General features: G+C 43.4%; 3 protein-coding genes across 3 annotated transcripts; 2 read left to right on the top strand and 1 right to left on the bottom strand.

Moving 5' to 3' along the window:
• Positions 1-16512: 16512 nt before the first annotated feature.
• Positions 16513-33446, top strand: wbp1 (WW domain binding protein 1). Its single transcript, XM_084486244.1, has 4 exons — positions 16513-16764; positions 17459-17561; positions 18694-18861; positions 28631-33446. Exons 1-4 carry the CDS (start codon positions 16702-16704, stop codon positions 29137-29139), a joined length of 843 nt encoding a protein of 280 aa, XP_084342370.1. The 5' UTR covers positions 16513-16701; the 3' UTR covers positions 29140-33446.
• Positions 33447-34365: 919 nt separating this feature from the next.
• Positions 34366-39486, bottom strand: lman2la (lectin, mannose-binding 2-like a). Its single transcript, XM_084486803.1, has 9 exons — positions 39284-39486; positions 38695-38813; positions 38485-38602; positions 38315-38397; positions 38148-38180; positions 37503-37664; positions 36824-36938; positions 35964-36086; positions 34366-35529 (listed from the first exon to the last, which is right to left on the bottom strand). The coding sequence occupies exons 1-9, from the start codon at positions 39459-39461 to the stop codon at positions 35387-35389; spliced, it is 1074 nt and encodes a 357-aa protein (XP_084342929.1). The 5' UTR covers positions 39462-39486; the 3' UTR covers positions 34366-35386.
• Positions 39487-49568: 10082 nt separating this feature from the next.
• mtfp1 (mitochondrial fission process 1) lies at positions 49569-54381 on the top strand. Its single transcript, XM_084486537.1, has 4 exons — positions 49569-49716; positions 51250-51377; positions 52519-52751; positions 53010-54381. The coding sequence occupies exons 1-4, from the start codon at positions 49647-49649 to the stop codon at positions 53074-53076; spliced, it is 498 nt and encodes a 165-aa protein (XP_084342663.1). The 5' UTR covers positions 49569-49646; the 3' UTR covers positions 53077-54381.
• Positions 54382-72089: the final 17708 nt, after the last annotated feature.

Here is a 72089-nt window from a genome sequence, read left to right as displayed (position 1 = left end):
GAGCCGAAAGAATGGACGGACCCACAATGCATTTCGAGAGCGCCCGATGCAAAGTCAATGAGATCCGTCGACGGACGGAGGTAGTGTGCACCAGGCGTAGCACGCACATGTGCTTGCAAACAAACACACGTCCACGCACACACACACACACACACACATGTCACGACCCCACTGTTAGTTTTGAACCCGCTCTATGGCACGCTCTCAATACCAAGTACGCGTTCTACATTCTCGCGGACTTGGAAGTACGTACTTGGCAAGTCCGGACTTCGAAGTACAGACTTCCGAGAACGCGAGTACGTACCTGCAATTGGAACAGCAGCGGACTCGATGACGTCACCACCTCAGCTCTGTAAACTGCTTTACGGCCTCATTTAAGGCATATATGCCAGATATACTACTAATAAAAACAACTTATATAAAACAAAGCCCCCAGCCTCTTTCATTTTAAAATAGTATGTGAATATTTTGAATGAATATAAATGAAAAGCTATAAATGAATATAATATATGAATATAAATGAAAAGATATGCTTGTCGTATGTATAAGCGCAACGGCTTTTTTATATGTAGGGTACAGATGCGCGTGCCGGCATCTACCCTACATATAAAAGGTCAGTGGCGGGAAAAAGATTGTAGCGAAGTAGGTTGGAGAGTACGGTTGACTTTTACGAACGAGCGAGTTATTACATATTAGCATAGAAACACATACACACACACACACACACGTCGGATGAATCCAACCGGGATTTCCGTTGCCGCGATGGGTTTCCTCTATCAGCTGGCAGAAGAGGAGGCTGCCCAACTGAGGAGGCGGATCAGTGACCGGAGAGCTAGGAGGAGGCTGAGGATGCTAAGGAGACGAGCCATCCTCAGTTGTCTGTCTGAGTCTCACGTATGTGTTTTATTGATATGGCTTGTTTTTAACCTTTCAATTTATCGATTAATATTGATATATGCACTTGACTGTAATGGGTAAATTTGTAATTTTACCACAGGGTTGAAAATTGAAGCCCCTTACAGCTACACACAACATATTGAACAGGCTGAAATGTATAAAAAATGCTATATGAATATAGGCCTAGAAAAGATTCCTCTGGTGAATGTATCCTTACTTTTTTACTGATCAAAAAAGTAAAATGTTAAATGGATTTTTAATTCTGCTATACTTTAACAATTCATAGTAAACAATACATATTCAATTCATAATTGTAATTTATTGTACATTAAAATAAAAAATATATATTTATTATTATTTTGGTTTCAGGAGCAAAGCAGCTCACAGCTGTACACACAGCTGAACACCACCGTGCCTATCCTGGCTGTGTTTTTTTCTGGTGGGGACCTGAAGCCAGCCTTCAGGCTCTCCAGGGAGAGCTTCGACCGGCTGCTTGCCTTGCTGCCCCGGCAAAAAGGGCATGGATGGAGCCATGAGGTGGAGGTGCTGGTGAGTGTGTACTGGCTGGCCTGTGGAGCATCTTACAGGGTGACGGCAGACATATTTGGGATGCCCCTGTCCACCGTCTGTAGGACGGTCCACGGAGTGGTGGAGGAGATGATGGCCATCCTCCACAGGGTCATTCATTTCCCCAAGGCTGAGGAGATGGAGGAGGTGGGGGCTGGCTTTGCTCGCCTTGCAGGTCACGAGGCCTTCAGATGTGCTGCCGGGGCCATTGATGGGTGCCACATTAGAGTCTTGCCACCTGCAGAGCAGAAGAAGAGCTACTATAATAGAAAGCTCTTCACCTCCATCATTCTGCAGGGTATATGCAATGAAAACGGGCAATTCATTGACATTTACGTCAGGAACCCGGGGTCGGTGCATGATGCACTTGTGCTCCGGCGTTCTCCATTTTATAGAGAGGCCCTGTACCCACCCACTGGGTACTTCCTACTGGGTGATGGAGGGTACCCATGCCTGCAGCGTCCCGTGGCCATCATGACGCCATACCGCCACCCTGTAGCCAGTAAGAACCCTCTCTTATGTCACACATGGGCAGAAACAAATTGTTAGTTTGGTGACACTGATACATCCATGCAAATTCTGATTACCAGGCAACGTTGAAGCCCGGTACAACAGGCACCACGCCAGAGGGCGGAACATTGTGGAGAGGTCCTTTGGAATCCTGAAAACGCGCTGGCGGGCCATCTTCCTGCGCTCTCTGGAGATCCGGTCTCTGTTTGCCCCCAAGGTGGTTGGTGCCTGCTGCATCCTTCATAACATTTGCATGGCAGCAGGGGATATCATGGAGGAGGAGGAGGAGGAGGAGGAGGATGATGGCCCAGGTGACCCGGTGGAGGCCGAAGAGAGGGACCTGTCGGGAACTACATCAAGAGAGAGGCTTGCTGCCCAGGTGTCTGCTCCTGCAGGACTGGACATTTGCCTGGGAGAACACGATTACACACACACACACACACACACACACACACACACACACACACACACACACACACACACACACACACACACACACACACACACACACACACACACACACACACACGACCCCCTCCCCCAAAAAAACAAAAAAAAAACATTTTTTGTATATATTTCTAGCTTTGTAGCTAAATGTAAATGTACATTTGTAATTATATATATAGTTATATTCTCTATTAGCTCAATCGGTTCAGTATTGTTAACTCCAGTTCTGTGTAAATACGTTTTTGGTTGCAATGTTCTTGATGCTGAATGACTTTCTGCAGAAAGGTTTTGTATGTAGCCTGTAAATCCAGACCCACATCTAGAATGCTGTAGGGTCTGGCAACGAGTAATGAAAATGGCCCAACTCAAGGGGCGGCACCAAGCATGCATTTGAAAATATCACTGCATGCAGTTTGATAACACTACGACCAATCAGAAGAATACAAGCGGTGACGTATCCAGACCAGCGGAGCTAACCAATAGATAACTCTTACCGTATCCGATCGGTAAAACAGCAACGCTTTTGGCCCGCCTATATCAGATACACCGATGTGATTGGTTAATGTTGTGGGCAAGGGGAATCAGGGAGTGAGTATATTGCTTGTTCCCAGAATGGGAAATTCAAATAGTGCTCTCTCTGGATTTCCAGGGTAATGTTTATGCTTAATAAAGCAGCGATTTTCTTCTTGAAACTCTTGCCTCCTGAAGTCCTTGTGTAACACTCTGAATTTGCTAGTATTTGAAAAGTAAAATATAAAAATACACTGTTGCTATCAAGAATGAGCGGATTTGGATTAATTGTATTATTAATTTATATTTAATTTATTACATTTTTTCTATTAACTTTTCAAACAAAGCCAGGTAACGCTCTGCCCTTACGGCAGCCACCCTTTCCCTCTCCTCCTCTCTCGCCACTGCCTCTCTCTCTCTCATCTTCTCTCTCTCCCTGCTCCCTCAGGAGCTCCAGGAGGCTCCATTTCCTGCTGCTAGCGCTGCTACTGCTGCTGCTGCTGCTGCTGCTTCTCTCCGAGGCTTCCCCAGCAGAGGAGGTAGAGGCCGGCGTGCTAACTACGCCACCGGCAGTGGCAGTGAGGTTTGCTGCGACTACCAGGGGCGGACTGATGGAGTGCTGCCCCTGGAGTGCAGCATCCATCTCATCGTACCACTGCCAGGTGGCAGCAGTAGCTGTACCGGCCTCTACCCCTCTGCCGGTGGGTGGGTCCCTAAGCTCCTGAAAACAGGGTATTAATTACTGCACTGTCAAACTAATTATTCTCATGTATTCACACTTAACTACACTTACTCTATTTATAGGGCCACTGAAATGGTATTGTGTGTAGGTTAATTGTCATATATAATACAAAGCAGATAAACAGGCAACGTATACTTACTTTGTATTTTGCCTTTAGATTGTTCCACTTTTTTTTGGCCTGTTTTGTGGAAATTCCAGGGCCAACCGTGGAAATAAAGTCCCTGGGTAAAGCAAAGCCACATTGAAGACTCCCGACTTGAACCGTCCCCAAGACATACAAGCACTTTAAATCAATGGAATACTCACTCCCATCCCGTGATGGAGGAGTTACGGAGGCCAGTGAAGCGCACTTCATTGGCCGCCCGCCACTCAATGAGGGCCCTTGTCTCATCATTGGTCCCTTATTAATCGAATGCACAATAAAGACAAGTTTAACAATTTAAAAATGGAAAATGTCTTGTCGAGTTACAGCTATCTTCCTGACAAGCTAGGCTCCAAAAACGAAAACGTCCGAGAAAATGTCAAGTAGGTCTTGACAGATTGGAGAATGATAAATAATAATAAAAACTAATAAACATAAAATAAAATAAAAACGTTAAAAACACATACCGATTTTGGTGAAACAAAAGTAGTATTTAGCCGTTGTAAAATAGTAATTATGCTTAGTTTTGGGTCGTCTCTGGGGTCTTCTGCTCCGGCATTTAAACGAGATGCGAAATGCATTCTGGGATATTTAACTGTCCCAAGTCCACACGAGTCACCTCCGATGCATCCTCGGTAGAACGGCCTCATCGAGAACGCATCGAGAACACTTCCGGGTTTTACGACAGTACTCGCGTTCTCGCGTACTTGGAATTGGAACAGTGCTTGGGCTACCACTGATGACGTTTATCGAGAACGCAAGTACACGAGAACGCACGAGAACGCGAATTGAGAAACGGCCTATGTCTAGGCAGGAGTCGAGACACATAAGTGCTAAACCCACAGCTGGCAGGCAACTCGCTTCCGGCCACGTGGGCAGTGACTCACCTGGTTCCTGGCGAGCATTTGTCCTTCCTTGATGTGTTGAGGGATAGCCCAAGCGTTGGAGCAAACTGTAGCCTGTCCCGGTTGGTTTTATAGTTTGACATATAACATAGACAAACACTAGACAAACATACACGACAAAGGGGGTGGTCACGTCCCCCCTTTAGGAACCTAGTCCTGGTACCGTCCTTGTAGAAGGGGAAAACCTTCACCTCTTTCAGAGGGTGTTTAGGGAAACAAGTGTGGGCACCATGCTGTCTGTTCAGCCATCTTGGATTCCCCAGGTGACCCGTATCAAGGCCAATCAAGGGAGCCACTCCCACAGTTACCAGGACAACCAGTTACCCACCAGCTTAACATTACCCAACAGCAGGATCGTGACATTCCTCCCCCCATAAACAAAACAAAAACACAACAGTTATTTATTATTATTATTTTTTTTTCCCTGCCCCTTTTTGTGTTTTTTTTTCTAATCTTACATTTCATTTTCACATTTTCCTTAAAATCACTTCTAACCTAAATTAGAACTCAACCATTCCATTGAATATATGAGGATCTTGTAAACAACAAGCGAACCCTCTGCCAAATCCGGTAGACAACTTCACAGTCGTAACCAAGGTCTCATGCCCTAGAGAGAGCATCAGCAATGACGTTGTCCTTGCCAGCTATATGCTTCACCACCAGGTTGTAAGGCTGTAAAACGAGACCCCAGCGGAACACCCTGGCGTTAGCACTACGGAACCTGGCTAAGAAAGCTAGGGGATTGATGGGCAAAACAACCCAATGAGCATGACACATGATAGAAACACACCACACAAGGCACGCACATCACACCGTTAACCCTTATCTGAGCCAACACATGAGTAACCGACCACCCTCCAGGTCAAGGCCCGAACCAGGGGCAGGAGGACACGAGTGGGCAAAACAACCCGTAGAGCACGACACATGATAAGAAACACACCACCTGAAACATATACATCACACCACTAGGCCCTAACCGACCACCCTCCAGGTCGAGGCCCGAACCAGAGGCAGGAGGACACGAGTAAACACACCACATACCACATATACAACACGTCGTTAATCTTTGTCTAAACCCACACAGGAGTAACTGGCCATCCTCCAGATTCAGGCCCGAACCGAAGGCCAGTCAAAACTCAGACAATGCACCACACATTCGCGAACCCTGGTGCCAGTCTACTGATAACATAGCACCCATAACTCCCAAGATACTCCTTGGGAACCCCTCGCACCTGGTCAGAAGGAACACTGAGCACTCATAAATTGTATCGGTGACCAGAGACACAAGGTCAAGATGTGCGCTCAGAGACACACACAAACACCTACCCTAAGCACACACACCTCGTTAGGAGGAGAAACACAGCATAAGACCATACCACACAGATCATCTCACATTCTTCTGAAGCAGAACTTCCAAGGAGGCGAAGCTCCAGACGACCTCAGCGCTGATAGGGACTTAGAAATATTCGATCTCTCACGCTTTATGTACCTGTATCACTTTTACCATTTTACTTAATAAATCCGAGGCCCTCGTGCTGATTGAATTTATCACCTCTCCGTCTCATTTTCTCTGGTCAAGTAGCTAGACAGACTGATTTTCCCAACAGGATTATGGTCGGACTGGCCAAGACTGGCCAAGACTAGAGCCAAAGCTTCCTTCTCTATGGTAGAGTACACTCTTTGATGTGAGTCGAGTTTCTTTGAGAAGTACGCCACCGGCCGTTCATAACCATCCTCTCCTGCCTGTAGAAGGACAGCTCCTATTCCGACATCACAGGCATCCACAGCGAGAGCGAATGGCCTCTCAAACTCTGGTGCTCTGAGAACAGGGGCACTAGACAAAATGGTTTTAACCTGAGTCAATGCTACCCGACACCCATCTGTCCAGTCCCATTTCACATCCTTCCTCAATAAATTGGTAAGAGGGGCAGTCACTGCTGCAAAGTTAGGGACAAAACGGCGATAAAACCCACACATCCCCAAGATCCTTCTCAGCTGAGTGCTGGTGCGTGGTGTCGGAAAATCAGCAATGGCCTGAACCTTAGCCAACCGAGGCTGCACCACCCCACATCCAACCTGATGACCAAGGTATGTGACCGTACCTTTACCAAACTCACATTTTGACAGGTTGATTACGAGCCCCGCCTCAGCCAACCGCTCAAATAAAGCCTTGACGTGCTTCACATGCTCTTCCCAGGTGTCACTGAACACTACCACGTCATCTAGATAGGTGACAGTGTTTCCGAGCCCTTGAGTGAGGGAGTTCATCAACCTTTGGAAGGTTGCTGGAGCATTCTTCATGCCAAAAGGCATCACCCTGAACTGATACAGCCCATCTGGGGTTACAAAAGCTGACACCTCCCTTGCCCTTTCTGTTAATGGTACCTGAAAGTAACCTTTCAGGAGGTCGATCTTAGTCACAAACCTCTTCTGCCCCACCTGATCAATGCAATCCTCTAACCGAGGAAGAGGGAACGCATCCCCTTTTGTGACACTGTTGACCCGTCTGAAGTCAACACAGAACCTATCCGCTCTGCCCTCTTGAGCAACAAGGACGACTGGGGAACTCCAGGCACTGTCTGAGGGCTCAATTACCCCGATGCGCACCATATAGTCTACCTCCTCCTGTACCACCACCTTCTTACATGGAGGTAGCCTGTATGGATGCTGTTTCACAGGGTCAGCCTTCCCTGTATCCACATCATGTACAGCCCTATGTGTGCTACCAGGAGTATCGCTGACAAGTGAAGGGAAAAGGTCAATCAGATGCACTACATCCCCCCGCTGGGAATCAGTAAGGTACCTCAACTTCCCTTCCAACTCAGTACGAGCCTGGGTATTGTACAACTAGGGCTGACCGATAAATCGTATTTTCATCGTCATCGCGATATGAACATGCGCGGTTAACACATCGCAAAAGATGCCTGAAACGCGATGAATAAGAAAAATCATTTTATTTACACGCGCCATGCATTCACACTCAGCATGCGAACATTTGACCTATCAGATGGAGCCCTGGATACATGCGCCATGCATTCACACCATTTGGCCAATCAGATGAAGCCCCAGCTAGCCGTCGGCGGGAGCGTACCTATGTTCCCCGGGTTCTATGTTCCCCGGTCGCGACTATGTTTTTCGTAGGCGGAATCCGGAAAAAGTTCCGCCTCAAGCGCGGTTCTATGGCGCTGTTGCTATTATGACGGAGAGATAAATGAGCTTTGAGCTTTGATAAATGAGCTTTTTGAGAGTGGCATCTCCCATCCCCTTTAAGAGCCAGCGCATTTTGACTTGGCGAGTTGATATTTTGACAGCGCGTTTGTATTCTCCGCTGAGACAGATGCATGACCACGTGAATTTCAAACTTCAAATGGCTCAGTTTATGGCCAAATAATATACATAATTAACACATGGAATAGCGTTTTCTTCTCCAACTTCAGAAACACTGATTCGTCATGTAAATTGCGGCAAAGACAACTTAAAACATATGATATGCGGACGCGGTCCTCGATGGCCGCAACTGTGGGTCTATTTAATGATATGCGGCAATACATTAACAAACAACGTTTGTTACCAGTATTGTATACATTATCGTTATCGACTTGTGTTCATAATATGCATATGTCCCCCTGTTAATATACATCGCCATGGACTGCATTATGCGTTCCGTGTTTAATTTGCGTGTGTTTAGACAGATGGGCGCGCACACACACGCGCACCAAGCATCACCCGCATTCATTCATTCTTTTAAACACTCACTCGCGGTAAAACAGTTTTCTCACGATCAAATACTCATCAATCCTAAAAGTAATGGGCTTGTACACGATGTCTGGGTCAAGAACATATGTGTTTGCTGTACGGTGTTTGCAGATGCATTGATTTAAAAGTAGGCCTACTACAACTTACCGCTGTATCAGCTGTTCTTTCCCAAATCATTTAACCAATCATTTACCCTAAAACTAGATTTTGTTTTGGAAGCCTGGAATATAGGCCTACTTTGCTCGAATGTAGTATTGTTATTAGGCTATTATTATTTTAACGCATGGCATAGCCTACTATACTTCATTCATGCAGCCCTATGGAAAAAAAATGTTTCCACAATCCACACGCTATTTCTATGCAGTTTCACACATATGAATAATCTTTGACATCATAATATTTAAATCAGGTTAATAGTTTGCATGTTTGTGCTGTGTATAGCCTACGTGTGTGTAAGCGTAGGCTAGTTCCGACCTGCCATGGCACGTCAAAATAGCAACAACAACTGCGCTATCCGCTATAGACCAGGTATTTTTCCGTCAGTGGCGCAATTGCATTGGCGCATTTTTTAGATCACTAAAATAGCACCAAGTATAATTTGCGCCGGAACACGCCCCTGCTTTTCGCCGCACAAGTGTAGTGGTGCCTGGTTGCTGCGGGGGGAAATCAGCTTTGCGCCGGGTGCAAACTAGCAACGACACATGCGTCGGTGTAGAAAGTCAATTGCACCGGGCGCAAGATAGGGCCCTTCTTCTGTTTGGCGCACATGGCTAATTTGCATACGCGCACAGGACTGGCTGGCTCCGCTTGGCAAAAAATATAACATATTCGTGAATAAATGTTTATATAATGTTAATATTTTTTTTTTTGGACGAAATTTGAGACCCCCTTCAAATTTTGCTTTTGAGGCTTTCAGAGGGTCTCATGGGTTAATCGGAGGGGCCCAGTTTATTTATCGCAAGTCATATCGTCATCGCAATATTGAACAATGGTATCGCACATCGCAGATTTTCCTCATATCGTGCAGGCCTATGTACAACCTAGCATTAACCACGTCAGGGGACGAGTCCACATCACCAAGCTCCTCTGTACTTTCTGGGAGGTCCCTCTGGACGCAAGCCACTACTGCCTCAGTTACCTCTCCCTCATAAGCTTTCATGGCATTAATGTGACATAGTCTGGTCTTAGACCGCCTCTCTGGGGTACTAACGACGTAGTTGAGGTCCCCGACCTTCCTCAAGACCCTGTAAGGCCCAGCAAACATAGGACCTAACGGTCCCCGTGGTCCGGCTCCTAAAACCAAGACCAAATCACCTGGATCAAAAATGCGACACACTGCCTTGTGGTCATACCTGGCCTTCATGCAAGCTTTAGCCCCAGCTAAATTCTTGGAGGCAACCTCACACGCCAACTGTAGTCGACCCCGCATTAATGACACATACTCTAGCACATCACCAGGGGGTGCTGGCCGCATGATTTTCTCACGCAAGAGCTGTAATGGCCCTCGAACTTCGTGTCCAAAAACCAATTCAAATGGGCTAAAACCCAAGGATTCAGTGGGGGCGTCCCTAACTGCGAACAACAGAAACGGGATGGCTTCATCCCATTCTTTAGGTTGACCCTCAACAAAGGCACGTATCATGTTCTTTAAGATTCCATGAAACCGTTCAATGGCCCCCTGAGACTGTGGGTGATAAGGTGAAGAATGCTTGACCACCACATTCAACTCTGACCAAACCTGATGGAAAAGTTTGGCTGTAAAGTTGGAGCCCCTATCAGATTGAATAGAGCGTGGCAAACCAACCCAGGCAAAGAACTTAAGCAAATGTTCCACAATTACTTTTGTCTTAATGTTTCGTAGTGGAATGGCTTCCGGATACCTTGTGGCGGTATCCAATATAGTCAACAGGTATTCGTTTCCCTTCTTGGTTTTTGGTAAGGGTCCTACACAGTCAATCATAATCTCAGCGAAGGGCTCTCGTACCACAGGTAAAGGTTGTAACGGAGAAACTGGCGGCTTACTGCCCTGTTTCCCCACCACCTGGCACGTGTGGCACCGACGACAAAACCCCTTTACGTCCTTGCGTAACCCTGGCCAATAAAATTTCCTGCTTATCTTGGCTAGGGTCTTTTTGAAACCCAAATGACCCCCGAATACAGAGCCATGTGCCATGCGGAGCACTTCTCCACGGTAAGACTGTGGTAGGACGATCTGTTCATAACTGGCCCAGTCCTCACTAGCAGGTCTACTGGCTGGCCTCCATTTCCTAAACAGAATCCCCCATCTCACAAAGTAACCTGTTGCCATGTCACCACTCTCTCTAGCAGACGTCGCCACTTTAACTGCATACTTGAGGGAAGGATCCTCTTTCTGTTCCTGAACTAACGTGTGTTGGCTTACATTTGGAGCCCCATCTCTGACATCTCAGAACGGCTAACAACCCCTCTGGCATTTGACTCTGCCACTTTGTCACCACCAACCTCAGAAGGCAACACCCCCTCTGGAACCCCAGAGGTCAACCACTGAGGGAAGACAGTGTCACTCAGTTCCACCATTGGCTCCTCATCAACCCAGGGTGATGACAGGGCACCGGGAGCTGGTGCAACAGCTGGCTTTACCCTAGCCTGAGCTCGAGTGACCACACATGAGGTAAAAACCTCAACCTGGAAACTCTGCCTCCATCTCCTTCATTTCAACCGGGTAGACTGGGCATTCGGAAACTTCAGGGTTGACCCTAGTCCCTGCTATGTCGTTTCCCAGCAGCAAATCAACACCCCTCACAGGGAGACTGTTCACCTCAGCAACCTCAACACATGCTGAAACTAACTCTGACTTGAGACATATGTGGTAGATAGGTGCATTCACGTATCCACCACCTACACCATGCACCAATACATATCTTCCCGTGAATGAGGCAGGTGGAAGATCCACCACCCCTTTACACAACAGTGTTTGAACTGCCCCTGTGTCACGCAGTATTGTTACTGGCACCTGAAGACCCTCCTGAGACACTGCCCCTGTTCCTTCCGAAGTGAACCCTTCATAACCCTCCAGGTCACTGGTAATACCGCTGCCAGAAGACACAAGCGCCACCGGCCTACCTGAGCTCTCAAACCTGGACCTCAGACCAGGACATTGATTCTTCTTATGCCCCATCTTATTGCATCGGAAACACCGAATTTCCAAATGGGATGCATAGCCTCGACCAAGAGACGGGGCACTCCGCCCTCTCTGGTCTATAAACCGTTCAGGTCGCGATGGGCCCCTATCAAATGACTGGGGAGGACGAGAACCATCCCTCATGGGTCTCCTTGACTGCGGTTCACCACTGAATGAGTCAACCGGCCTTCTCCTGCCTACTTCACTGGTGGACTTCTTGTCATGAATCACCTCATAATTATCTGCAAGCTCAGCTGCTTCTCGTGGAGATTTCACTGCCCGTTCATTAAGATAAATCTCTACTTCCCTGGACACACTAGCTTTAAACTGTTCTAACAAGACTAAGGCCCTTATCTCTGAATAATCAAAGGCTTCCCAGGAATTAAGCCAGCGATCCATAGCTATTTCCTGGTTCCTCCAGAAGTCTAGATGGGTTTCGCCAGGCAGCCGCCTTAGCTCCCTAAACCTAAGCCTATAGGCTTCAGGCACACTTCCATAGGCCTCCAACACAGCCTTCTTGAGTGGGTCATACTCCAGACCCAACCGACAGTCTAGAGCAGCTACCGCCCTCTGTGCTTTACCAGTCATTACACTCTGTACAAGGAGAGGCCATTTTTCCTCTGGCCACTCACTCTCTTTGGCCACTTTCTCAAACATTTCGAAAAATACATCCACTGCGTCTTCCTCAAAGACAGGCATGAATCGACGTGCCCTACCTAAATCAAAACCTGAGCCCCTGTTTTCACCATGCCTACCGGAAGTGATGGCTAATTTTTCTACCTCCAACCTAACCAACCTCTCAGAGTGTGCATAAGCTGCTTCTCTTTCCTCTTTCTCACTCTGGAGTTTAGCTTGCTCTTGTTGTTCCGACCACAGCTCTTCCAGCTTTAACTCCCTAGTCAAGTATGCCACTATTGCTGGTTTCCTGATATCTCTAGCCAACTCAATATCCTCAACTCCAGCCAAGGAGATGAGCTCCTCTTTTGTTAGCCTCCTGAATTGGTCACGGGTCAGACCCACATAGCCTTTAGAGAGATCTACCTGTGCGGATGCCATCCTGACACAACCAAACAATAGTTTCTTACCTAGCTATACAAACAATGCCAACACGTGATCATTCTGATGCTAAACCTAACTACATGTAGCTAACAACCACAATCTTTAAGTTAGTTTGCATCACAAATCACCGCAGTCCTAGCTTTCCACGCTGGCTATCCAAGCTGGCTAACTACAGTTCTTTACATACTCAAGCATCTGTTTGTGCGAGAATCTGATACAGAGTGGCTAATCCACTCTTAGCCATGTGCCCCCTAAATGCACATAACTTTTAACAAGCTGAATACAACTCCAGTATCGCTTCTCTCACCAACAGATTACCTGGCTGTAATACTGGCAAGCTAAATTCAAATCCCGGACGAGCCCCCAATTATGTCACGACCCCACTGTTAGTTTTGAACCCGCTCTATGTCTAGGCAGGAGTCGAGACACATAAGTGCTAAACCCACAGCTGGCAGGCAACTCGCTTCCGGCCACGTGGGCAGTGACTCACCTGGTTCCTGGCGAGCATTTGTCCTTCCTTGATGTGTTGAGGGATAGCCCAAGCGTTGGAGCAAACTGTAGCCTGTCCCGGTTGGTTTTATAGTTTGACATATAACATAGACAAACACTAGACAAACATACACGACAAAGGGGGTGGTCACGTCCCCCCTTTAGGAACCTAGTCCTGGTACCGTCCTTGTAGAAGGGGAAAACCTTCACCTCTTTCAGAGGGTGTTTAGGGAAACAAGTGTGGGCACCACGCTGTCTGTTCAGCCATCTTGGATTCCCCAGGTGACCCGTATCAAGGCCAATCAAGGGAGCCACTCCCACAGTTACCAGGACAACCAGTTACCCACCAGCTTAACATTACCCAACAGCAGGATCGTGACACACACACACACACAAACACACACTTATTCACACACACAGGGTTAGAAAAAAACACCCTGAAAGGAGCAGCCAGTTGTGGTTAAAAAACAGAACCACACACACACACCCACACTCCCTGGAAGGAAAAGCAGGTTGATAAGTGACACAACAATGAATGCATCTCTGAGGTCAGCACACTGACATATGTCGTTACAGCATCGTACCAGAGCTCCAGACACAAGCATTGTCATTTAAGCCTTAAACTAACCCATCGGGTACCAGGTAAGCCTGGGCCTTGATGTCAGCAGATTGAGCTGGAGAAGGAGTGTTCATCAGAGTAGTTGGGACATAACAGGACACCCATCAGAGCACAGATTTAGCAGCCAGGCATGCTGCCATGGCCTACATATATAGAGTAGCCAATGGTGGACATGGGTCAGCCCAGCTTAGCAGCATGCTGGGCTAATGCTACAGTGGTGTGAGAGGGAAGCTTTGGTTAATGCCACATGGCATTACACAAGGACCACAGAACCATTGTTGCTAGGTCGTAAAGCAGAGCAATTCCATAACATTACATTGTGTTTCATGCATTTAGAGAATGGTCAACAATATACTTAGAATAACATAGTTATTCAAATTAAATGAATTAAATCAAATTAAAGTAATCAAAGAAAATAATAAGAAATTGCCTCCCAAGTTAAAGACACCAAAGTCAAAATTCACAGTAGACCCATAAAGGATAGGTACGTCGACGGCCACGCTGGGACGAAGATGGATGGCACGCTGCCACGTCCACCCATAGTCCTCGACCAGCCCCAGCTGCTGACACTGTGGCAGTTTGAGGTCTTCCATGACCTGCCTGGACTGGAACACCACTTTCGTTGTGCCACGGGAGAGAGCTGTCCCAGCCGTGTCCACCCGGGTACCATAGCGACGTCAGCAGTGCTTGAACGGACCAGACTGGCAATCCTCCTTCATGGAAGGCTGCCGGCTAGGCAGCCTTCCATGGAGGAGGATTGGGGCGAGAGGGCTACCTCAGCCCGTTCTGCCTCGTCCAGAGCCACCCCGATGGTCTGGGGCCTGGTGAGGAGGGCATGCTTCCGCAGACACTCCGGCGACACTACCCGCAGCAAGGTGTGGAGGGCTAAGTCCTCCTGTACAGCCGCGAGGTTCGGGTATCCACGTCAGGTGCACAACAGGACGTCGGCAGCGTAAACCCCTAGGCTTTCCTCCTCCTGGTGGCGGCAAACAACCAACAACTCCCGGCTCTGGTCACTGAAGACCAGTTCGCCGAACCGCCTCTCCAGTGCCCGGGTCAGGGTCTGCTGGTCTAGCTGTTCTCCTGGGGTTAGGTCCAGGAGGACCTGTACCTGTATGGCACCAGCTGCGTTGCCCCAGAGAACTTCAGCAGCTTCACTTTCAGCTTCACCTCAGTCCTTGCCACCAGGGGGCAGTGGGCAGCTGCCAGTTCTCCGTCCGCGGCCACGGGGGGGGCGCTCCCATAACCCAAATTAATTATGCAGTTCTGTGCCCCATACAACGCCCGACAACGGAACTGCTTTTATTAACACCCGCAATATAACAGAAACATGGCACACCTGACCAACACACACAACACTCTCACTAACGGTCGTGATCACACTACATATCACACAACAATGGAACACCACACAATTAACCCCCCCACAACAACGAACCACAAGGTAACCCTTAGGCCACGAAAAGGTCCAAACCCCTAAAATAGTTGAACCCCCAGAATCCCTTGTTGCACAACCCAGAACCACCGTCCACACCTGTGGTCGCCACAATATAATGACCGCTGTCAAGGAAAGTGGATTTCACGTCTTTCGTATCACTCCACAAGTAGTCCGGTAATCAACCCCAGTGTATTCGGTTGCTAAGCGACGTCAACGTCTTTGGCAGACTATTTCTCTGCTGATCGCTACGAATGCTGGTAACAAATAAATTGTAAAAAGACACACCGTGTGAAGTTATTTTTTCGTTTTGGCAAGTAGCCGTGTAATAAGAGGGATAATGTATAGAACGTCGCCGGTCATTATCGAAAATAAGCCCCTTCAGGGCGAAGCAAGACACTTCTGCTTCGCGTTGGTGTCTGGTTCGCCCTGTTGGGGCTTATTTTCCCGATAATGACCGGCATTCTATACTTTATCCCTACTTATACAACAGTTAGTTCGGACCAAGTAATTTGATTGGACAAAAGGCTTTCCATGAGTGCTGATATAGAGTATAACAGCACAATAACAGCATAACCGTTAATGTTATTAACAGTCTTTATGTAGCTTAGATTGCAACTAACTTTGCACAGCAAAGATGAACATGTTTCCAAGCATAACATTTAAGTTCAATTACGAATGGTCGTCAGAAGAGGACCAAGGGAACGTAAGTAAGGGATAATGTATAGAACGCTGGTCATTATCTAGAAATAAGCCCCAACAGAAAACTCATGCCGATGAAATTATGGGATTTTTTTGTTGTAAGAAACAACAGCAATGACAGCGTATGTAACCCAGGTATATATATGTATCAGGGCACAGAAGATATATTTTTATGATTGTCAATGAACAATTCGATACCAGAGTGAACATGACAAAGTCATCATTCATTCATGAACTGAATCCAGTTGATAACCCAGTTGATCGTATGTTGTTCAGTCACCTATACTGGGACTATTCAAATGTGTTGGCAATTTATGTATGTATTAAATAAATAAATGACAATAAGCCAAGCCATAGCCTATCTAGCCTATTACTTGTTGATCATTCATTTGATCATTAATATTTTATACACGCCTCTAGGCCTGTATCGTTTGGTCAGCAATACTCACTTGTGCCAATGCATTCTTTATTGTGATCGTGAATGACTTTAACTGTAATCTGTATTAACCTCATTGTTACAGAGGCCAAGTGAGTACTCCACAGCGCCCTCTAGTGGGCTACCGTTCCCGACTATGCCCATCTCAGGCAGCACAAAACAATCTCTCAAAGACTTTGAGCAAAACATGTATTGTACGTAACGGTTCGGGATCTAAAGGCGGCTTCTCGCTTCCAGCGCGACAAGAAGCATTGTCTTTTTCTTCACAAGTTGCCATCCACTGCTGTATGATTCCCGTCGTGTCAGCGGCAGACGAGCCAGAGAGATGCCTCAGAAAGCGCTGGGATCCCTTGTAGCTCTTCTGTGTGCCGGGGCCTGTCTGGTTCAGGTAAGCCGGAGCTGGCGCTCATTGGGCGGCAGGAGCTTTCACTGTGGGCCGTGGATCGCAGCTGGAAACAGGCCTTCTATTGTGCGTTTTGTCACCACCTCAAACGGAACCAGGTTCGCTTTTTGAACTTATTGGGACGTAAGACCCGACAGTGGCGTCCTAAAAAATGTCAGATATGTATTTTGTAAGACGAAATGCAATACATTGTCACACAATGTTAACTTTTGATTCACCGTGTCAGTACTAGAGATGCTGTTCCTTTTGATAACCGGCAATGTGTCGTTCTGACTTGGTTGGTTATTTAGCCGAACTAGGCCAACCTTATGATGGAAACATTCATTTTTAAGGAGGATTTTTAACTCAATTGGTTTTATATTTACCGTGTAATCTTTCAGTTATAACACAATTTTCCCATTTTGGCCTCGTGCATAGTCAAGCAATAAACTCCACCATACATGTTCCTGTCCCATAGTTTGGAATCAGTTGTGTTCGATTATATTGTAATGTATACAATGTGTAAGCAAAAACGAATTCAAACCAATGCTTGCATTCATGGATCAAGGATGGATAAAGGATGCAAGATGTTATCTGCAAGTGATTTATTTGTTTGTATTCTGATGATATTAACTATTACAACTGTGTGTGTGTGTGTGTGTGTGTGTGTGTGTGTGTGTGTGTGTGTGTGTGTGTGTAGGGAAAGGAGTTCTGTTTTGGTGTAAACAATGAGCAATACCGCTGCGAGATGGGCTACTGTTGCGGTGAAACCAAGTGCTGCACCTACTACTACGAGCTGTGGTGTAAGTCATGTAAACGTTATATTCAGTTACGCAGACACGCTCTGTTCTTTGAGACGCGTCTGAACTGACGTCACCATTCACTGGAAAGGAATTCCCATTTGGAAAGAGGAGTCAGGGATGAGTAACAACTGGATAATGAGACAATTTAATTGTAACGTGATAGCAGCAGAGGAATGTGCACAACACAAATAATCAGTGTTTGAGCTTCTCAAGCTTTATTTTATTTGACCATGGAAAATAAACATTTTCATAACCCATACATCTTTATTCTATTTGCAATCTATTTATGTTTATCATATTACCTGCAATGTATGACTTGAATTAGTGCTTGATGGTATCAAGATCATTCTCTATAGTCTCATGGATTAAAGATCACATTTATACTGACTTTGGGTCAAAAGTTCTGATAAGGGTCTGATAAAAGTTCTGGAAACTGTTTATGCTTTAATCTAAAACAATAATAATAAAAAAAAGTATATGCAGAATAGGGCAGAATTGTAGAAGCTAAAAACTAAACAAAACCAAAAACACCCTGTTGCCAACATGTTTTAGAAAGAAGGGAAAATCAACATAGCAATTTACGGCAAGATGATTTAATGCCTAGTGGCATTCCTGGCAGTGTCCCTGCACATAGCTTAGCATAGCATAGTAAAGGTATGTTTGGACTCTATTTTCAGATAACTAAACTAAGTCACAATCTTATGTAAGCTAAAATCAGAGAATGCCAAACTGATTCCCCAGAAGGGATATTTGAGTTTTACAGCCACGTAAGAGACAAAGATGGTAACCAAGATGACAATTTAGGCAGCTACTTTGCCACCTTTTTCAAAGATACGTGCTACTTAAGCCACACTAGAGAAAGAGTTATATGGCCAAGTAAGCTTTCAGATTGAAGGAATCTGTTGTGATGTATTGGCACAGAAACAGGAAAAATAGTTGTCAACCATGAGTTCCATCCAAACCTTGTTTACACTTGGTTACTTTTTCCACTGCACATTATGCATGTATACATGCAACAAAGTAATCCGCAATTTAAACCTCTCTCTCTCTCCCTCCCTCCCTCCCTCCCTCATCCTTCTCCTTCTCTCTTTCTCCCCCTATCCCTCCCTCTCCCCCCTATCCCTCCCTGCAGGGTTCTGGTTGGTGTGGACTCTGATCATCATGCTGAGCTGCTGCTGTGCGTACCGCCACCGCAGGGTGAAGATGCGTCTGCAGCAGGAGCAGCGCCAGAGGGAGATCAGCCTCATGGCATACCAGGGGGCGTCCAGCTCCTTCATCTCCCCGCCGCCCCCCAGCCTGAGTGAGTCAGAGAGAACTACATATATAGAACTATATATATATATTTATATATTGCTAAATATATAGAACTATATATAGAACAATATTTATAGAACTATATAAATAACTATACATAGAACTACAGTGGTAGGCATAAGTTTAGGCACCCATGCTAAAGTTGACTAAAAAGAGGAATAAAAAAATCATCTTTTGGAAACTGATCTTTTGAACCTTTAAGGACACCAATTTGCTTTGTGAATGAATAATGTATTGTAAATAAATAAATGTTCTCCATTGAAATACAGGGTGCATAAGTATAGACACCCTATGTTAAATTCCCATAGAGGCAGGCAGATTTTTATTTTTAAAAGCCAGGTAGTTCATGGATCCAGGATACTATGCATCTTGATGAAGTCACCTAGGCCTTTGGAATTAAAATAGCCCCACATCATCACATACCCTTCACCATACCGAGATATTGGCATGGTTTTATTTCAGTTAGCCTATTAGCTGGTTTGATTTGCATTGAGAACTCATTAGGCTAACTAACAGCTATAAGGCTAACTGAAAAGAACCAGCTCGACTCGCCTCGACTCGCCTCGACTTGGCCCGCCTTTTTTTGCATTTCCTTTGGCAAAAAAAGTACCCGGTACCTGGTACCGGGTACGGCGTGGCTGGAGTCCACGGACCGGCTCCGGAGGATCAGCGTTTTGCTGTTTCGTTTTAGTGTCATTCCTTTCCCAGGGCTCGAGTTTCGCCTCGATCAACGTACCGTATGACAACAATAGACGCTCAGTCATTGCGCTTTTTATTTTATTTTATTTCCCATCATAACCTTTCCCGGGAATCAGGAAATAGTCTTGATCAGATTCAGATTTCCCGGAAATCGCGTCTCCCGGGATTAAAACCTAATGACGACCTGCCCATGTTGGAGAGGTTCTTTTCTACGACCCGCCCACATTGAAGAGGTACTTTTTTAGATGGAAACGCAACGTGCCTGGAACCAAACCGAGTCATGCCGAGCTAAGTCTGGCGAGTTGAGCTGATACTGTTGGTGGAAAAGCGGCATAGGTATGGTGAAGGTTATGTGATGATGTGGGGCTATTTTAAAAACCCTTTTTAGTCAACTTTAGCATGAGTGCCTAAACTTATGCCTACCACTGTACATATATAGAACTACACATAGAACCATATATATAGAACATATGGAATTATATGTATAGAACTATATATATAGACCTACAGTATATATAGAACTATATATAGAACTGTATATATAGAACTATATATAAAGAACTATGCATAGAACTATATATATCAAACTATATATATATAGAACTATATATGAGGAGCTCTTTTCCAAAACACTATGAATCCATTTGAATAGTTTTCAGGAAAAGGACATTTTTTACCTAGACCCACATATTTTCTTAATATTCAATTGATCCTGTTAAAATGGTTTGTTGGCTCAGTCTGATCATGTTGAACAACGATTTTTAATACTTTTCAAGTATTTTTTAAAATCAAGCAACAATATTGTTTATGTATGTTTATTTTTTCCAAAACTATAAATCCATAATTTTTTTCTCCAAAAACGTTGTAAATCCATTGCTGTTTTTTTTGTTGTTGTTTTTTGCAAGAGAACATGCAACATACGATATCAGGGACTCATCTCATACTCAGGGATGCAAACAGTGCGCTTTTCGGCGGCTGCCGCTTTTTTCACAGCTGTTTGGGTGACTTGTGTGAATCGTGTAGATCCGATGAGTTTTTTTTTTTTTGGGGGGTGGGGGGTCTGGGAGGGTCTGAGGGTCTGATTATAATTTCATCAACAGTAATTCTGTATTGCATCAACGGTAGATGCAATACAGAATTACTGTTGATGAAATTATAATCAGACGCGGCGCCAAACTCCAGGGTCAGACTATGTGAAAATCCTTGCAGCGCGAGATACAGGTGCGCGCGCCCTGCCGAAACAACTGGCTTCGCGTGCGCAGTGTTCTGATTTACTGTTTTCTCATAGACTGTATCTATCTATGCATTTACTTATTTGGTAGATGATCTACCAATCACGGGGGGGGGTTATTATCGATAATAGAAAATGCGGATCATTTTCTTTCTCGTGTGTCTTGTTTTTCGCCCGTGCCTAAAACTGCCACTGCGTATAATGCTAAAGCCCAGTTCAGACCAAAGATTCGCGACGCAACTGCTTGCAACTCGCGACTCCTTGCGACGAGACGGGCTGAGACTTTCTAAAAACGGGGCAGTTCACACTGCTGCACCGGGCGGCGATTATTTTTATTTTGGTTGAGAGTAGGCTATAGTTGCTGTGTTTCGCCATTCTCCACTACTTCTGCATTGTAGTAATTCGCTGGAGCTTAGTTTGTTTAGATCCCGCTAGTTGGATACATTGCATTCTTTCGTAGTGGCGACTTCTCTACTGCAAGGGAAGCTCGGCTTCACCTAAAATTTCGAAAATTAAATGGTCAGATATATACTGTTGTGTTAACATTTCATTGATTAAAAATGCGTTAGAACACGTCCATCTCGAAGAGAGAAGAGTCCGTTCAGAATCAGCTGCTTATCGCAGGTCGACTGACTCGATTTCCTTCTCATACACTTACGTGTTTAATTTGCGTGTGTTTAGACAGATGGGCGCGCACACACACGCGCACCAAGCATCACCCGCATTCATTCATTCTATTAAATACTCACTCGCGGTAAAACTATGTTTTTTCCCACGATCAAATACTCATCAATCCTAAAAGTAATGGGCTTGTACACGATTTCTGGGTGAAGAACATATGTGTTTGCTGTACGGTGTTTGCAGATGCATTGATTTAAAAGTACAACTTACCGCTGTATCAGCTGTTCTTTCCCAAATAACTTAACCAATCATTTACCCTAAAACTAGATTTTGTTTTGGAAGCCTGGAATATACTTTGCTCGAATGTATTATTGTTATTATTATTATTTTAACGGATGACATAGCATACTATACTTCATTCATGTTCATTCATGCAGGGAAAAAAATGTTTCCACAATCCACACGCTATTTCTATGCAGTTTCACACGTATGAATAATCTTTGACATCATAATATTTAACATGCAAGTGTAGTGGTGCCTGGTTGCTGCGGGGGAAAATCAGCTTTGCGCCGGGTGCAAACTAGCAATGACACATGCGTCGGTGTAGAAAGTCAATTGCGCTGGGCGCAAGATAGGGCCCTTCTTCTGTTTGGCGCACATGGCTAATTTGCATACACGCACAGGACTGTCGGAATGGGAACATGTCGGACTGGCAGCATTACGGGGGCGCGATTACGGGCTGGCGGAGTTACATTTAAAAATCGCGTTCAAGTAAAAATAATAAGAAAAGCGGAATAAATTTGTGGCGCTCGTTGTTCAATATTGGCCTATGTGTGGGAAACACTGGAGTGGGCTTATCTTATCAACAGGCGGCACTGCTTTTTTAAGGATACTAAAATCATTTAATACATTTTAATTGAGTCAAATAGATTGCTGAAGGTGGCGCAGGGCACATTGAGGAAAGGGGGCTGAGTGAACTACTTTGCTCTCCGTTATGATACAAGTCTAGGGTGATCAGACGTCCCGGTTTCAGACGTCTGGTCGCGTAATGCTACAGTATGGCTAAAATATTCAACTCTTCATTTGCAGAATGAGAGAATTTGATGAGAGTGCGGCACTTACTGTGCAACAAGTGGATAAAGGATGTAAAACCAGTTGGAAGTGGCCTTGGCTAAAAGTTGAAACTGCAATTGAGGTCAAGGCAGTCAACGCAATTTCAAACAATCAGACTTTTTTTTTAAAATTGAAAAAAAGGGATGTGCTAAATGCACTCTCTGCGTTAAAGAGATAAATTATGGTTCCAGAGGGCTGCATGCCCTGTTGGAACACTGCCAGAGCACAATACACACACAGGGAGTGGCCTCCATCGTATCTACCCAAAGTGTGGCCCAGCTCCTCTGTAAGGACAATCCTTTACCAGCTACCAGCCAGAATCAGGCCTCAGCAGCCGAAAAGATCAGGGAAAGTGTAGTACTCCCGATTCCAATGTGCAATCGGATTGCCAATGGAGAGGTGAGTGTGTGTGTGTGCGTGTGTTGAAGACTAGTTAAACAAAATTAACGTTTTGTGGATTTTCATTTTAAGAATTTCAGTTTGCACTTTGTCTGTGTATGGGGTGGGCCGGGGATGGCAGAGGTTGGTGGAAATGTCATTATTTGATATTTGCTGCGGGGGCGCGGGCTTCGAAAATCTCTCTCTTTTTTGACCATAGATCTGTTTGCATCCCTGCATACTATAAATGAATATAAATCAAATAAATGCAAATGCATGAAAAAAACACTCTGGGCCACTACTCCCCCTAGTCCGACAAGATGAATCCTTTCGGTCTCACACGTTGTCCCGCTGCCATCACACGCAAGGTGGATATATCGCATTTAGGTTAAAAATAGGTTTGGCACTTGTCGCGGTTTGGAAAAAAACGGCTTCTTGCGGTACATTTTAAACAAGGAAATATAGCGAATTGGCATTAAACGTTGATGGAGCAGTAAATAGGTTCAGTACACAGAAAAATGGCATGACAAACTCATTTTTTTTTTTAAATTTGGTGTATATCGCGTTTTGGAAAAGAGCTCCTCATATATATAACTATATGTATAGAACTATATATAAAAAACTATATATATAGATCTAGAAAATGCCTTTCATGCCGAAAAATGCAGTGAGTGCTGTAGTGAAAAGTGGGGTTGAAAATATGTTTTAGTAAAGACGCATAGTTTAAGACGTAAAGAAATGTTAAATGGCTTAAATCAAGTGAAGGTATTTGAACAGAGTGTAAATTGAGTTAACAATGTAAACATGCACACCATTTAAACAAATAAAGTGAATTAAACAAATAGCTAAAGTGATAAGTATGAATACATTTGAGATCAAATATATAATAGCTGAGCTGTTCTGATAGTGTATATATATAGTGTGTGTGTGCGTGGTAGTAACTTGAAAAAGTATGTTATTAACCTTATTCCTTCACATCTAGTTGATCAAAATAAGCTCACAAAATGATGAGGCTTATACCTTTGGACTCCTTGTAGCTTTTCATCCTTTCAGCTTTCATCTGACACCGTTTGTGTAGATAGCATGATGTTAAAAATATTGTTGATTGATTGATTGATTGATTGATTGTTTTCAAGCATTGTTGTTAGCATTTAGCTTCTACCAGGATTAAACTCAGATATGTAGCAATCCCCTAGCCTCTAGTTTAGCCATTAAACGGGGGTCCCCGCACACAATCGGCCGATATATAACAATCATATTTCCAATTGCTTAATCATTTTAGCGCCAATGAAACAAGAAATACCTTGACCGTTTAAGCGGAATATTGTGTCTCTAGGTATAATATTGCCATTGTTGTACTCTGCGTCATAAATTATATCAAAATTCTGTTTGGATTTAATTGAAGATACAAGTGTGTTGATTTGTTAAAGGTCCCATGGCATGAAAATTTCACTTTATGAGGTTTTCTAACATTAAGTTGAGTTCCCCTAGCCTCCCTATGGTCCCCCAGTAGCTAAAAATTGCATTAGGTGTAAACCGAGAAGTAGCTATCTTAATCCGTCTTTGAAAAAAGGATCGCTGAAACGCTTCGATTTGGGTTCCGGTCAAGTATGACGTCATATGGGACCAGGTTACCTCCTCTTTCTCTGCTTGGCCCGCCCAGAGAATTTGGCCCGCCAATGAGACAATGAGCTAGGACTTGCGAGCGCCACATATGTGTGTGTGAATACACACACTGTAACGCAAGTGTTCTTTGTTATTTGGATAACCGTTCTGCTGTTATGGCGCATAACACGCAACACAATAACGCAAGCTTGCATAAAGCTCCCATCCGAACTATATAAATAATACATATAGAACTATATAAAGAACTACGTATATAAATAATACATATAGAACTATATATATAACTATATATATAAATATATTTTGTATATAAAAACATAGAACTATATATATATAAATACACAACTATATTTAACTATTTATAAGGACATACAATGTCTGGGATTGTAATGCCCACAACATGAACCTTGCCTTTCAAGATGCCGTTTCAAAAGTTAACATATGCCGAGATGCGATGAAGACAGTCAAAGAGCTGATCAATACAATCAGAGTAACAAAAAAACTGTCATGGTTTGACTGACTTCTCTTAGCCTGCAGGTGGGAACAATTTGCGCCCGCTTTGCCCCACCCGCTGGATGATGCGAGTGAGCAGTGTGATGTCAGTTCTTGCGTACTATGAGAGCCTGGCGAGTTAATTCCATGATTTTTACATTTCTAAATGAGTGACTGAAATGTAATTAAGCTAGGCCTACTACCATTTATTCGGGCATGTTTATGGAAAATAAGTGCACGCTCCGCCACTCGTAATGCACTTGTAAAACGCAGTAGTCAATTGATGGTTGAACGGTTAAATCATACATCATCACAACCAAAATTTGGAAAGAAATCTAATAAATTACAGATAAATAATACGTAAATAATTCATGAAGTTCTGTTCTGAACCTCAAATTCTGAAAGCAGGACTTTGGAGAAGTGATATAGCCTACTTTTTGGGGAAACACATTTGAACAAAATATTTATGTATATATATAATAGGCTTGGGCGGTATCACAGTATTACGGTATTAAAAAGTCTAAAATAAAGTCTTGCATTATTGTTGAGACAGGAAGTAGGTTAGTTCGCCAACAATTAGTGGCTCGCCCGGCTGGGACATCCCCTATCAAATCTGAAAGGGGTAGCAGCATACTGCTGCTGTGGTGGTATATCAAAACAATCACACATCTCAAGTTTGGAAGTATGCAATTGTTTATGTAGAAATATATTGGGTATTCAACAGATATTGTTGCTGCGAATTACAGTGATCTGATGTGGGGAACTAGTGCTAAGACTTGATCAGCGGTAGGAGTCCCGTGTGTTAAGCAATGTTTATCTTCCCAGGAGACGGTCGGGCAGCGGCGCAGCTCCCTATAGAGCAGGGTTAAAATATGTCTACACACAGTCCTACCTGAATTACCCGCAGCTCTTAATAGGCATATATTAGCACTAAAAGTAACATAGCATCAGTACAACAGGCTTGTTAAAAGAACGTTTACTGCACACAATGGCTGCCACATATTTAATGTATTTATTTAAAGCACCCGAGGGCGTAATCAGGTTCATTTGAACACCAGGCTTATATCCATAGCATGGAGTATTAAATATGTACAGTAATCACAAACAAACTGAACTGAACTGAACTGGATAAAGTCAAATATCAAATCTTGTCAAAGTCCTCAACGAACAGGCTGGGAGTTTGTCCAAGTAACATATGCAAAACATTTCAGAAACGGGAGATCAAGAAACTTACTGGAAATTAAAATAATAATAGGCCTTATTTCTTCCATTTATAATTTTAAACAAATCGTTTCAGATATACACTGCCTATATATAAAGGCTATGCATGTGATATGATCAAGAAGTTTCCTTTTTTCTTTTTTTTTTGTTTGCTTTTCCACGGACCACCTACAGGGCCGTCGCGGACCACAGTTTGAAAATCACTGCTATAGAGCCTTCGTTTGGTCAATATTTCAAATAAGGCGAATTACAAAGTAGAGGTGGGAATCACAGGGTACTTCACGATACGATACAATGTGCATTACATGGCCCACGATACCGATAATATCGCGATACAGCGATTCTGCGATAATCAATATATTGTTAGACGATCCTATAATGATACATCACGATATATGTCTAACTAACAAAATGACTGTGAAAGGGTAAAGTGCTGGATTTCTGTCTTTATTTATGGTCCAAAATGTTCACTTCCATTCCTCGTCTTTGGTTAGTTAACTTCCATTCAAGTTTCCCTCGTTCATGGGTTGAGCGCCACTTCTAGGAGCAGGCCTTATTTCATTAATTAAACTGTCGTTATTAGGGCCGCCCCGGTGCCTGGTTTGATTGCTGCCCGTTGATCCTTTGCCTCTCTCTCTCTCTAATACCTTTCTGTCTAACCTTTCTGTCTAACTCTTAAAAAAAACCTTTCAATATAAATAATCGATATTTGGCCCCAGTGTATCGATTCTCATATCGCAGAAAGAAATGTGATGATGTATTGCTGTATTTGTAGCCATCTTTACACTGCCAAGTGTAAAAATCGCTTCTGGAAAGATGTTACAATTTCACTGTCTTGCCTGTGTAAAATGGAGGGGGTGTATTCCCCCTTCGTCAAGGAGGGGGCTACCTTGGTTCATTGGAGCAGGCAGAGTTACGGAGACCTATTTAGAAAAATGTGCATACAAATCTGAATGTTTATTTTTTTTATTCAAGCCACTCACATGCAAGAATGAGTAGACTACATCTGAGTGTAGGCAACAAACGCGATTAACTATTTACAAGTGCTAAAACGCCAACATATTCTTTATTTTTCTGATCACTTGTTTTTTATCCCAAAAAAAGCCTCGTAAGGAGAGTTCCTTTGCTATTTTCTCGTAGATCTTTCACCGTCTTCGTTAAATGCGACTGCATCATCTTCTTTCCCATGATGGTCAGCAACTCGTGGATTTCACAGTCTCTCCAGTTAGAAACTCCCGGCCGTGGGTTGCACATTTTACATTCTCAACATCTCGAGAGGGGACATTGGGGTGCGAAATCAAGACGGTATATTACCTCGGTCAGTGTAAACTCGCAGACCATGCAAAAAGATGCAACAAAAGATTAAGATCCCTGTTGAGAAGTGTATCCCGCTTTCTAAAACAAGCAAAATATAGGGTGGCCAGTGGCACTCCGGTGTGGGTGTAACGCACACAGACAGTATATAATCAAGGTTAAACCTACTATCGCTGACATCAACAAAAGAAATTGTGCACAAGTAGGTCCTGCTTGTCGAGATTTGGACTGAATCTATGGAATTAATTTGTGTGGTTTTAAAGCAAGCCACAATATTGTAATCATGTGTCTTATTATTATTCTTCCACCTCATTTTCGGTAATTATCTCCTTCTACAATGTTGCAGGTATAAAAACCAAGCCCAGTGCTAAGAATTGCACATATCAGTGCAGTGCGCCATTCCTACAATTTAAATACTTCTTAAATGGAAAAGAAATCCTAGAAATCCTAAACAGGCATGAGGTCTCCAAGCTTAGTACCGCTCTGACCACATGGGGCGTTATAACTCGTGGTGAAACCTAAATAATTGTGAAGACCGTCCCATAAGCCCAAATGACCCACAATTGGGTCCAAATACTCCTACTACTCCTGATACTAATGTATATATTGATTATGTTAAAAATAATAAAAATCGCACATAATCTATGCGTGTGATTTTGTGTGCTCATCAAGGACCTCCCCCTTACGTAATGTGGAAAGTTTTGTTTTGATAACTAAGAAAATTACATTGCTTGGTCAATTTAAATTTTCTGACTGCTGATTTTATAATGGAGGTTAATAGGGAAAAATGCTGACATCAACCATTCCCAAGGCGAACAACTCATCAGGGTTATCAGGGTTGGTTAATGAATAGAAACCGCGTTTAAGCAGGTGTACAATAATTAAAGTACCACTTTGACGAAAGGGGTGCCATAACTCGCAATCTAACAAAAACAGTATATGCCATTTGGTGGACACTTTTATCCAGAGCGTATTGGATAAAAAATATCCTAAATTCAAGCCAGGATATTATCATTGACACACTGGTCCAGTTCTGATCCGGTCCCATTTGCTCTGACAGGGTTTTGGAACGACTGCAAGCTCCCCGACTATGAGGAGGTTGTGGGCCATCCCCCGACTCCTCCTCCACCCTACTCCGAGGCCCCACCCCCCCTCCCCCTGTCAGCCAGTCAGCCTGCGGCAGCTGCCACCGCCCTGGTGCTGCCCCTCCCCCAGGCCACTGGGTCCGCCTCACCAGCTCTACCAGCACCACCAGCACCAGCAGCCTCCAGCCCGTTACATCCGCTGTCGGGGCGAGCGGAGGAAGAGGAGGAAGAGCTGATCACCCGCCGGCGCCACGTGACGGGCGACTCTGGGATCGAGGTGTGTGTGTGCCAGCTGGATGAGGAGGAGGAGGAGGAGGAGGAGGAGGAGCCACAGGGGGCCGCTGAGGTGCGGCTGTGCCGGAGCGCGGGCGGGGACTGCTGCTCCAGGCCCCTGCACCACCAGAAGCGAGCCCTGAGACACCAGGATCCCAGCCGGCCGGGGCCCCACACCGCGGGTGCCGGCCCGGGGGACAACATGGTCTAGGATTAGGCCCCTCCTACCGACCGCCCTGGGCCACTGCCACTGCTGAGTCTTGTTTCAAAAGAATGTCCTTGCCTGTCTTATTGCTTCACAGAGGCTCAAACAACAAGAGCTATCGTTGGCAGTCGTCGTGGCAGCAGGGTGACGAGGGGAATTTAAAGAAAAAAACCTAAATGTACGGATGGCTAAAGTATTTCCAGAGGAGGAGTGATGCCTGGTCCTTCGTACGCTCCTCTAGGGGTTAAGGAGCGCCCACCTTCTGATGCGGTTCAGTTTTTAATAATCATAGATTTAGAAGAAAAGGAAAATCTGTGCCCCCAGATAAAACAAGGGGGGTGATTTCAGTGATTGATTGTAACCAAAAGCTGTAGTGTTGGGCTTGAACTCCCTTCTCTCCCGTCTGGTTTTCCTCTCCCTCTGGTCTTGGCTGATTCAGTGCATCGGGTTGAAGATTTTGGTTCCTACAGGCCGCGGTGTTGCCCGGCGGGGGTTCAGGAGAACCTCTGATAACATTCTCCCTCCAGACCAAAGAGTGGACCATGTGATACAATCAGCTGTGTGCTGATGTCTGAGGTCATAGCATTAGAGCACTCCCGCCATCTTGGATATTTCCATGAATTTCTTTGCCGGACTGGTTGGATAAGGAGTCTAGAGAGGATGGACAGACGAGAGCAAAAGGAGAGAGCTTGAGGAGGAGTTTGGACTTTGACTTTTCTGCTTGTGCTTCTAGTTTCTATATCATACTGTCTTTCATGGGAACCCTTTTGGCTCCTTTTACCCGTCATCTCAAACAGTTTATTCTCTTCACACCCGCTTCAGTCATGTCGTCGGCACTTCACCTGGCGGCGATTGGTTTTGAACAATTGGTTTTAATGGGACTTGTTATCTTGGGCTGTGTGTGGTCTTTTTGGTGGTTGTTACTGCTGTTGCTTTAAACCACAGCGGGATCAACTACAGGCTCAGCCCTCCCCCAATGAGAGGGGTTCCTGAGCCGGGCTGGGCTGCAAAGTTCACCTATAAAGATCCAGCTGGTGGTTGTGTGCGATGTGAACTGATGTGTCTGCAGTGGGAGATGGGCTTCAACCCTCTGACATCGCTCTGATTCAAGAGGAACAGGGTTAGGGTGTCTGTTTGGTTCTCTAGAGTGGGAAAACTGATGTCAGGTTTGAATACATGTGACAGTCATCAAACGCTTTTCCCTCAATGTTACACACAAACACACACAAACACACTTTGACCGAGGTTTAAGATATATACGTCCTATATATCCCTATTTCTGATTGTTTCTGTGTGTAGTTATGCAGTGAGCCCCTAGTGAGCTAGGGTTAGCTATCCCTGCGGGGTAGCTGTCACCAGCAGGGGATGACTGCTGCTGCCTAGATCAGGACGCACCTTAGGGTTTCCGTGGTTTTCTATGTTCAGTAGTGGTGGGGCTGACAGAGGAAATGTCGATGCTACATGGTAGCGGCAGCTAGTGTTAGTCAAGCTGCACATAGTAACTGCATGCTGCTTGCATCATGGTGGTGGAATTTGGGGATGTCACAGAAAAGGAGGAATTGTAAAAACCTGCACCCCACCTTCCAAAAAACACCTTTAACTCTTTCTGGGTGTCTGGGTTTCATCAATGTGATGACGGTGGACCCATTTCCTGTTTTTATAATCCATGACGAGGTCAGACAGTAGGCGTCTTCTATTGGGCTGAAACCGACACAAATAATCACAGAAAGGAACTACTTCTATGTCTAACTTTTGTATTGAGTGGCGCGGCAGCCCCCAGCGCGATGATGTCCTCCCAAACACAGAGTAGTCTCCTTCTGTCTGACATCCACACTTGATGAAGTGACACGCTTGTATTTTAGTGTGGATTACATTTAATCAGTGGCCGCATAAACTTGTAATGACTTCTCTTTTTTGCGCCAAGAAGCGATTTAAATATTTAATATTTCATAACACACACATTGTCGTAACTTGACATACATTTCCTATGTATACACCTTAAGCTGCCTTGCTATGTAATTAGGCAACCGTTTTCTTGTCATAAGGTTGCACAGTAGATTAGGTTTTTATTTTTGACTGGAAAAGAATACTTGTGCTACCTATGTCGGAATGCCTTATTATAATTTGTCGATTTAAGTTATGGTTTTGATCAGTTTTGGTGATGAGTAATTGGTGGCTTGGTGTTTGTTGTTGTATTTTCGGGCAAGAAACAAGTCATGTTTGTTTGTTTGTGTGGCATGCAGAGCATGTTTATTGTAGAGCACTTCCTGTCTTCCTGTTGGATACAGGAAGTGGCTTCTAGGCTGTTCTCAACCCACTATAACTGAACCACTAGATATGGACATTCATGTATGAGGTGGTAGGCTTTAGTTTGGTAAAATAAAGTGTAGAAAACACAATGCTTTGGATGAGATGGGGCGACCTAGGGATGTTTCGATATGTCTGTATTGAGATCGGCCTGAGATTCAAAACCGGGAGCATGTTTTAAATTTTATTTTGGAAACTTTTTTCATACATTTAGGTTTGGTTTGTATGAATGCTTAAATGTGTCCCAGGGGTAGTTAATAGGGGGGGGGGGCTATACTTTTTCAAATTGCCAAAAAAAGGCTTCCTGCTTCTCCATGTTTACCTAGATGAAGGGCTATATGGTAAGTTATTCACACTCCTCCTCATCCCTTAAGAAGGGTTGGATGCTCCCGCATGGTTCCTGTGTTCAGGTTGTGGGGGATAATGAGTTCCTCCCAGCACGGTGATGGTTTATATTCAACAATAAGTGATTGTATACAACAATGTATATTCAATTAACAAGCTACATCTGCCTTCTGCGTAGAGTTATTGAGTTTTGTTTTTCTTCGATGTTCACAGAGGTGTGTGATGTGTCCACCTGGGCTCCAGAGATCTCTCTCTCTCTCTCTCTCTCTCTCTCTCTCTCTCTCTCTCTCTCTCTCTCTCTCTCTCTCTCTCTCTCTCTCTCTCTCTCTCTCTCTCTCTCTCTCTCTCTCTCTCTCTCTCTCTCTCTCTCTCTCTCTCATTCATACATACATACATACATACATAAGAACATAAGACTTGAGCCCCGATCGTCTCTATTTTACACCAGTTTAGTGCCCCCCCCAGTCACTGTTCTAATATCCATTGATCAACTTTATCATGAGGTTAACGGTTTTGTATGTCCGACTCTCAGGGGTTAAGTCCTAGACGAGCTTTCAGATTATTCCAAACCCCATTATGATCGCATTATTAGTCTTGGCACAAACATTCCCCCCCCGACCACTGTAATCCTTTCATCTTCACCCGTGCATCACATACCTCTGTACTGTACTGTACTTAAAAAAAAAGGCTATGCAAAAATACATAAACCCCTCCTGTTTGTTGTTGCAATCTCTCTCCCCCGTCGTATTGTGTATTTACAATACATACATAGAAATATACAAGCAATATGTCCAGCTGTCCCCTGTCTCCCCTACTGTACTATACTTCAATATTTACTTTGTCCAAAAAAATATGCAAAAAAAGAAAGAAGACAAATTGAAAAATGACTGTCTTCTGAGTGTTATGGTGTTTGGATGAAAACATCAGAAGCTATTGAGTTAAATTTGGTTTCTCAAGGTCCACTAAAACGAGGGTATGTTGTTCTGATGACTGTGGAAAAGTGCGTCAGGCTTAGCAGGCGGGAGAGCGTGTTTGCCTGTTAAACAACAAATCACCATTCATTTACAAGTTCAAATATATAAACAAGTAATATAGGAAATGGTTCTTTATTGGTTAGGAATGTTACTACTTTGGGTTGTTCAGTTTTCTTATGTCACTCATAAGTCCTGGCCCGTGGTATAGTGGTGACTAACCCTGGCCCCTGGTCTTTTGTAGGCATTGAACAACGTCCCCTTCCGCAATAGAATGTCAAACAACATAAACTAAACTTTATCTTTACCGAAACGCAGCAAATGTTGTAAAACTGATGTCGGTGCCATTTTGGTGTGTTTATTTGTGTGAGATTTTTTCTTTTGCCAAAACAAAAAAATATATCCAATGTAGATGCATACTATTCATATTTGTATTTCTTTCCGCACACCAAAATCAAGCAAAAATATAAAAATAATAAAAATAGAATTAAATGTTAGGCAACAATTATAAGCATTCAAAGTCTATGGTATATAGATTGCGTTGTTTTAGTAAAAGGCTTATATACTCCTGGGTCATCATTTGTATTTTATTTTTTTAATAAAACAAATATTGGCGCTCAACTCACAGCCTCTGGATTTTTTATTTATTTATTTGACGTTCATTTTTGGGAAAAATGAATCCTTATCAAAACAGGATTAGTGTTAACAACCAACCCTAACCCTGTATAAATGATTAACGTAGTTGTTAATAACCAACTGTAACCCTGTGTAAATTACTAATTAGACAGGGTTAGTGTTATTAACAAACTAAACCCTGTAGAGATAACTGATACAGGGTAAGTGTTATTTACCACCTTTAACCCTGTGTAAATGGTTAATTAGACAGGGTTAGTGTTATTAACAAACTAAACCCTGTATCAATTATATGAGAGGGTTAGGGTTAAGGTTATTTAACTAACCATAATCCTGTATTAGTGATGAATGAGGTGGATTTAGGGGCCAAGGGTATCAAGGGTTGGTTTTCTTCTGTATTCCTGTGAGTGAAAGGTAGCATTGGCCTTTCCCAAAAAGCGACTACCGGAGATGTAGTGTTTCCTATACACAAGGTGTTCTCTAAACCTTTACCTTTTAGCTGATGGTTCCTTTAATCAGCTATTTGGTAAATGGACTGAACACGAAGGATTTCAATTACCATGTATTTCACTGTATTGTTGTTCTGGAATGGAATGGATTTTGAAGATTTCCATCACACATGGAAATTAACAGTGTTATAAAAACAACATGGTTGTGTTTTACTGAAAAGACACACAAGGCAAACTGATTCCATTCCAATGATTCAGAATAAAAGAACGATAAGAGACAAGGCAACAAACGAAACACAGCTTCAGGATGGAAGAAATGGCTGCAAGAAAACCACAAACTCAGAGCAACCCTCTTCTTGCATGAGAGGAAACCAAACATACCTTAATATTATTTGAGTCGATGGGAACCACTTGTAGAACACTGTGTTGTGGACCGTTAGATTGGGTCAACAATTGGCTGCCCGTTCAGCCAAAACTTTTGACTGACAGCTCACGCTTAGTCCATTCGCAAAAGATTAAATTCCATGAACCCAAGCCTTTCTGTATTTATTGCATAATAGCATAAATAATCAGGAATCCATTGAATCAAACAATGCATCGAAGGAAGAATCCAGTGTACTCAACCACAGGAGATAAGATGCATGTGACAAATATAGAAAAGACTAAACTGTGTAATAAAGTAATTATCATGAAGTTAGTTTGGATATTGAATGTGTTCACAAGATAAGGACCCTACGATGATGAAGCCTCAGGCATTGGGCTTCAGTCCAAACCAGACCAATAACCCAATCTTAGACGTCCCCAAAATGAACAGGTTACCTCTCAGGGCTTGGGGTTCACCAGAAGTTATAGTGGTTCTGGTAATTTGATGCTTTCCTTTAGTTCTTGTGATCACTTGTGGTTGAATAAATAAATAATAAAATGAAAACTCCAGCAATTTAGCAAAAAACACGATTCCGTTTCCATGTGCTCTGCATAAGGCGACCACTGATCACACTCAATACATGTACAAGAAGAATTCAAGAAGTTTGAACTCAATACTCCCTTATTCCATCATTCCTCTCTCTATGCATTTGCTCAAATGAATGAATCAGTGGAATAAAATAAAAAACAACTTCACATGTATATGGAAATAAATACTTTCCATATACATATGAATAAATACTTAGGTTCTTATAAACTTGCATAAATAAATATTATATAAATCTGTATGACCAGTATTAGAAATTGTAAGGCCTAAATGGTGCATACATGAAACAACGGCGGGTATTCAGGCATTCTTATACAATTCTGTAACACATAACTATCACATGATGCCTGAAGGGGGATTATTGAACATTGTGCTGCGACCATTACATCTCCAACCAAAGTGTGTCCTTGGGATAGCAAACATATTAAAATATTTCAACCGGGCCAAAAAAGAAACATCTTAGTGTTATCAAGTTTGCAATGTCCAGGGTATCGCTTGGGTGAACACTAGCGAACAGAAGCGCCTGTCGTCATGTGGAGTCTCCCCTCAGTAGAAGCGCCTGTCGTCTGACCCTCCTCTCAGTAGAAGCGCTTGCGCCGGTTCTCGTTCCAGTGGCTGTAGACCACCAGGCCCACCACGACCAGCATGAAGAAGCCCAGCATGCAGAACAGCACCGTGAAGAAGATGGCCACCCCGCTCATCCCTTCCTCCACCTCCCCCCCTGAGGACAGGAGGGAGACCAGGGGAGAGAGGGAGACGGAGAGGGAAGGAAAGGCCAGAGAGTTAGGGGACATGGGTGTAGGGCAGTCTGATGAATACCAGCCCAAAGGTTTGGGGTTTGAACCCCCAATGCCTAAAATCTACCTGGAGGCCTCCTTGAGAAAGATGTCCTAAGGCCTTCTACCTGGTGATCGATGAGGTATTTAAAATCAAATCTAAATATCCCAGATCGTCGCTTTGGATCAATGCATCGACAAAATAATAAAAAAATTTAAGAAAAAGCGTAAAGAGAAAAGAAGACAGCAGACGTCAGAAGCCCCAGAGTGACTCAACGACCGATGGGAAGGTGCCATTATTAGGAGGCCAACGCTGCAAATTGCTGTTTGCATTTCGCTGATTTCCCCCAGAAGTAGTTCTTAAGTCGGGTTTGCTTACTCAGGATCTGCTCCAGGTTGTCAACACTGGGTATGGTGATCTCCTCCGCCTCTTCCTCCTCCTCCTTTTTACTCCGCAACACCGTCAGTTGGTAGAGTTTCAGTGACACCACGTCGTGATTGTCTGAGGAGACACCACATTGACACACTGGGTGTCATGAGGGCCTTGAACCAGTACGGTTTTATTAATGCAACTGTTTATCCGACTGGTTTTAGTACATGCCATTGTGTTTAGTGCCTGACTGTTCACTAGAGACTTCAGCCACCCCCTATGGACTGTTCACTAGAGACTTCAGCCACCCCCTATGGACTGTTCACTAGAGACTTCAGCCACCCCCTATGGACTGTTCACTAAAGACTTCAGCCACCCCCTATGGACTGTTCACTAGAGACTTCAGCCACCCGGCTATGGACTATTCACTAGAGACTTCAGCCACCCCCTATGGACTGTTCACTAGAGACTTCAGCCACCCCCTATGGACTGTTCACTAGAGACTTCAGCCACCCCCTATGGACTGTTCACTAGAGACTTCAGCCACCCGGCTATGGACTATTCACTAGAGATGTTACGGGAGCATTCAAGCAAGGCCTACCAGACTCACTGACTGTTTTTACATCATCAGGCTTCTTAACCAGCAACCCTATATGCCTCGTATTAATCACATGAACACTCCTACACAAGCAGAAGGGCTTCCGGGACCGGGCTTTGAGAAAAGGTGTTAGGGCAGAAACCATAGTTTACCATTAACCATAGGGCTTCCCCTCTGTTAACAAACTGATGATGGACATTTGAAGAAAACAAAACAGAGTTTCAGGGTTCCTTCCCCTATCCTTTAAGGCTCTGGGGTTCTCTATTTTTACCTGAGAGGTCTCCGGTGATAGATGAGGCTCCAAAATAGTACCCTTTAGGGAGCTTGACCCCGGGGACGTCCAGGCAGTCCCTCCACTCATGCTGCCCATCAATGTCTATCATGACCTGGGGATCAGAGGAGCGTTACACACCTCTATGGATCATTTCAACCAGTTCCACCAGGAGTTTAGCTATTCATGATTAGTAAGTACAACATTGGGTTCTTTATGATGTTTAATTGTCCAGTTTGAGAACTTTCTAGGTGTTATTTCTGTTGTTGTTTGACTTTAATTTTGGTTATGGGTGTGAGCTGTGAGTTTATATTGCTAACATTTCAGATATTTTGGTTAGTTTTATCAAATCAAACCAAATCAAACCATAAAAGTCAGAATCAAGTCAAAATCTGTTACAATTTCAAACTTCTTAAGAAGGTATTACATTTAAAAAGGGACCCTATTTTAACCCCAGGGTGTCTCAAAAACCTTTGTGACTTCACAAGTGGGAGCTCAACTCCAGTCCCCCTACTATACCTCCTTCCAGTCAGTGGACACTCACACCTGGGATCAGGAACATCACATTTTGAAATGGCTACTCAACGAGACGCTTGAGTGATCACCTTTGTGATCACATTTTACAACTGACCTCTGACACGTGACCTCTGACATGTGACCTCTTACCGTGACCTCTTACCGTGAGTCTGCGGCGGATGTAGCGGATGAAGAGGAAGGTGTCGTGTTTGAGGTTCCGCACCATGGCGTTGCAGCCCCCCAGCTCAGTGGGCCGGCCATCCCTCTCATGGTCGTAGCCCACACTGCCGTTCCCGACCATGGCCAGCACGAAGGGAAAGATCCTCTTGGGGTCAAAGTTCAAGGGTCATACATTTGAAAGAAGATTGGAGGGTTATATATCAGGCTTTGACATGAAATCAGCATTCAACGTTTCTTACATCTTCACATATTGTGCTTTATTTCTTAAAAGGAGTGCTAGTATTAATTCAAACAATATTTGAGTATTGTTTCTGTTCCACGTACATATATAAATCCTTATTTTCTAATATGTTATATGCATGTTTATGTTTAAACATGCCTTTTTTGTCCTGTAATTTATGTTATACTTTTCACTACAAGAGAGGTTGAACATCCTCTTAAATTTGTATTTTTATGAAAACAACAGTTCTACAGTCATGATTCATAATATAATTAATGCAAAAAGTCTATTCAGCATTTCAATTATACTTTATTATGCACTAACAAGGGAACAACAGTTTGTTCAAGAAAGGGACTTTACATACACCATACAGTAAACATGTTATATATATATTGGAAAATAAATCACCTGTGTGCGAGGACTGTATCTCTTCTTCTGTGCCTGTCTCCATAGAGGTGAGGGGCACAAAGGAAATCATAAAGAGAGGACCCTTTACATCTCACTTTAGAAGCTGTGTGTAATATCTCACCAGGCTGTTTTATAAATCCAATGTTCATCATTCCATTGCTACGTACCTCCAGCTGCTTCTCTTCATTTGGATAAGTATCCACGAACACACCCAGGCCAGTGAAGTTGTCTTTATTTCCAAAGACAGGACCTAGAGAAGGAGCAGTATGTATTTGCTTTGCAATACATTTGGGATTGTATAAGTCACAGCAGCAGCTGAAACAACACAAAGGTCTACCTTTCTGCATCCGTTCTTTGGTGTACCAAATAGCCATCCCATCTCCATTCAGGTTCTTCTTGCCTTGGCCATGGATTTTAAAATGCACCTGCATTTCCCAGTCTTTCAGATGGCAAGGCTGAATAAGACAGTTTATGGGGTGAATAGGAGACTCCAATTCTAAGTCAGTACATAAATTAGGTGTCTCAGACACTCCCCAGGTGTACTTACGATTCGACTCCACACTGCCCCCTGTCTGCTTTGCATGTCTGGGGTGAGGCGCACCTGCTCTGTGGTTACCATGGAATCACCCATCAACTCCCAGTGGGAGGAGCCTGAGGAGCCAACACCTGGGCACATGGAGAGCAGAAACATGGGCCTAAGATATCCGCAGAACGGACTGTTACACAGGCCCTGGAGTACTTTGTTATTCAGTCAGTCACAGGCTATGGAAAATAGGCCATTAGATAGAATTAGATATATGTGTAACCGTTTTAAAGCATGGAACTATGGAGCTATAGATATGATCTAAACGTGTCAATGTACTGATAGATCGACAGTCAAATCGTTTTAAAGTAGATAGCTAGACAGATGGATAGATAGGTCTAAACGTTTTAATATATTCTATACAAGACACTGGAGTACGTTGTATTTGATCAATGAAGGTAGATATATAATAGGTTAATTTATAGATAACTATATATATACTATATTATAGAATAATAATAATATTCAGTCATTATCGGTATGTCATTTGTGACAATCTCGAAGGTCCAGCTTCAGTGTCTTCACACATTGAGAGCTGGTGTCGTTACAATACCTTGATAAGGCTTCGATAGCGAATATTCCCTCTTCAGGAACTCTTCCATTTCATGATGATCGTCGTCGTTGGCAAATGATTGGCTTGAAGCAACGATAATGAACACAAACGTCCAGTATGATTTGAAATCCATATTGAATCGTGTGTACAAAACCCAAGATAGTATTTTCCTTCCCATGAAATTCTGGTTGCTGGTGGTAGCAGCCATGGTGCGACGGACTCCTCCTCCTAGGCGGGCTCTCCTTCCTATTGGCTTGTGACGATGCATGGCCGACTACCATTGGCTCGTTTATCCCAGCGTTGCAGTTTTATTATATTCATGAAAAACCTGTGTGTGTGTGTGTGTGTGTGTGTGTGTGTGTGTGTGTGTGTGTGTGTGTGTGTGTGTGTGTGTGTGTGTGTGTGTGTGTGTGTGTGTGTGTGTGTGTGTGTGTGTGTGAGTGTTGTATGTATAACATTATAAATTATGTTTGAAGCACATAACTTAATTATGTTGGCTATGTATGATTCCCTTTTTGAGCCATAATGCTTATTCATCTCTTTTTTCATACAATGGAATCAAATCAGCTTGAAGGCTTATTTGTAATAGACTCCACCAAAAGGGGGTACTGTCATAAATTAATTTTAGGACCAACTGATCATAGAGGTTAAGTAAAGCCAGGGTGACATCTGTGTTGGAGTGGAGGTCTGTTCTCTGAAGGTCTACTGGGCCCAGTGGTTCTTTAGTCTAGGATGGTTGGTCTGTCTATTGTGGCGCATAAGGAGGCAAGGTGGCCTCTGGCATAAGCTTAGGCCAATTATAATGGACATTACATTTGCAGAGCTGTGATGATATGCTTTAAAAAAAAACACATACAAAACGCATATGAAGTCTCAAGCAATTTAACAAGCAAAATCTTTCCAAAAGTCTAATACTCAGCATCCCTACGAAAAACCTTCTGGCTAGCAAAGCATTCAAAGAAACAGATACTGTTGACATCGTATTGATAGAATTTGGAGTAGAAGGGTTAGTAGTGTGGTACTGCAGTTACTGCAATGATTTATTGCATTACATAGTATTTCACTATAGTTTGGCAGTATGGTTCCACTCTCTAACGGTGCTCTCTGCTGTAACAATTAAAACATAATTTACAGATGTCAGATACAGCAACATTTCACAACAGTGAGCACTACACAATGCCCCTATACAATCCCCCCATGGAGAATGTTATCTCCACCCATTGAGAATGTTAAAACACAGAGCAGAACCCCAGCAGGTGAAATCTAGCTCAGCATACTCAACGGTGCAGAGAGTGTGTGTGTGTGAGATAGAAGGTCTTAAATTCACCACCATGAGTGTACGTGCGTTTGATTGGATCACATTAGCTGTCAGCTGATGATTAGAGTGTCCAGACAGAACAAGCTACGCCCATTAGTGGTAAGATTTGGAGCGGTATGTTCAGAAGGCAGTTAGAGACTCTGGAAGCAGGCACTCTCTCTAGCATGGAGGACGTCTGAAACAACAAGCAGCCACGGCGGCAATGCTATAAAAAAATTAATATATATTTTGGCAAAAACTCTTGGAATGAGATGTGCACCACAAATAACCATTCATGTTTTTTATACAGGAAAAATAATTACCCTTGATTTTTCAAAATACTTATCTACTTCATCAGAACAACAACTATTATAGAGGTGTACAATTTTATTTTTGGGAGCTGTGACTTTCTCATGTCAAAGTAACAAAGTGAAATGGTCAACACAAGAGTTGTTATTTATTGTGTGACCTAGGCCTATTTGCACAATAGACATTTCTAATAGTTATATCAAAATACACCAACACTGTAATATTGTACAATGTAAAATATGGAATGTAGGCTCTGGCTTATTATAAAAATCAAATGATGAAAGGAGCAGCCATAAAATAATCTGAGGATCTATGAGGAGAATGTAAGTTGCAAGTACAGCGTCTACTTGTTTTAAAGTGGTGTTAAGAGTGTTTTCTGTTATTTTACCCATGACCTCTGACTTCCTAAATGGCTTTCCAAAGTTATGGTGTGTTCCAGATGCCTCGGACAACAGCCTTCTGAGTTCTTGAGGCATTTGCCCGTAAAGAGATTTATTTATGATTTATATTATTATTTTCTTTGTATTTGTACCACGTTGGTAATTTTTATGTTGATTTTAAATGCTCTTACACACTTGAATACATTGCTGCTTTATTGCAATCACCAATGTATGCATTGCACGGTCTTGCTGTGCGTGCAATACAATGTAAAGTTGTGTTTGTTTTCGAGCTGTGGGGTATACTTAACCTGACTCCGCCAGATGGATTGATTCACATAGACCTCTGAAGAATAAGTCCCTCCTCCGAGGCTCCCGGTTCCCTCTGTCAAATGTCTATGGGAAATAACATGGGGTTTTTGAATGATCGTACATAACAAACTCTGTAGGTGGTGAAGAAGTTAAAGCTGCTTCACGTTTTGAACTACACACCTTTTCCATCTAGTTTCGACTGGCTTTTTGCATTTTTGGTGCTGTTAAAATAGCATTTATAATCGTTTACTACTTTAACGGCACTAACAATCCAAAAAGCCAGTCGAAACTAGATGGTAAAAGTGTGTAGTTCAAAACGTGACGCAGCTTTTACTTCTTTGCCACCTACAGAGTTTGTTATGTACGATCATTCAAAAAACCCATGTTATTTCCCATAGACATTTGACCGAGGGAACCGGAGCCTTGGAGGCGGGACTTATTCTTCAGAGGTCTATCTGCTCAGCATATCCATCTGGGAACCTTCCGTTGGAGAACTTTTGGGAAGGGGTGAAAATACTGGTTAGCTGATTGGATAAACCACCTGTCTATCACCACCTATGTTGGTGATAGACGGGCCAAATCAACCAATCAGATCAACGAAGCATATGACGTACTAACAGCGTCGAGGCAAAGCATAGCTTGTTAGCTCAGCAAGCAAGCAACATGTCGGTAAAGGATATTTGCCATTTGTGTAACGAGAATTTACGTATAAAAGGCACACTTTCAGGTGTCCGGTCCATGAGCGGCTAACAGAATTAGGGCTACTGCTGTCTGAAAATGTGTCTAGATCAGGTCGGATTTGCATGCGTTGCTTCCGCTTGCTTGGTAGACCTTCTGATAGGAATGTTTCATAGTAAGACACTCACACAGTATAAACACTGAGTGCTAGCATAGTTTAATGAAGAGCGGAGCTGCAGAGTTGTTGTAGCAACAACAGCTCTCGGGATGGGCTTGAATTTTCCGAATGTTTCACATGTTGTCATGTATGGCGAACGAGTTTGCCGTTTTTAGAAGATGGCAAGAAGCAGAGAAAGAAACAAACCCAGCAGAAGCATCACCCTCAATCGTCACGTCAAACTTAAAAAGAGAAACAAGGGTACCATGTGTCATTGTTTTATTATCAAATAGTAACAAATGCCAAACTTTGTTTCACAATGATGCAAGTATCATTAATCAATCTATGTTAACAGGTGAAAATAAACAGTTTTGAGCAACAGTGACACATACTTTTGAGCAGCTTTAATCAATTGCATTGGTTCAAGAAACTGTACATGGCAAAGTACTTTCAATTTTTGACAACATACAAGACCACAGCTTAGGTTGAGTAATATTCTGAGTTGTTGTAAGAGACACTAATGGCCTGCACCTGAATGGTGGTGACAGTCTGAGTCTGTGCTGCTGTGTTGGGTTCCCATCTCATTTAAGTCCTCATCCTCATCAAAATAACCAGTGTAATCAATGTCTGGCTCTGTGAAACTCTCCTCCTGGGAAGTAGGCTCTATATCCAACTCAATATCACCAAAAACCTCACTAATTACTAGTAGGAATCAGCAAACACAAATATGTGTTTGCTGTGTTCTACCACTGCCTCAATAAGTTCAGTGCCGGATGACTGAATTCTCACCCTATCCCTAAGGGAGAAGCCAGCCACCCTCCTGAGAAAACTCATCTCGGCCGCTTGTATCTGCAATCTCATCCTTTCGGTCATCACCCAACCCTCATGACCATAGGTGAGGATAGGAACGAAGATCGACCGGTAGATCGAGAGCTTTGCCTTGCGGCTCAGCTCTCTTTTCGTCACAACAGTGCGGTAAAGCGAACGCAATACCGACCCCGCTGCTCCGATTCTCCGGCCAATCTCACGCTCCATCGTACCCTCACTCGCGAACAAGACCCCGAGGTACTTGAACTCCTTCACCTGGGCTAAGGACTAATTTCCTACCCGGAGAAGGCAATCCACCGGTTTCCTGCTAAGAGTCATGGCCTCAGATTTAGTGGTGCTGATCCTCATCCCAGCCGCTTCACACTCGGCTGCCAGCCGATCCAGTGAGTGCTGAAAGTCACAGGCCGATGATGCCATCAGGACCACATCATCTGCAAAGAGTAGTGTTGAGATCCCCAGATCACCGAACTGCAACCCCTCCCCACCACGACTACGCCTCGATATCCTGTCCATGAATATCACAAACAGGATTGGTGACAAAGCGCAGCCCTGGTGGAGGCCAACACCCACCGGGAATGGAACTGTCTGGCTGCCGAGAACGCGGACACAGCTCTCGCTTTGGGAGTACAGAGATTGGATGGCCCTGAGGAGTGAACCCCTTACCCCGTACCCCCGCAGCACCTCCCACAGTTTCTCCCGGGGGACCCGGTCATATGCCTTCTCTAAATCCACAAAACACATGTAGACCGGATGGGCATACTCCCAGGCCCCCTCCAGGATCCTTGCGAGAGTGAAGAGCTGGTCCGTAGTTCCACGTCCAGGGCGGAAACCGCATTGTTCCTCTTCAATCTGAGGTTAGACAATCGGCCGAACCCTCCTTTCCAGCACCTTAGAGTAGACTTTCCCAGGGAGGCTGAGAAGTGTGATACCCCGGTAATTGGCACACACTCTTTTTGAACAGGGGAACCACCACCCCGGTTTGCCACTCCTTTGGCACTGTACCAGACTCCCACGCAATGTTGAATAGGCGTGTCAACCATGACAGCCCCTCAACACCCAGAGCTTTTCGCATTTCTGGCTGGATCTCATCAATCCCTGGGGCTTTGCCACTGCGGAGATGTTTAACTACCTCAGTGACTTCCACCAGGGAAATTGACGACGAACCACCATCAACCTGCAACTGCAACTCCCAGCTGTGCAAAGTTTAATAATAATAGAAAAGTAAGAAGATAGAAAACAGAAGGGGGGTGGGGATTCAATAAATAAAATAAAATAAAAAAAGTTTATGAAGAGAGGGGGGAATTATGCATTCATTGTCCATATGGCTTGGGGGGAAAAACTTCTTCGTAGTCTTTCTGTTCTGGGCCCCGTTTCCCGATAACGATGGATCCATGCTCGTACGATCCATCGTACGATGGATCTCACGATGCATCGTTAATTTTAGGAGCGTTTCCCGAAACTCATCTTAACATGAACGCGCGTGCTCTGCTCTTACGACATCGTAGGATTGTAGCTGTCTACTGACACGGTGCTGAAATGGGCTCTGTATGAGGGGGAGACGCAGGAATGTTGTTGGATTAAACTATATTTTGTGGCAGCAAAAAATATCTCCCCATCAAGGCCAACAGCAGAGTAGCCTACGAAAAGAATAGACTAATATGAATGCTACAAATATTAAAACACAATTGATTAGGTCTAGGCCGACATATGCTATATCAGTCCTAATCCCGAACGCACCGTGTGTACATTGTTTCACGGCATTTTCTCCCCTGAAATAATTCCATATTACAAAAATAAAAAATAGCATGTGTCTGTGTGACAACTATAGCATTTATTTAAATGTACTGATTTCTGAAACATGCTTTGCGCCGCAAAGAGGGCAGACTTTCTCTGATTCCGCAGAAGGTTTCATTCATTCATTCAGTGATTGACGCGCCGCACACTCTCTAGAAACTTTGGTGTCAACGTTAAAAATGCAACGTTCCATTCATTCATTATCATTCAAACGCAGAGGCATTGACACGGCTATTGCTGTTGCTGGTCTAGATCGATTCCTGCCAATATTGTTGGGCAGGGGTATGATGGTGCGGGCAATGTAAGCGGGAAAGGCACGCATCGCAGCACAGTTTCCCGCAGCAGTCTGCGTTCACTGCAGAAACCACGCTCTCAACTTGGCGATTGTGCACTCCACTAAGGTCAGGGATGTTCGTAACTGTCTAGACACGGTCCAATAAATAGTGAACTTCATCACAGCCTCACCAACGCGCCTACAGTGCTTTATGGCAAACAATCGCAACAAAAAACGCCTGCAGAAATTATCCGACACCCGCTGGTCTCAGCATGATTCATGTAGGCTACAGTATGTCTTCTGTCATTGATCAATATGAGGACATTTTAACCACGACGGTTGAATTAAAATCAGAGGGAGACAGCAAGTGCCGCTCGCAAGCGACCTCCCACACGAGTAATGGAATCATTTGATTTTATTATATGCCTTGTGATAGGGTTGCCTTGTGACGTGGCGTTTCATCGGTAGGCCTACATTTCTTTTTGGAATTTTAAATTGCTGCAATAAGTAATATTTTTGTTGACTTCTAACATGTCTCTGTCTTTGCTGTTTAAATCTAACAGTAGTCTACGAGTAATATATATGCGGGAAGTGGGGAACCACTGTTTTTGGGGTAGGCCTATTGCGAAATAGCGCCAGCTGGACATTCAGTGGTATTGGATGACGTGGTTTAATAAAACACATCCAATACACGGAATGTCCAGCTGGTGACTCCACTGAGGCTATAGTAACGATGCATCCTAGTGCTCTACGAGTACCCCTGTAGCCGTCGTTAGCTACGAAGGTTTTAACGACGTTGTTACGTAACGATGCTTTCGGGAAATGGTCCGAAAATTCTGCGATGATCGTACGACGGTTTTAACAACGTCGTTAGGCTAACGATGCTTTCGGGAAACGGGGCCCTGATGTCTATGAATAAATCCCTTTTGTTAACCTTTAAACCCAAGCCTCCTATGTTTGAGTAGGCTTTATGTTAGGCCCTCCACCACCTAGACTAGAGGGTCATAACATCTTCTCATGGAATTTGTTGACAGAATATATCACAAAATTTATCCTTTCATGACTCCTTTCAATTGCAGATACTCCACAAACCTGGTATCGCATGCACACCATCTCCTGGGTGTTTAACCTGTTTGGGTTTTGTTCAATAAATGACTGTTCTTAAACCGTTCATGGCGTCTCCCCCACATTTGTCATTTCTGAAGAGCGAGGTTCTGACGGCAGCTGAAGACTTTTTTTCTTACCCTAGGTTAGTAAAAAAAATTCTCTTGTCCCTGTTGTACTACAATAAAATATATTTTAATGGATAAGATACATTTTACTATCTTTAATCAACTAAACTACCTACTAAATAGGTATTCCTCATGGTTTGCCCTCTACAAGGCTGAGTGGAAGTTCTCTCCCCAGGATGTCCACTTGAAGATGAAAAGGGGTCATTGTAGTGTAGTGATAGTATTCACATGAACACAGGGGAGACAGTGCGTGTTATAATTATTCATGTGTCCTTCATTTCCACATTCCTCATATAGAATCATACAGATTGTGGTAACATATATTGCATATGTTAATATAGCCTACATTGACTTTAGGTTATGAACAACATTTGTTAACCATATATTCACAGTATAAATTACAACTTCTTGATGGAGATTCACCTGAAAGATATTATTTTGTTGAAGTGCACCATTGGGATATTTCTGAATAGCAAAAATCATATTATACATCAAATAGGCTACTGCTATAAAGTCCTATACTGCTATAAAGGCCTAGTGTTTATTGATTTGCCTTATTGACTACAATTGCCTAATACAATCATATACTGTATTAAAATGATAGATAATGCAGTAGGCCTTTAAATTCTGTGGGAAATATGTTCCCAAAAGTTAAATTCAACTCGCCCAATGTTGCCAATTCATACCAAGAAGATGCCAAATGATCTAAGTAGAGGCAAATAATGATGTAGGCCTAGGCCTATGTACAGTATATTACAAAATATAAACACATTTGTCTTTTTTTGGCTGATCCAATTATAGATTTTTCATTAAGTTTTATAGATGACAACATTTATGTACGTTCAAAAGAAACAGTTCGCAGCTCTTGTAAATGCAAGTTTTCATCCTGAATTAAGCACGATAAAGGTACTGGATGTGGGCGGGGCTGGACCTTCCAATCCGGATGTAGGCGGGGCTGGACCTCCAACTCCGCCTTCCTGCAGGCCGCAGCCGTTGAGCGCTGGTTACGCCTCTTGCCCACTGTACACGTCTGTCGACGGAAGAGAGTGGGCGTGTCCGACGCATGGGGTAAAACGCGATCTGCGTATAACGTGCGTATAACACGATCTGATTGGGTGACGGATCCGTCGCTGCCTGAAAAGTTAAACTTTTGGACGCAAGAGATGGAGCCGATTTGACGGACGGACCCACAATGCATTTCGGGAGCGTCCCATTTAAAGTCAATGAGATCCGTTGACGGACGTGTATAGTGGGTAGGGGGTGTAATTTTTACTCCTGCGTAAAGTGCTGTACGTCGGCACTTTATGTCGGCATGAAAATATTTCATGCAGCCGGAGACGACGGAGAGGCTCTCCGGCGACGTAGAGGGCTCTCCGTAACCGACGTACATCACTTTACGCAGGAGTAAAAATTAGGCTTTAGTACTTGGTTCACAGCTGCCTGACGCCTTATTTCCACTGGGGACGTATGCGCCGCGGAGCGGCTGCGTCCTGTGCCCTGCGTCAATCCCCACCGGGTGCGTAACGGCAGCGCGCGCTGCCTTGCGAGCCAGCCGTATTCACACGAGATCACGCGATAATCCTGAATGTACGCGAGACCACGAAATCCCGCGATAAACTGTGTGGATAAAGGAAATCCTTTCTCACATTGTCTTTATAAAAAGGATGATTGATTTCATAAATGATTTTATGTTGCTCCACTTCGATAATAAGTCTCTCGTCGTTCATGTTGCCGACCCTCTGAGACCCTTTGATTGATTGACTGCTGACCTGGTGCCACCGGTCATGACATAATGTTGATGTGAAGTTGTATAGGCTACATGAGCTGAGTATTGTGTTTTATTTTGAAAATTGACCGGATGCTCTATGGCTTTTATTATTTCACTTCCTGCCCGGCTCGATCTGCTCTGTGGAAATTGACGCGGTTCAGCAGCGGCTCGCGTCAAAATAGAAGTGCTGCGTAAAGATAGCGCTGCGGCGCGATGCGCCGCTCCTGGGACGCTGCTGAGACGCTCCGCGGCGCGCCCGGTGGGGATGGTTTAATTGATTAGAGTGGCAGCGATCAGCAGCGTTATCAGGACGCAAGCGCCGCGGCGCAGCCGTTCCGCGGCGCTTACGTCCCCGGTGGAATCTAGGCGTGAGGCGACTGTGTTTTTCGTAGGCGGAATCCGGAAGAAGTCCCGCCTCAAGCGCTAGGATTGGACAGGCAGCCTGTCAGGCAAACTCGCTGACTCCTAACCCTAACCATTACCGTAACCCTAACCATAACCCTATGAGAGAAATGCGTTTGACTAACGTTAGTTTCATAAACATTACAATTTAAGTTACCTACCCTGCGGTCCCGTCACGGATTTTAGCCTTTTTGGATTGGATCAGGGATTTAAACCAACATGATTGGATAATCTACGGCTATCCCCTCATTAATATACATGATTCTTCCGGATTCCGCCTACGAAAAACACATTCGCCCCTCGGAGCGTGAATACACCATCACAAACACCACCCTCCCTCCCGCTGCTCAACCAATGCGGAAGGCTGGTGTCCGAGGCATCTGGAACACATCATGGTGGTGTGTTCCAGATACCTCGGACACCAGCCTTCCAAGTTGTGACGTCATTTCCTGTCTTACAGCGTTCCCATTCGTCATTGTGATCGTGTCATGTCATTGGCTAGTCATTGTTATTGTTAGCGACATTTGCCTTTTTAGCAAACCAGCTCGAAAACGAACAACCCAACTTTACATTGTATTGCACGCACAGCAAGACCGTGCAATGCATACATTGGTGACCCGGAATAAAGTAGCAATATAATAACGTATCTAAGAGCATTTAAAATCAACATTAAAATGACCAACGTGGTACAAATACAAAGAAAATAAATCTCTTTACGGGCACTGCCATTTTTGTTGAGAGCGTCATCAGTGAACTCTGTCTACTCTCAGAATTCTGAGTGGGGCTGACCGTGAAATGCCGCAAGAAGGCTGGGAGATTCCCCAGCTGGAACACAGCATCCGGCCATCCGAAGTCCCGCCTCCTAGAGCAGCTGTTCCGTGGTGAGACGAGGACCGAGGTTACTGCTACTACAGGAAATTATAGAAGAGAAGGGTATGACTCTAAGTGAAGACCCCCCCACTAAAGCGGTCGACATCTATCGTGACACATGGGTTCGCTTTTTAGGTAAGTACTTCATCGTCCGATATTTCTGGCTGACCTTAAAGCTTTGCCTCTCGATTCTCCAAGATGACAATAAACCATTCCTTCGACCCTGAATATAGCTAGCCTATAGTAGCATACCCGGCTAACCAGGTCAACAGTTAAAGATCTATAAATACTTGCTATGACTTTGTAGGACGTTTCTTTGCACCTTTGTGGTCGCAGGACGTATTCTACACATGAAGTGATGGTTATATTGTTTTTAGTTTGTTTCACCAATTGAACGTCTTTAACTTAGCTTTAGTTCATTTTCCCACCAGACAGTACTGCAGGGACCAGCAGATCTGCAGGTCTGCTGCCTGATGCTGTCTGTATTGGAACTGATAAAAAAAACTATTATTACTCAACGAGGACCTCTGAAGGGATAAACATTGATTCATGATGGTTGAAACAACAATTGGTGTATAATATGTGATATATGATGTACAATTAAAATTAAAGACTGGCCAGAGCTTTGACTCCAAACAAACCATTATGCTGCTTTGGTCAGCAGAATACATCACAACGCTACTGAAGATGCTCATGGCATTTCACTTCCCCCCCTCCACCTGCTACCATATATAATTTATGGAAGAGTATGTGAGACAACACTTTATATATAGAAATACATCCGCTTGTTGAAGCCATATGCATTGTATCTCTGTCAAGGACAGTGAAACATTAGTTCTTAATTTCTGGATTACGTTAGTAGTAGATTAGCATATCAGTTGACTTGCCATCAATGATTCAAAATCATATCAGTTTGTGACATCACAACACATCTTTGATCGATTCTTAGTTTGTCAATCCTAGAGGTACATTCTGAATAGTTCATCCCGTCCAAGTATCTTGGTGTATTTTAAATGGCTGGGCCCACTTGGGGTAAACATTCAAGATTGTTTACAACTATGCAACAAGCCAAAACTTTTGATTGTGGGTAAAGATCTAAAGTCTGTTGTTGAGCGTCATCTCATAAACAAATAAGCTTGTGCTGATATTGTTAACTGCTTTGTTTGGATGTTGACTTGTTAGCTGCTCTTGTAGTTCCTTAACCAGAAACCTTTTGGTAAGAGAGGGTTATATTCTGTCACCTATATATTAGCACATTAACATAATCTTTTGAAATGGCAACAGCAAGTCTATTGTGCAGTCGTTTGTATTGTGTAGCAGTAATGATCTTCTGTGGTGGTATAATTTGTTTAATTTACATCTAAATATAATAATACTGAAGAACTGAGAGAAAATGAGAGTGCAAGGCCAGGGTGGTTTGCATTGACAGAACACATGGGAAACATAGCTCAATGGTCAAAGAAAGAAGCAGGGGTCTACTGTACTGCCCCAGGGTGTAGAACAAGACCAAGTGGACGGGATATTAATGGATAGATAGAATACAAAATAAAAAATGATAAGCATCTTTTTCAAACTTGATTCTTATCCTGCTATTGACATCTGGGATAGCTCGTCCAGCAGCATAACTGATTACCAAGCAGACTGACCTCTATACTTGTCCGTCTGCAGGCTATGCCAACGAGGTGGGCGAGGCCTTCCGGGCCCTGGTGCCGGTCAGCATGGTGCGGGCCACCTATGGTGTGGCCACCGTCTATGTCACCGCTGATGCTGTGGACAAAGGGAAGAAGGCGGCGGCGGTGAGTGTTCTAACATGAGTACTTGGAGGATTCACTTATACTACTCTCCTGCAGCAGAGGGCAGGACAGTGTAGATCTGTGTGACCGACTCTCAGGTATGCAGCCTACCTGTCGTTGTCTTGAACCAGGTGCTCGACTCACTTGTATCTGAATTCACTGTAAGCTGCTTCGAGGCGTCGGCCAAATAACAGTAATAAACAGTGACTGGAGTCCAAGACAAACAGGGTTAAGGGTTCAACAGTAAGGGGCCGATGGCCAGGAATGGGTGAGCAGTTTCTGGGGATCAATCTTTGGACAGTAAAATGTTCTACTTACTGTTCTGATCCGGTCAGTGCTAAACCTTTTTAGCAACTCAATCCTCCTGTGTTGCTTATTTGGCACAGGCAGAACACAATATGAACAGTGGTTGCAGCCTGTGCCTTTCTGCGTGTTTCATTATGTGTAATGGGTTTTTACTGAATCCAACAGTTTTAGTGTTGAATGTGTTGAGGTTAGGAGTGTAAATCTCTGGTTTCATCACAAATTGATATTAAATCGATTAATTGGACAATGATACGATATATACCATATTTATAATTTTATTTCTTTGCTCTTCCAGATATTTAAAACAAAAACAATCAATTTTTAATACAAAGAATAAAGTGCCACATTGCATTTAAGTGCAAAAGGTTTTTTTATGGCTTAACTTAAGAGCATGTAATGATCTTTCATTTTTAACATGGACAGTTCCCAACCTATCTGTGTGGATATTTTTCTTCCAAAAACAAAACATCCCTCGGAATCATCTTGGCTGTTAGGATTAGCCAGATTTGGTAGAAATCGGGCAGGAAATCTGCCCAATCTGGCAACACTGTTAGCCGTGATGTAGCCAAACTGAAACTAGACATCCTCGCGCTCACACATACACTCGCTTTCTCTGCTTTGCTCGTTTAACCAGTGAACGCATACGTGAGCGGCTTGGCGCGCTTGGGCGAAATAGTGTCATAAACACCCATGGAAGGTGGTGTCAAAATAAAAGCGTATAATACAGCGATCTGCATCGATGTTTTGGCGTTGCATCGATGCAGTTGGATCGTTCGCCAATCAATCGATGTATCGATGGATCGTTATAGAGTTGAGGTGTGTTTGTTCTTCCCCATAGGCCCATGGAGACGGCCCTGGGAGGACAGCCAAGGTGGCTGCTGCTGTGGTCGACACCTTTGTGTGGCAAGCCCTGGCGTCTGTGGCCATCCCCGGTTTCACCATAAACCGTGTGTGTGCCGGCTCGCTCTACCTGCTGGGCCGCACCACCAAGTGGCCCCTGCCCGTCCGCAAGTGGACCACCACGGCAATCGGCCTGTCCACCATCCCCTTCATCATCACGCCCATAGACAGGTGAGGGGGTTTAACCCTATCCACCATTCCCCTCATCATCATAAAAGAAATGCAATCTGAACAGTCTGCAAGGTTTTAGAAATAACAGCCCCATTGTGTTCAGTAGGAGCAGGAGGAGGGGTGTGGTTGGACAATGTGGTTGAAATTAGTGCTTTGACACGTTCATGCATGTACGCCTAGCGTTAGCAGTAGGCTGTATCATGCGTCTCTGATCAGACCGCTGAACACGGTGAACACATGTCTTCTCATGTCCTGCAGATCTGTAGACTTGCTGCTGGATGCCAGCCTGCGGAAGATCTACGGTGGAGGAGAGAAGCAGGACTGAGGGAGAGACCCAAGAGGAGGAGGAGGAACAGGAGAACAGCTGCTGTGGAGGCCTGACACATCATCCTGCTCATGGTCCTTTGTGAACTGTGCAATACAGTTCTGGTTCTTACAGGAGTACAATGGTTTATCAACAAATACATCTTTATTAATGCATCCACACAATATACTGATTAATACATTATTCTTGTTTACCATGCCCTATTGATCATAAAAATTTTTAGATGCTTTGTAAGGACTTTCCATAGGATATAAAAATAAATTATGAAAACAAAACAAACCCTATTTATTTCCATAAACTTTAGGAATATTTCACCAGTACATCTCATCTGGGACTAGCAGTCATTTTTTAAAATAAAATCTGAAAATAAGATCGTAAATGTGTACGTAGGATTACTCTGCTGTATTTCCGGTAAAGAAGGGATGTAGTGGATACGATGAATTGATATGAGCCATGTTCACAGAGGTGGATGTTACAGACCCTCACTACACTGGTAGTTTGAGCCGTACTACTCTGCTGTACTGACAGCATGGTGTCCACCATGTTACACTTCCTGTAATATTTCTACTTCTTTCTCTATATGCGCTTGACACTATACTATATACTGTTTCACACTCTGGTTACTTCTGTTCCACACAATGTGTTCACTTGTGAAGCCATTGCATAAAGCACAAGAGATTTGTTTTTTACCCATAGCAGAGTGTATAGTTGATAGATTATCGTATGCCTTGACATTAAGGTGTACTTTATTTTAACGTTTGTGGCATCTAGTCACGATTTATTTTAATTACTTTAAATGTAGGAAATATGTGGACGATGACACTGGCTATTGTTACTATCTGACCTCACAGATGTACGATGAGCTCACAGATCTACACTGGGCTTTCAATGGTATTGTTTACTCAGGCATAATACATGTATCGTTCAAGGTATTTTGTATTGATTATTAGGACTTGGTAAATCATTACTCCATAATCTGTCAATGGTTTGGAGAATGAATGATTTAGGAGTCAGGACTCCTAAATTAAGTCCATAAAAACTCTTCTAATGTCGAAATACGTTGCTGTATAAATGAGGAGGGTGGCAAAGACAAGTGTACTAACAAATATCTATTTTTATTACTGTTGGGTGGAAGTATCTACTGTAACTATGCAAGGGAAACATGGCTGCGACCTGTAAACTTTAAGGGAATTCTTCAAGTACACTTTTTAACCATCTATTTTCTTTGAATGTTTGTTCTGTTGCACATTGTCAAAACTTAGTTTACTTTTAAGTGACACATCAATAAATCTGAATGAAAACCTATTGGTATATTTTCATATTTCAGTTTGATATGAATGCATGTTTTTTGTAGGGGTCGTTTTTCTGTAATTGTAAACAATATAATAACTAACCCTACACAAAAAAAATCATAAAAATAAAAAAGTAAGTAGGATCAAATTAGGTTTTTTAATGTTATGCTTTGGCAGCTGAAATCTGACTCTTGCGGCATAAATTATGGCATGTATGGCAATGGCACGTATTTGTTTTTGATCCCTAACTAATTTTTCATTACATTTGTAAAACTAGCCTTCTCTGCAAGAACGTCACTTAAATTTGTATCACGCCAGTTCAATCAAAGATGAATCGATTGCCACCACATCTGATACAAACGATCAATCAGAGCATTGTTTAACCACTCTACAGAAAGACCCTTCCCGCGCTCTCACAGAATTTTATGATGAAAAATGTCCGCAAGTTTATGAAAGCAAATCCCGTCTTGCCTAGACGTGAGGACCTGCGTGGCGGCCAATGGCATACCTGCACAGTAGCGTGGGAAAACCAAAGTGTCCAATGGCAATAAATTGCCATGATTGAGTGCACGCGGCAGCTGTCACCAATTCTACTAATCAAACAATGATTTCCACAAAATACCAATATATATCGATTTGTTTTGTACGTGTAGAGCTTTACCAGAGCTTGTAGTAATGGCTAGGTTTTTCAACGTTTTGGTGGCATCAGGGACGTGCACAGGAGTTTTGAGGGGCAGGTGCCGAATTATTGACCGGGGGGGGGGTGTGGATCGCGGACGAGCGCTATTGCGGGCGCGATTGTTGAACACTCAGAGGGCACTTTTTAATACGAGGCAAAAAGGGCAGGGGCTCAAGCACCCCTAGGGCCCTATGTGTGCACGTGCCTTTGTGGCAATATATGTAGGCCTAGCTGTAGTCCAATCAGGTAATATCAAAAATATCCTATATTTCACAACTTTTTAAATTGTAAAATTAAATCCTCCGGGAGTTAAATGACGTGAAATATATTACCCTCGTTTTCACAACTAGATTTTAAACGAGCTTCACGCACAGACTTGTTGCCCTACCACTACCGTGGAAAATGGATTCTCCCCAACGACGGTCATCCATACGGGGAGCAGACTCGCTGGAGGCCCGGACCGCCTGGCCCGCTGTGATGCAGACCGCTGCTCTGGTGTTCACCGACCAGGAGGCTCCACAGCTCGGGACCGAGCAGGAGCCACACGACCTGAAGGAGCAGGGTGAGCAGAAGATGGCATGTAGGCCTACTGTTCCCAATCATTGTTGGGAGCATATACTATTAATGGATATTTTATTTTATGAATCTTTCACCCAATATTTGTTAAAGTTATTATTAATCTATTTTCTAATAACTTGATGTTGCCTAACCTTGTTCCCTAACGTATTCTCCTTTGGGGTTGGAGTTTCAAACTAAATTGACCTGACATGACTTTTGACTATTTGATTCCTATTAGATGATGTTGAAGACTCTACCGTGTGGAAGGGTTTAGTGTTGGCAGCCGTCCTCTTGGTGTCTGCTATTGCCACTCTCAGTGTGGCCTATTACCTGTGTGTCTGGAGAGGCGGGCCGATCTCCTACCAGCCCCACCACGACCTTTCCTCTGGGATGTGAACAATTTGAACTCCTGTAAATACGCTTCATTTTGGAGCAATAAAATTACTTTGAAAATGGTAAACATCTGCGCTAATTTCTGAAAGGACTCATTGATATGACAAACTTGTTGCATGAATTTAATATCTGGTTTAGTTTTGTGATATCCTTCTTGCTCTGTCATTCCAACCATGCAGTTCACTCTACACACCACTAGAGAACCCACTTTGTTGGTGACCAGTTTATTTTTCTCGATCCATCAACTGGAATTTGCGATTGGCGCAAAATGCATATCAAAATATAAATGCTTCCTTTGCTGACTTTTACAGGTGGTCGTTACGGCGGACTCGTGGCTTAGAATTTCGGTACCATTTATTTGGCAGTAGATTTTGTATTTTCTGTCTTGACTTCAACTTTACTCAAATAATGTGAAGGTCATTTGAACTTCATATTTGTCATTTTCCTAAACAAAATCCCTTAGATTGTAAAGGGAAACTAATCGGCATGTGTATTCCTCTGGTTCCCATCCATTTTCTTTCACCTTCAGTCAATCTTCTAAATTGGTGTTCTCAACGGTATCCTATATATTCTACTGCTGCTCCCACGAGCAGCATCAGGTGGTGTTGAGGACCAAAAAGCTAATGAATGAATGAATGCTCTTCCCATGATGGATGGACGGGACCCCTTCACAGAAGGGGTCCCTTTCCTTTTGCGGCGGGGGAGCTTCAGCGGTAGCCTAGTCCTAACTAGACCTTCGTACTCATTTCAAGTGAAATGAAAATTGAGCGGAAGTACGGAGGCGGGCGGAACCAGGCTACTTCGGCGGCAGTCCGGCAGCTCCGGAGTGGGGAGATCGGCGGAAGTCCGGCAGCTCCGCCGGACTCCCTTCCGGGCAGTCACATCTATTTTTGTATGGAATCTCCTTGCTTCTGAAATGCACGAACCTCTCCGCTCAGCGCTCGTCCGCTGGTCCACAAAATCGTATCTATGCTCTCAAATGTGCCTGCTTCCTACGTAGGAGTAGGCACCGAAACTGACTCGCTCGTTTGGTAACTGTAGGCGGGGTACTTTCAGAAATGCATTTCTTCACTCAAAAAAGCATGTACTTACTTATTTCAAAGTTTGTATGCGTGTGGCAGCACCAGAGACCCAAAACAACACTCCAAATCCCAGGAAAAGTGTTGTCATTTGTGTTTTCATAATGTCCCCTTTAATATTTTCATTACATAGTGGAATGCGTTGAGAATATAAGTAACATAAACATAAGAATGATCAATGGAAATCAAAATCATTAACCCATGGAGGTCTGGATTCAGAATCCTACTCAAAATAAAAGTGGAAAAATCCAATTACAGGCTGATCAACCTTCTCTGGAAATTCGTGTGTGTGTGTGTGTGTGTGTGTGTGTGTGTGTGTGTGTGTGTGTGTGTGTGTGTGTGTGTGTGTGTGTGTGTGTGTGTGTGTGTGTGTGTGTGTGTGTGTGTGTGTGTGTGTGTGTACTCCCTACAACGTCTGGGCATGCTCCTGATGTGACGACGGATGTTCTCCTGAGGGATCTCCTCCCAGAACTTGATCAGGGCATCACTCAACTCCTGGACAGTCTGTGGTGCGATGTGATGTCCCAGAGGTGCTCGATTGGCTTCAGGTCTGGGGAACGGGCAGGCCAGACCATAGCATCAATGCCTTCGTCATGCAGTAACTGCTGACACACTCCAGCCACATGAGGCTGAGCATTGTCATGCATCAGAAAGAAACCAGGGCCCACTGCACCAGCATATGGTCTGACAATGGGTCTGAGGATCTCATGCCGGTACTTAATGGCAGTCACGGTACCTCTGGCTAGCACATGGAGGTCTGTGCGGCCCTCCACAGATATGCCTCCCCAGACCATCACTGACCCATCACCAAACCGGTCATGCCATGTTGCAGGCAGCAGAATGTTCTCCACAGCCTCTCCAGACTCTCACGTTTGTCACATGTGCTCAGTGTGAACCTGCTTTCATCCTTGAAGAGCACAGGGCGCCAATGGCGACTCTGCCAATCCTGGTGTTCTCTGGCAAATGCCGATTGGGTTGCACAGTGTTGGGCTGTGAGCACAGGCCCCACTTGTGGACGTGGGGCCCGCATACCACCCTCATGGAGTCTGTTTTTGAGTCCATGAGCAGAAACATGCACATTAGTGGCCTGCTGGAGGTCATTCTGTAGGGCTCTGGCAGTGCTCCTCCTGTTCCTCCTTGCACAAAGAAGCAGATAGCGGTCCTGCTGCTGGGTTGTTGTCCTCCAACAGCCCCCTCCACGTCTCCTGGTGTACTGGCCTGTCTCCTGGTATCTCCTCCATGCTCTTGACACTGTGCTGGGAGACACAGCAAACTTTCTTGCCACAGCTCGCATTGATGTGCCATCCTGGATGAGCTGCACTACCTGAACAACTTCTGTGGGTTGCAGACACAGCCTCATGCTACGGCTAATGGTAAGGGCACTGGCAAAATGCAAAAGTGACCAAAAATATGCCAGAAAAGATGAGGTCAGGGAAATGGTCTGTGGCCATCACCTGCAGAACCATTCCTTTATAGGGGTTGTCTTGCTAATTGCCTCTCATTTCCACCTGTTTTTCTCCACCTGTCTGTTCCATTTGCACAACAGCAGGTTAAATTGATTCAGAATCAGTGTTGCTTCCTAACTGGACAGGTTGATATCCCAGAAGTGTGATGGACTTGGAGATGCATTGTTATGTGTTCCCTTTTTTCTTTGAGCGGTGTATTTAGGGTTTACACCCGATTCAACATTAAGTGGACTGTGAATACTGTCATCTATTCAGGGTTTATACCCTATTCAACATTAGGTGGTCCGTGTATACAGTCATCTATTTAGGTTTTGTTTTAATCCGTCCTACCTTTCTGATGAACAATACTGAATGTTTTTCACGTGTTGAGCTGTGCACAGGGTTATTGCATTCTTTGACATTTTGTTTAGTAATTGTTTATAAAGGTAATTGCAGTTGTGGACCTAAACAAAGCTGGAGGTTGGATCAACTGTAGTGTAGAAAATAAGTAATTTTAAAATGGTTGAGTGGGCTATAGTTTTGGTTTCTGTCGACATTATCGTAATGTCCTCCTAATCTCATCTTCACTCTTGCTAGTGTTCATTGAATCTAGTTTCCTGTTCAGAGGGGGTTCCCATGAGTTCCTCCTGGGTGAGGTTTAGCAGGGTGGTTTGACTCATCTTGATAATCTCAAGCCAATCGGTCTGGCTTTTAGCCAACACAACCATCTCTATGTTACACTTCTACATCAACCTATGTGACTGAATACTTGGCAATACCCTTTAAGCTAGGATGGTTGTTTTCCAAGTGTGGTAAAATACACTTCCCTCAGCTAATGTATACCTTATTCAACTAATAAGTGTCCCAGGGTTAAATATATTTGATATACATTATAATGTGCTGCTAACACACCGTATATACCATATATGGTTCTCATCAACAAATCTACAAATGGTCTACTGTTGCTCATTGAAATAAGCCTACATTTCAGGTTTGGTAAAATAAAAATACAATAAATTATAGCATACAATTATTAAATAGTTTAAATATGGTGGATTACTTGCAGTAAATGTAGTGTTTGTTGAACATATTCCAGAGAAAATACAAATAAAAATCACTTCACAGGTGTCACATTTGATATTAACTCACTCAGCCTCTCAAAATATTAAACATATTGAATGAGAACATCTCATCTTCCTTTCACACAAGAATTGGTGTTGCATTCCAGAAATGGAATGAACTGAAACATCCTAATGGACAAAAGCATAAGGCTGGCTACTAGAGTGAAGTTTCTAACGACATGTGTCTGATCTCGCCTCCTCTACAGTGTTCAAGCCTGGGAACTAACAGAGTATGAACTCAGCAAGGTTGAGTTCATATGGCGAGGGTTTCTGAGAAAGATGGTTTGAGATGGTTTTGAACGGAAGAATGCTCCTAGTCTGAGTGATAGAAGAAAGCATATTGATCCAAAATTACGAAGGTGACCAAGTCAAAGGTGACCAGGGGCCTCATTTCTAAAACTCAGTGTAAAACCCTCCCTAAAACATTGCGTACGCCCAAACCTCAGAATCGTACACACAAAAATATTCAGATCTATAAAACAGTGTGGCGCACACCTGTATGCACTCTTCTCGTCATAAATACCAACGTGTGTTCAATTTTGTACTCTTGCAGGAGCGTGCACGAGCGCCATGCTCCTCCCAAGATCGTCCCATAATAGTCCTTAAAAGGTCAATGCTAATTAAACAATGAATATTCCTAGTATATAAGGAGCCTTTGCTATGATTACACAGGAAAATGGATACGCTGACTTGACCTGTGAATCCATCATGCATGCATTTGATGACGTTGACCAGTTTTATGGGTATTCCATAATGTTGGAGCAGCTTCCACAGAATGTTTCTGTCTAGACTGTCAAAGCCTTTTAGAAGTCAACAAAGCTTATGAATAGTGATGACTGCCATTCGATGCACTGTTCAACAATTATTCTGAGTGATGTAATGTTATCTGTACAGGAGTTTCTTTCCGGAAACCTGCTTGTTCTCTCCTGAAAATCTTGTCTAGTGGTTCTTGCATTCTGGCTAGGATAATGCGGCAGAGGATTTTGCTGGGGACTGAGAGTAGCATGATGCCTCTCCAGTTTTTACATTCACTGAGGTTTCCTTTCTTTGGGACTGTGACAATTAACCCCTCCTTCCATTCATTGGGAATCTCTTATTTTTCCCAGATGTAATTTAGGAGCCCGTGGAGGATATCAGTGGTGGCGTTGATGTCTGCTTTCATTACATCAGGTGGGATGATGAATAGACTCCCCCCAGACACTCTCCCAATCACAGAGGAAGCAGGAAAAAACCTAAACATCAACTGTGGTAGGACATCTAAGGAGGAAATAAGGTGAGCCAGCATAAAAACTGAAGCTGGGCAGGGCACCAGGGAAGGATAACGTCCCACCTGATGTACTCAAAGCAGGCCAGGAGACTGGTCGTATTTTTCTCACAAAGATAAAACCTGATATTCAATACAATTGTATTTTATTTGTATAGCTCTTAATCCCAGGTACAGTATCAAGGGCTTAACAGGCCATGTTAAGCCCAGAGGGCAAGAAAACTCCCTTAATTAGCAAGCAAGACATCTTGAGAAGGAAGGCAGAGTGGGGAAGCCCTCCTTCAAGGGATGATCAGGAAAGCAATGGGTGCCATAATTGGCATGCATGCATATATACAGGCAAAATATTTTAAATCGGTGATAGGGTGCTGGCTGGTTAACCATAAGGAGAGTCCAGGCATCCAGGCGCAGTCACTGCAACATGCTAAAACAGAGAATATTGAATTAGAGGGGAAAGTCCATACAAAAAATGTAGACTACACTGTAAACCCTAATGCTCAAAATAATTAATTGGAATAGTAGTGAAAACTTAAAATCTGTTAAGAAATTCTACTAATTTAGACATGTTGAGTGTCAGTGGTATTTTCTTTCTTTTCTGTTTATTAAAATTATATTTTTTGATTAACATTAACTTTATGTTATCGATTATGTAACCACAGATTAAAACGATAAATGTAAAGGCACTGTCAGTTAAATAAACTGGTTAAATTAAATGGTTTTTTTTAGGACCAAAAAATGCTTGATTGTTCCATATTGTCTAATAACAGGTAGCTAATTAATCATTTTTTTAATCAATATTAGAGTATTTGTTGTACTCTACTATTTGTGTAAAAAGGAAACTTGTGTTTTCAGGGTGCTTCCCCTAATATGACTTGGCAAGTTGTGTTCAGCTAATTTTACCACCAGAACACATTTATTTAAACATTGTAGACTGCAGCACAGCCACTTTTCAAGAGTTAGTCCACTACTATGCCTCCATAATGATTGCATGTGCACATTTCAGACACTTGATGCATTGAGAACTCATTTGTCAAGATACCATACTCCATACTCCATACCATACTAGCTGTGCTAGCTAAAGTGACAGTCTTTGAGAAATATGGATATCGGCTGTACTTGCTCCATTGGTGCGTGAAGTTCACACTCTTGAAGAGGATGGTGTGGTCATTAAATCTGTTGGTCAGAAAGGCACCATCTTTTGTGTTTCTGCTGACAATCTGGCAGGGTCAGCCCTATGTTCCCACAGCCCAATGGTCCCACAGCCCTATGTTCCCACATTTCTAAGGATTTTTTTTAACAGAATTTTTTTTAATTAGACCCTATGTTCCCACAGCCCTATGTTCCCACATTTCTAAGATTTTTCTTATTTCTGAGATTTTTTCTCAAAATGAAACCCTATGGTCCCACATTTCTAGGACATTTTCAAAATTAGGTCTTGTGTTCCTTATATTTCCCTTAAATGTATGCCCTATCCTCCCACAAGATTTTTTGGAAGCACTTTATAGTAAATTTATGAGTCAATATTTGGTGAAAAGCAGCAGACAGGGTTAGGGTTGGGTTAGGTTAGGGCTAGGGTTAGGGCTAACCCTAGCTCAATTCCGACAAGATGTTGTGGCTCAAGTGAGGCAGGATCCAACGGTGCCAGTGAAATGTGGGAAAATAGGGCTGTGGGAACATAGGGCTGTGGGAGCTGCCAATCTGGCTACCCATGGATTAGGTGGCTTTTTACGGTCATTCAGAGCAGAGTATGTTTACAGACTCTGTATGGCCACAAGTGAACAGTTTTAAGCAACACTAATGTCCCAGAGGGTAATGCAGCATGGTTGGATTTGTTGGAATTAAAAGAGATGGTGGAATTAGCATTGTGCCCATCATTTACTAATGAAACCTTGGACTATGACTATGACCTGTGCTTCGCCCTAAACATCACTATGTGGAGCATTATCCCATCCTAGTTAATTGCTTTGGGCCCCTAGTGCATTTTTGGACCATGCGATTTGAGGCCAAACATCACTTCTTCAAAAGAGTGGTGCATGATGCTCAAATTCTTTTTTTTGCCTACACTAACAGACACGAACAACCACACATCGATACAATCAGAAACAGAAACCTTCACATGATCAGACAGACACTGACACACATAATCCATGCATTCGGCATTAGTCCCGACACCCTAGATTCCAAACGAAAGACTGTAGAGGTCGATTTTCAGCTTTGTTAGAATAGCTCGGCAGAGTCAGCTTCCCTGATATGGTGTTGTCTTGACCCTTCTATCAGTAGAAGTGGACACTAGTCAGAACTGGTGTTAGCACTATGAATGTGTGTTCCAATGAGGTAATAATGTTAGCTTAAATATGAATGGTACATGTCTAAATATGTTTCAACGTCCCCAAATTCAACATGCCAAATTCAGCTGCAGAATTCAATACATGACATTCAGTGTTAACATCCGGGGATCCAAGGAAGAGCAATCAATCCTAGATGCTAGATTGCAGTCAAGCAAGGAGAGTGAGCAGGAATAAGAGCATCACTCATTGGATACCTACCTGACTCTGATGCGGGAAGGCATGTGCAAAGAAGGTTTTAGCCATTTCCAACAGCAACGGCTGTGATGGGTCTTTCTTTCTTGATACAAACGTTAATTCTAAACAGCATTTCACACAGTAGCCTATAATAGGAAATGTGCAAAGGTAAACCAACGTAATTAAACACTGGCTGTAGCTTTTTATAGGGAAAGAAGCAACGGTGGTGGACCATACTAACGCCCTATCCATTGTATGGGTCTTTAAAATGCAAATCAAATCAAATGTATTTATTAAGCACATTTAATAACAAGGTGAGGGGGGATCTTATGTTTTATTTATGTTTTTGTTATAATGCACCACCGTGTTTTTTTTACTACAATACGATGAACGAATGCCTGTATGTGAAGTGTGTGTGTGTGATTGCAGAGACTTTGCATGCAGTGTAAGGGTAATTGTAAAAGGTAAAGAGCCCCATTTATTAGGGCAACAATTTGGGGTGATCTGAGGTCCTTTTGTCTACGTTTGGTGTGATGCTGGGGAGAGCTGAAGCCCACTGTCCACTGTGGAATGAGAGCGCAGAGCCAACAGTGTTGAGCACTGAGCGGCAACTGAAGCGGCAGCAGCCTGTAGTTCCAGTGGAAGCACGGCGTGCCTCGGTGCCCGACAGCAACCTGATTTTAATTTGTCAACCTCATATCTGTATCATGCCACTCAGTGCACTCAATACTGTCTGCTCTGCGCACTCGTTATGCCACCACAGAGCAAAATGCTTGCACCCATTCCGAGTGAGTCACTGACGATACAATTGTAACGTTTTAAGCTTGTGCATGTTTTCGCACGTGAACGACTTCATGCCTGTCTACGCTTCAAACTCTAGATGTTGCAGAAAATGTGAAACTGCAGAATTTGGTGTAACAGCCGTTGCCGTTGGACATTGCTAAAACCTGCTTTGCACATGCCTTCCCGCATCGGAGTCGGGTATTCAACGAGTGACGCTCTTATTCCCCCTCGCTATCCTTGCTTGACCACAATCTAGCATCTACGATCGATTGCTCTTCCTTGGGTCCCCGGATGTCAACCCTGAATTTCATGCATTGAATTTTGCAGCTGAATTTGGGGATGTTGAAAATATTTCAGTTTAATTTTATACATTGAATTTTGCATCTTAATTTTACATATTGAATTTTTTTATGTTGAATATTAGATTTTGGATTTGTGAACATTGAAAAATAACAGTGAAAATGATTTGTTGAAAGTTAGAGTTAAGTGAGTTAGTTCAGTTCAGAGTTAAATTCAGTGGCAAAAACTTCAGATACGTTATTTGAACGCATAAATTTTCAGTGCTGAAAATTCAATGGCTTTTTATTTTCAAAATCCGATGACACATATACTTCCATACAGTCACTTAAAGATTGTCCCTCTCAGTTGTCTCTCTGCCTCAGCCCCCTCTCTATCGCTCTCTCTGTGCTTTCATTTTCCAGGGTGGAATGATGGATGAGGCAGTGTCATCATGTTTATTATAATGCACACCAGACATTTTGCCTTCCAGGAAATGCCAGAAAGGTTGAAACCCATGAGAAGAGCAGAAACCATCTGATCTGAAGGGGTTAAAAACCTGAAACAAAAAACAACCCTGTTGTCCAGGTTCTGTTTGCGTAGTGCATGCATACATGTTTGCATATCTTTGCATATTGGATTATGACAGGGTACAAATCTTTGATCTCACAAATCATGCAGACAGAAAGAAAAACCCTATTCAGTGGAAGAACATCATTGTGGGTCATGCCGGTGTAAAGAATCACGTGCTTTGATGGTCTATAATCAGAATAAATGAAGATACAGTGAAACAGCAATGAGATCATCCTGTTTAGCTTTACAAAACAACAGATTTTGATTGTTTCAGGGAATGTAGTTCAAACTCGTAAAACTGTTACAATAATCAAAATTAGTGCTTGACTTTCTACTGGCTAACACACGAGTGGAACAGGAACAAGCTACTGATTTGTGGCCAGCGGTGCAGCAGTCCCTTATCTTGCTATATTTCCTCCAGCCTGTTTCTCAAGAACTGTTAAAGTGCCTGGAATATATATATATATATATACACACACAGAGAGATATCCCACCACAGACACCCAACAATTCCACTCACTCACTCACTCGCCCTAACAAGCCTAAGTAGACTAGTCTAGACAAAGGCATTAGGCCTTAACCATTACAGTAATGTTCTTTCTCATCTCGTATAGATCAAGTCCTCCAGAGCCCTCCCACCACCAACACAATCAGAGCCATATGGAAATAGATTGATTTCAGTGGATTGCGCTCGGGTGTCACTGTCACCCTTCCTATCAAGCTCTATATTGTGGTGATCTACCGTCCTCCAGGTCCTCTTTGTGACTTATATGATGAGATGGATGCCCTCCTCAGCTGCTTTTCAGAAAATGGCACACCACTTGTTATCCTGGGCGACTTCAACATCCTGCCAGAGAAGTTGCACTCACCTGAATTAACAAACTTTTTTGCCACCTTTGACTTTGGTCCTGCGGTACCTCGGCTCTCTGTTATCCCGCTCCCTGTGTCTGAACATCACTTTGTTGCTTTCTCTCTCCCCTTGAAATCCTCCCCCTCCCTCCTAGGTTTGCCTAGGAGGTTTGCCTCAACTGTCTTGTCTTCACTACCTTCTGTCAAACTATTCTCTCAATTATCCACAGAGGAAGCCTCCAACACTATGCTATCCTCCCTCTCCTCCTACTTGGACTCCCTCTGTCCCTTCCATTCGTGACCAGCACAATCCTTCTGCCTCCAACCCCAGGAAACTGTTTACCGTGTTCTCTTGCCTCCTCACCCCTCCCTCCCCTACCCTTCCTTCCTCCCACACTGCTGATGACTTTGTTACCTACTTTACCCAGCTCCTCTTTTACCCCTGCCACCATCCTCCCTCCGCCCATCCCCACCTCTGTTTTTACCACATTATCCCTAGCTCCTCCGAAGAGGTCAACAGAATAGTTACGTCTAACCATGCTACCACCTGCCCCATTGACTCGATCCCTTCCTCACTCCTCCAGGTCGTCTCGGGCGACATCCTGCCATTTCTCACCTCCCTTATCAACTCCTCCCTCACTTCAGGCATTGTTCCAGCATCCTTCAAGACTGCCAGAATAAAGCCCCTCCTCAAGAAACCGACCCTTGACACCACGGCATCTAGAACTGCAGACCGGTATCTCTTCTTTCATTCCTTTCTAAAACACTGAAACGTGCCATCTCTAACAAACTGTCCTCCTATCTCTCACACAACAACCTGCTTGACCCTCATCGGCTTCAAGAAGGCACACTCCACTTAGACAGCTCTTCTCACGGTGACTGAGTCACTCCGTGCTGCCAGAGCCTCGTCCCTCTCATAGATTCTCATTCTCCTCGACCTGTCCGCGGAATTTGACACCGTGAACCACCGGATCCTCCTCGCCACTCTCGCCAAACTTGGCATTGTGGACTCTGCACTATCCTGGTTCACATCCTAACTGACAAATCGCACCTATAAGGTAACATGGAGTGGCTCCTTGTCCAAACCCTGCACTCTTGACACTGGTGTCCCTCAAGGCTCTGTACTGGGGCCCCTTCTGTCATCCCCATACCAGGGGCCGTATTCACAAAGAATCTTAGGGCTAAAAGTAGGTCATAAGTGGCGAATTTAGGAGTAACTCCTAAAAATAATGGGCGTGTCAGTCTTAAATTTAGGACTCCTAACTTTTTTCACTAAGAGCAATTCACAAAGTATTTTAGGCCTAAAAGTAGCACCTAAGTCTAGGAGAGCTTAAAAGTCCTCGAGAGGACTCCTAACTCACTAAGACCTATTCACAAAGAATCAGAAAATGGCTGCGAGACAAAATGTTTTGGAGACAATGGAAGACTGTGAATTGATAAGACGATATAGGCTAAATCGTGAGGGTATCAAACTTGTTGTGGAATTAGTGAATAACACTCCAATATTTAGCAACAGGGAAAATGCAACTTTGCAATAACGACGATTTAGGAATATCGCAACCATCAGTGATGGTTAAAACACACGGGGGCAATGTTACAAATGTACCTTTAATCATCCTTAATTATTTAATATATAAATATAAATAAATCACTTAACCCATCATTATTTGTCTCATGTATTAATAGTAATACAACACTTTAATCATCATTATTTATTTCAAATAAAAATAAATGGTTTGAAGTAAAAAATAATAGGCCTATAACTACTCTTACTTATGATTACTATCTAATCATTTATTGTAAGATAATTTATTGTATTGAGTTTATAATCTGCTCAGTAAGGATTCTGGAGTCGGACCAGTTGGGCTTTCGCATGCGTTTCACGTTGTCTTCTCCTTCATTCATCATGATGGGAGGACTTGAACGGTGGTATGAGCTGATATTTAAAGTGTTTAGTGACGTAGCCACGGGTGTGCATGGGTGTGCCTGGGACACCAAAGCGTGGTCCTGGCACACCTAAATATTTTCTGAATTAATTCATTACAACGAATTATTTCGATTTAAAGCAAAATGTGACAGAGCGCGGTGAGCGGTGCGCGTTGCACTAGGGTGCAACGCGCACCGCGCACCGCTCACCGCGCTCTCTGTGTAGTGACCGGTCTAGGTCCATGCATTCGCTACCACAGAAGTGGGGCTGTGAAGGAAACCCCCCTATTGGATTTTGCGATTATATCCATACATTTCATTCCCCCATGTACAGCGTGGAGTGATTTAGTCACAGGCGCACCTTAATTACAATCTCTGGCTACCCCCAAACTTTAAGTGCTGGAAATATGCTCATTGGATAATAGTTTGCAGGGTGCTTTTAATTACTTCCTTGATATGATGCAATTTACGTATTTTTATTGTTTGCTTTGGCTCTCTTTTTAACGTGCATACAACGTCATTATCGTGGTCTGCACAAACTTGTCATCGTGCGTGTATTCTGCTAACTGCACTGTCCATAACTGTTTGATGGGACTTAATTTGTAGCCTAGGCTATTTCCTTATTCTTCGTTGATTTAGTGGGCTCGTTTGTGGGAAGTTGCGAATGAGTTTCACGGAGACCGCCGGCACTCAACAGCCAATCACCGTACTGACCGCTTCAAAACTCATGCACGAGAATCGACGTAAGGGGGAGTTAGGGGGCGTTACTCTTAGTTCACTCTTAGTGATTTATCCTTAGTATGAGTAGGTCTCAGCGGCTTTGTGAATAACTTTTAAGAAAAAACTCCTACGTAAAATGTTTTAGCACGAGTTAGGAGCACTCCTAGCGGCAAGATAAAAAGCTTTGTGAATACGGCCCCAGATCTCTTGGCTCTGTAATTACATCACACCACTTTTCCTATCACTGCTACGCTGATGACACTCAACTATCCCTCTCTTTCCCTTCCTCTGACAAAACCCTGATTGCAACACGCATATCTAAATGTCTGTCAGATGTCAGCACTTGGAAGACTGCCCATCACCTGAGGCTTAACCTCAACAAGACTGAGCTCCTCCTAATGCCAGGGAAAGATTGCCCACACATGGACTTACTGTTCACTGCTGCGAACATCACTGTATCCACTCCTGGCTGGACTCCCTGCCTCCACGATTAAACCTTTGCAGCGTATCCAGAACGCTGCAGCGCGCCTTGTGTTTAACCTACCTAAATTCTTCCATGTGACCCCCCTCTTCCGGGACCTTCACTGGCTCCCTGTAGTAGCTTGCATCAGATTGAAGATGATGGTACTGGCATACAAGGCGGTCAATGGAACTGCCCCTGCCTACCTCCAAGCCTTGGTCAAACCACACACCCCAGCAAGAGCGCTCCACTCAACTACCTCAGCTGGACGTCTGGTACCGCCATCGCTAAGAGCAAGCAAAGGTCGATCATCAAAGTCACAACTCTTCTCTGTTTTGGCACCACAGTGGTGGAACGAGCTCCCTGCCGATGTCAAGACCGCAGAGTCGCTCCACCAGCTTCCGCAAAAGACTCAAAACTCACCTGTTCTGAGTTCACCTAGACTCTACATAGCCATTCAGTCTCCCCTTCCACTATTGTATGTTGTACGTCCTGGTACTTAATGTACACACTTAACTTAACGAACTTACTGTATGTTGTATTTATTCATAGAACTTAATTGTGGAGCATAGGCATTAGCTAGCTATCACTGCTGTATACTGGAAATGGGTTAACCTAGCAATTGTTAGTACTTGCACTGCTAAATGTCCTAAATGTAAAATGGGTGTACGTATGTATGTGTATGTATATACACATGAGGGAATGAGATTAACACCAGGTAAAGCACAAAAAGCATTACAGTTGCTACTATAAACATTTAAAAGATGATGTAAATGCTCCAAATTAAAATAGGTATCACTCAAGGACCCTGCTTATATACAGCCATTTATAACAGAATACATCCACTTGTAGCTATGGTTCTCAGAGGAAGGAAGCGGTATAGGCAGTTCAGCAATACGGAACCTTCTCTGAAACTCTTATTGCCTGCCAGAGGTGACTGTAAAGTGGGGTGTGCAGCAGGTCCATTTGGAATAGCAGAAAATCATAGTTTCTATGGTTAGAGAACAGAAACAGGCATGGTCTATGGAGCCTGTGTGCGCTGTTCCTTTACAATTTTAAAGGAAAATTACTTTTGTCTTAAGTAAAATGCAGTTGGTATTCCTCAGATATCCAGGGATGAAACTACCCACATATCTGAGGAACCAACCGGAAAATAGTTGCATTGGGTGTAATGAGGATAGAGGGAGCCTGAGTTGGTGATGAACTCTGCCAGTCTACCCAGACTCTTACCCAGACTCCCTTCTGAGAAATACAGGCTCTGGATCCTTTTATTCCAGGTCAACTTTAGAGTGCCTCTTTTTACTATCAGGAGTGTGAGGTTGATTTGCCATTACAAACCATTTCAAAATATCTACATTTGTGACATAAAATAAATCTTTAAAAAATCCTGGTGCACTGGTAATGCAGTTGATATATCCATCATATATCAGGTTACTTGTAATGTCACAGTAATATAGTTGGCAATCAACCTCATAACCTTGTCAAAGAGGAGGCCTTTATTTGAGCTGTATAATTTATTCCGCCACTCTTTGCATTACATGTGTCGACAATGTATGCAGCCCGTTCCTATCTTGGCTGAATTGTATCTTCATACTGTTCAGAGAATAAGCTGCTAGTGATATTTATTCATACAACGGTGGTCTCAGGTGCTGTCGAAAAGCTTATATATATCTGTGTGATTGATTTAGATTAAAGTTTGTTTAATATTTGTTGGATGTTTCGTGGTTGTGTATTGGAGCCTTGGACAGCAGCTCTAATAGGCTGACTAATACTTTCAATAATATGAATACCATATTACTATTATTATTACTACTACTACTAACTAACACTATTACTACCACCACTATACTGCTACTATACTAGTAGCTACAACACTTACAACAACTATACTACCATAACAACTATCACACTACAACTACTATTAACTGCTATTACTTATTCTACTACTACTACTACTACTACTACTACTACTACATCACTACTACTCCTACTACCATCTACCTTGGAGGCTACTGCTGACGGCTGATGACAGAGAGATGGGAATGTATTTGTGTCTTGTATTGTATATTGTGTAAGTAATTGTGTATGTGTAAGTATTGTGCATTTCCTGCTGGAACTTTATTGTACATGGTGCAAAAAAAAGAAAATGCTATTTAGATTTATGTCTTCATAGTTCATAATGTGTAGGCCTAATAAATAAATAGTTAACAAATAAGGACGTGGCATTGTAAGCAAAGAACATACAAAAGCCTGCCCACGATATAGACGTCAACATTACGTTTTGATGTAACCAAAATGACACAATGTGACCTTGAAAATTATTTCCATTGAAGGGCTCCGTTTTAAACGTTGTCATCTCTGAAAATGAGACTGTAAGAAGGTGGGTTTATGACACGTGGATACAGTTAAACAATGCCTTCCAAAGTCCTTTGCTACGTCATTGATTTGGCTAATAATAAATAAATAAATAAATAATTAATTTCGACCTCCATTCTATGACATCATCTGTTACCAACAGTTCTCCCCTGCTGCTGCAATAAAATAAAAATCCTTTTTTAAAAATCCTTTTTACAATTATTATTAAAACGTAGTGGTAATATCATAATCATGCCGTTAATTCCGGGAGCCGTATTCATTCTGACAGCTGATTGTCAACCGTGCCTACACACACACACACACGCACACACACACACGCACGCACGCACACATGCACGCACGCACACGCGCGCGCGCGCGCGCTCTCACGTACTGTAGCATCTCGTCAAGAGAGAGATTTTAGACAGTATTGTGTTCCTTGATTTAGATCACGTGAGTAGCCTACTAATTTGGCCAAATGGAAAGGCGAGTCTATCCAGTGCACTGCTGGTCGACCGCCATTACATTGCAATGTGTGCTGGGCTGGCAGATAGTGCGCGAAATTGCTACAGAGGCTGTGCACGACAGCAAGACCAAGTGTCCATATAGACAGAGAGGGAGCAACACACACACACACACACACACACACACACACACACACACACACACACACACACACACACACACACACACACACACACTTAGCATCTAACAGCAT

Source organism: Micromesistius poutassou (genome assembly GCF_964030765.1).
Source record: "Micromesistius poutassou genome assembly, chromosome: 22".
Taxonomy (NCBI): domain Eukaryota; kingdom Metazoa; phylum Chordata; class Actinopteri; order Gadiformes; family Gadidae; genus Micromesistius; species Micromesistius poutassou.
The sequence above is the reverse complement of the archived record's forward strand: the minus strand, read 5'-3'. Positions and strand labels throughout refer to the sequence as shown.

What these genes read in the sequence shown, in the direction of transcription:
- wbp1 (XM_084486244.1), top strand. Translation starts at nt 16,702, where the DNA reads ATGCCTCAGAAAGCGCTGGGATCCCTTGTAGCTCTTCTGTGTGCCGGG. An exon ending in CCGGGGCCTGTCTGGTTCAG is followed by an intron (nt 16,765 to 17,458) that starts GTAAGCCGGAGC and finishes GTGTGTGTGTAG; the next exon opens with GGAAAGGAGTTCTGTTTTGG. An exon ending in CCCGCCGCCCCCCAGCCTGA is followed by an intron (nt 18,862 to 28,630) that starts GTGAGTCAGAGA and finishes TTGCTCTGACAG; the next exon opens with GGTTTTGGAACGACTGCAAG.
- lman2la (XM_084486803.1), bottom strand. Translation starts at nt 39,461, where the DNA reads ATGGGAAGGAAAATACTATCTTGGGTTTTGTACACACGATTCAATATG. An exon ending in GCTATCGAAGCCTTATCAAG is followed by an intron (nt 38,814 to 39,283) that starts GTATTGTAACGA and finishes CCATGTGCCCAG; the next exon opens with GTGTTGGCTCCTCAGGCTCC. An exon ending in GGGCAGTGTGGAGTCGAATC is followed by an intron (nt 38,603 to 38,694) that starts GTAAGTACACCT and finishes TGTCTTATTCAG; the next exon opens with CCTTGCCATCTGAAAGACTG.
- mtfp1 (XM_084486537.1), top strand. Translation starts at nt 49,647, where the DNA reads ATGACTCTAAGTGAAGACCCCCCCACTAAAGCGGTCGACATCTATCGT. An exon ending in AAGGGAAGAAGGCGGCGGCG is followed by an intron (nt 51,378 to 52,518) that starts GTGAGTGTTCTA and finishes TCTTCCCCATAG; the next exon opens with GCCCATGGAGACGGCCCTGG. An exon ending in ATCATCACGCCCATAGACAG is followed by an intron (nt 52,752 to 53,009) that starts GTGAGGGGGTTT and finishes CATGTCCTGCAG; the next exon opens with ATCTGTAGACTTGCTGCTGG.